At 41.6% G+C, this 72089-nt stretch overlaps 3 protein-coding genes across 8 annotated transcripts in view; 1 reads left to right on the top strand and 2 right to left on the bottom strand.

Annotated features, from left to right (window-relative positions):
* Fam83a (family with sequence similarity 83 member A) overlaps window positions 1-11348 on the top strand; it is an 18067-nt gene extending 6719 nt beyond the window's left edge. The window contains exons 2-4 of the mRNA XM_026407847.2: window positions 32-199; window positions 2626-2750; window positions 10814-11348. Of these exons, the coding sequence (XP_026263632.2) occupies window positions 32-199; window positions 2626-2750; window positions 10814-11348 (828 nt within the window). The remainder of the gene's footprint in view (window positions 1-31; window positions 200-2625; window positions 2751-10813) is intronic.
* An 8907-nt stretch (window positions 11349-20255) lies between these two features.
* Window positions 20256-38794, bottom strand: C7H8orf76 (chromosome 7 C8orf76 homolog). The gene is made up of 6 exons (XM_077800669.1): window positions 38612-38794; window positions 36233-36328; window positions 35284-35427; window positions 31539-31996; window positions 27222-27354; window positions 20256-21803 (listed from the first exon to the last, which is right to left on the bottom strand). Exons 1-6 carry the CDS (start codon window positions 38723-38725, stop codon window positions 21606-21608), a joined length of 1143 nt encoding a protein of 380 aa, XP_077656795.1. The 5' UTR covers window positions 38726-38794; the 3' UTR covers window positions 20256-21605.
* A 198-nt stretch (window positions 38795-38992) lies between these two features.
* Window positions 38993-71541, bottom strand: Zhx1 (zinc fingers and homeoboxes 1). 6 transcript variants are annotated; one of them, XM_026407232.2, is made up of 4 exons: window positions 71482-71541; window positions 64561-64674; window positions 52532-55381; window positions 38993-39106 (listed from the first exon to the last, which is right to left on the bottom strand). In XM_026407232.2, exon 3 carries the CDS (start codon window positions 55154-55156, stop codon window positions 52535-52537), a length of 2622 nt encoding a protein of 873 aa, XP_026263017.2. In that variant the 5' UTR covers window positions 55157-55381; window positions 64561-64674; window positions 71482-71541; the 3' UTR covers window positions 38993-39106; window positions 52532-52534. The 6 variants fall into 6 exon arrangements, 3 of the variants coding, with proteins under 3 accessions (XP_026263017.2, XP_026263005.2, XP_026263030.2); XM_026407220.2 differs by lacking the exon at window positions 38993-39106 and adding an exon at window positions 49227-49320; XR_013343894.1 differs by lacking the exon at window positions 52532-55381 and having other exon boundaries at window positions 38993-39110.
* Between the last annotated feature and the right edge of the window lie 548 nt (window positions 71542-72089).

Below are 72089 nucleotides of genomic sequence, written 5' to 3'. Positions count from 1 at the left end.
CCCAGTAACTGAGCCCTCTGCCCTGGCCCAGGTCCTGGCCATCCTGATGGATGTGTTCACGGATGTGGAGATCTTCTGTGACATTCTAGAGGCAGCCAACAAGCGTGGCGTGTTCGTCTGTGTGCTCTTGGACCAGGGAGGTGTGAAGCTCTTCCAGGAGATGTGTGACAAGATCCAGATCTCTGACAGTCACCTCAAGGTAGGGGTCCCCACGAGAGTCCTAAGGGAACTTTGTATCAGTGAGGATCTAATGGGCTTTGCCTTGGTAATAACACTCCCCCTCCAATGACTCAGCACACTAAGTCCTGTGTGGATCTTGTATGGATCAGATGGCCTCCCTCTATCCAGTCTACGCCATAAGTGTTAGACCAGGACGCAAGAAAAGACCACTGACTCCAATTAAAATCAAATTAAAGCAAGCTTATTATTTCGACCGGCCGGGCTGCCTTTCCCTCCCAAAACGGTGGGAACAAGACAGCCCCAAGGCTTCTTTGTGGCCCCGTTTTATAGCCCAAAAAGTTACACAAAGGGGGGGTTACAGATAACAACACTCTGAGGAGCATAACACAAGTTTACATTTTTGCTGGCCCCGGCATCAGAATTTATGGAGATCTTAGAGACTCAGAGGGGGTCATTGTCCGGCCAGGGAAGGCCAGAATTTATGAGGCGCCACTAAGGTTTAGGAAAGGGTTGTTATCTGGTCAGGGAAAACCGGACCTGGTTGAGTTCAGGGCACGGGCAGGCATTCCAAGTAGGTTCAGAATTTGCAGTAATTTATAGTAAAGCCGAAATTATCTTTTCATGGTTTTATGGCGAGATGCCCAATTTTAAGAAAGGTTGGGTCTATCATAAGGATCACATGGCTTCCAAAACAGCAGGGACAGAGGGAAAAAATATGACAGGAGGATTCTGCAGGGTGTTCTTAGGGTCTGACCTAGAAGAGATTTCCATCACTTGCACTCGTAACCCATTGCCCCTGCCTGGATGCCTGGGCCTGGAGTGAGCGGGAGCTGTGCCTGGTGAGCGTCCCTCTCCATGTATCCCCCCCTCCTCCCAGCTGGGGAGCCCAGTGGATGTGCCTCCCAGGGCAGGGCAACCTCAGCACCTGCAGACACACGTGCAGAGCTCCTGGGCCCAACAGGAAATTAAGGCTCTTGGACTTCACTGAGCCTCCCATTTCCGTCTCTGGCAGGAGGGAAAGAAACCCAGAGACAAGAGTTAATTGGCCTCGCAAACTTGAGGGCAGTGAGTTCAAGATCATAGGGAAAAGCACCCGCATTTTTCATGAGTAGCTCGGCTGGACAGAGGACGGGTGGTCCTCGGGACTCCTTTGGTGACTCCCTCAGCTCAGGCAGGTTGGCCTCTGGGAGAGCCTCTCAGACCAGGATGAAGGCTCCTCCCTCCCTCCCTCCTGCCCACGCTGATGGTGCCACAGGCCCCAGCAGTCGGCGGTGCTGCCTGACATGACCTGGTCGTCCCTCCTTTGCGGAGGCCACGGAATCAGGTCAAGGGAGTCAGGCCCAGCCTTGCTTCCGTGGTGCACACTGGCCACACCTGACCGTTGTCTGCTCACCACAGGACAGTGGGATGTGTCCCCCTCCCACCATCTCACAGAGAGCCTGGGTGTGCCCCTCAGAGCCAGCCTGGTGACATTGGTGGCATCTGGCAGTGTTTCACCTCCCCAGCCTTAACCCTGAGACAGAGACCCAGGCTTCACCTGCTTTTTCGTTTCTTTCAGGCTTCTGAGGGGTTCCACCTAGGGCCAGGCAGCAGGGGCTGCGGGGGAGGCCAAGGACAAGTAGGGCCAGGATTTGGGTAGAGGTCACACCCTCTCTGGACCATACAGGATCCACTGGGCTTCACAAAACCACTCCCTTAGACTGCTCTGGGCTGAACCTCTGCCCAGCTTGTGGTCAAGAACACATGTCACCCAACCAGTTAGGAGGCTTGCCCCTAAATAAGTGACAGACTTGTGGCCTGTGGAGAGCTAGGCGAGGACTCCACAGGCGTCAGGCCCTTGTCTGTTTTTTTATCCGCTGTCTTGTTTGAATTTTGCCCTCTCCCCCCATCCCTTTTTTATTTCCAGCTAATGCCAGGACAAAGAGGAAAACAGAAAGTCTAGCCAAGCAAAAAGAAAAAATGGCCCTAATCCCACCTGAGAGCACATGTTTACATCTTGGTGACCATCCTTCCAGACTTTTCCCTATTCAGACTGTCTTAGTCTGTTCATGCTGCTATAACAGAATACCATGGAGTGGATGTCTTATAAACAGCGGAAATTTATTTCTCACAGTTCTGGAAACAGGAAAGTCCAACAGGAAGGTGCCAGCAGGTCAGCGTTCAGTGAGAGACCAAAGCCTTGTTCATAAAGGGCTTCTCACTCTGTCGGTACCTGGCAGAAGGAGGAAGGAGCTCTCTGGGATCTCTTTTGTAAGGACACCAATTCTCTTGGTTAGGGCTCCACCCTCATGACCTAATCACTTCCCAACGGCTCCACCTCCTGACACCATCGCACTGGGCATTAGGTTTCTACACAGAATTAGGGGGGACACATTCAACCTACAGGTCAGTCTATATCTGCAAATGTGCAATTCTAAGTGGCACATTGATATTTCCTTCCAACAGAACATTGCCATCCGGAGTGTGGAAGGAGAGGTGTACTGTGCCAAATCAGGCAGGAAATTTGCTGGCCAAATCCAGGAGAAATTCCTCATCTCAGACTGGAGAGTCGTCCTGTCTGGATCCTACAGGTGAGCACTGGGTTCCCTCTTGGTGAGGCTTTGGGACTTTGCGGTGCCAAGGGCCAGGTGAGGTGCAGACCAGCATCTAGTTGCTCACACACACCAGCAGCAACCAGGGTGTCTTATCACATAGATGGGATGGGAGACACAAAATATGTATCCATTCAGGGCAGAAAAGCCTTGCCAGGTGCCTCAGTTTCCCCTGATATTGCAACAGGATATAGATTGCTCTTTTTCCCTTCTCAGATCTCTTCAGTGTGTCTACAATGTGCTTTTATTGTGCGTGCCCATGCTCTGTTTCATCTTTAAATTTTTATTACTTTAATACATTAAATTTTTATTACTTTAATACTTTAAGATTTATTAATTCACACACCAAGCAGTTCACCTGCTTAAATATACAATTCAGTTTTTAATATGCACAGTGTTGTGCAACCACCCCAAATTAGAATATTATCCTCACTCCAAAAGGATCCACTCTGCCCATTCACAGCCACTCCCATGGCCCCAGCACAGAGGGTCCCTAGGTAAACACCAGTCTACTTCCTGTTTCTATAGGTTTTCCTGATTTGGACATTTCATATGAATAGAATCATATAATATGTGGTCTTCTTTCACTCAACACAATGTTTTCAAGATTCACACCACTGGGGAGACACACCACATTTTATTCATCCATTCATCAACTGATAGACATTTTTACTAAGTCCACTCTTGGGAACAATTCTGCTAAGAACACTCATATAAAATGTTTTTAACTTATGTTTTTTTTTTGCTACATTAAAAAAATTTTTTTAGTTATACATGGACACAATATCTTTATTTTGTTTATTTATTTTTTTAATGTGGTGCTGAGGATCGAACCCAGTGACTCACATGTGTGAGGCAAGCACTCCACCAATGAGCCACAACCCCAGCCCTTTTGGCCACATTTTTAATTGGTGCATATAGTTGTAGAGAATATGGGATTTGTTGTTACATATTTGTACAATGTACACAATACAAAATATAACAATATAATTTGGCCTCTATCACTCCCCAGCACTTTTACCCTCTATCCCCTGATCCTATTCCCTTCAACTTAGGTTTTTAACTCTCTTCATTCAGTATGTGCCTCCTTGGGATTGCTGGGCAATGGAGTGATTCTGTATTTAACTTCTCAGGGAACTGACAGCTTTTTATCCCAAAGTGGCTGTATCATTTGCATTTCTCCCAGCAATATCTGAGAGTTCCAATTTCTGTGATCCTAGGCAACGCTTGTTGTTGGTTGTTACAGCCATTCTGGCGGTGTGAAGTGATATCTTTTTGTGGGCTTGGTTTGCATCTCTGAGGCTAAAGATGCTGAAGTCTTGTGCTCTTGGCCCTTGGCACATCTCTGGAGAAATGTTTGTCTTTACCACTTACATCAAGACCCTGCATCCAAATGTCTGACCATCCACATGCTGCCTTGCTTGGGTCCCTCTTTTGAGACTTGCCTTGAGATCCTAAAGTACATTCTGCTAAATGTCCTTGGTGGGCCCTGGAGATTTGATAGTAGGTTTCAGGGAGGGAGGCAATGAGGGTGCAGTCATGGAAGGGAGGAACAGCTGAGGCCATTTGTGAGCACTGAGTTAAGAAGGTCAGGAGTGTGGCAGAGAGCGCAGTGGGGATCTCCCTTATTCCCCTGTGAGCCCAGCAGCGACTGATAAAATAAAAGCAGGAAGACAACACCGGGAAAAGACAGAATCAGAGTAGGCTTGCAGCACAGCAGGCCCGAGTGGATAGGGGATCAGGAGATCTGCATCATGCCCTCCTTCCCCAGAGCAAGAGCACGATACACCATCCAACAGCCACAGGGAGGCAACTGCAGAATCCCCAGCCAGGGATGGAGGAGCATAAAGGGAGGGAGGAAAAGGAAACAAAGGCTTACATCTGAAGTGCACCATCTTTCTTCAGGTTATTAATGCCTTTGAGCTTAAATCCTACTTTCTGTGATATTAATATTTCCGCCTTTGGTTTTCTATTGACCTGGATTTGTACAGTGTCTTCATCCATTTGGGCAGCTATAACAAAATACCATCACTGGATGGCTTATGAACAACAGATATTGATTTCACACAATTCTGAAGGTCTACGGCCTGGTTCATAGGCCCATGCCTTCTCACTGTCTTTATGGTGAAAGCATGTCTTTGCCCCTTTATGGCAAAAGGGATAAGGGAGCTCCCTGGGGTCTCCTTTATAAGGCACTAATCCCATTCACGAGGCCTCCACCCTTATAACTAATGACCTTCCAAAGGCTCACCTCCTAATACCACCTCATTGGGGATTAGGGTTTTCAACATATGAATTTGGGGAGACATAAAACTGAATTCATAGCACAAAATATATATTTTTCCTTATCATTTTCATTAGTCAGCTTTGTGTTACTTCAACAAAATACCTGCTACCTGAGGCAAGTAACTTTATAAAGAGAAAAGTTTTATTTAGCTCACAGTTTGGGAGGTTTATTCTAAGATCAGGCAACTTCATTTGTTTGACTTCCGATGAGGGCAGCACACCATGGCAGGAGTGTGTAGAAGCAAGTGGTCACATCTCAAATCAGAGCAGAGAGGGGACAGCAGGGTCCCTACATATCTTTTGAGGACATGCCTAAAGACTGAGGACCTCTCCCTAGGCCCCAGCTCCCAAGAACACCACCCTGGGACCAAGCCCTTATTAATATGGAACTCCGGGGGACACACCCATATTCAAATCATGGCACTATTATTTTCCCACACTTTCTGTTAGATTTTGGCAATTGTCCCTGATCCCAGAAGCCAAACTGGAGTGAGGAGTCTGTGTGGAGAAATTATCTCTCACTTTAGTATCACTTTAGTATTCATATAACATAAATATAACCACTTCAAAAAACACAATTCAATGGCATTTAGTACATTCAAAACATCGGACAACCATCATCTAGTTTTGAAATATTTTCATCACCCCCAAAAGAAACCCCATGCCCATTAAACAGTCATTTCCTTACCCTCCACTCCCCAATGTGCATTTGCCATGTGTTTACCTTTCTAGGTGTTTCACATAAATACAATCATACGGTACATGGCATTTTGTGAATGGCTCCTTCCACTTAACGTGATGTTTTCAAGGTTCACTCAAGTTGAGCAAATCGCAGTACTTAATTCCTTTTTATTATTGAACAATCTTCCATTGTATACCACAATTTGTTCATCTATTCATCCACTTATAGACATTGGGGTCATTTCCACCCTTGGGTGATTGTGAACGGTGACTAAGAATTCTTGCAGAGACTGAGGCCCCACTTCTAGTCACTTTCTCCTCTGGAACTCAGGTTTTGCCTCAGCAGAGGGAAAGGAGGAGATGAGCCAATGTCTGGAAGAGCTGAGAGTGACTGGAACTTGGGAAAGAAAGCAAAGCAGGTGCCATCTGAGCTCCCTCCCTGCAGCAGCTCCTAAACAGTTCACTTTAAAATGGTCTGTTTCCAATAGATCAAAGTTTGGATACATTAAAAAAAAAAAAAAGATTTCCCCCGGAAACTCTTATTTATAAGACCACACCCCAAAGTTAAAGATGAGACTGTTACTTTTGAGCAATTGCACGCCTCCAGAAACTACCATCTACATTCTGCATTCTGTGAACTGGAGAGGCCTGGGAACGCTGCTGCTGAGAGACTACTAATGCAAAGGGCTGAAAAGAAAATGCAGAGAAGCAAGTGCCTGTTATCTGTGTGCAGAGTGAAAACCAGTGAGGGAGCTCAGCGGGTGGAGAGATTTTGAACCCAAGGATCATTTCAGGGAGATCAGATCCGGGCCTGGGTGGGGGTTGTTCCTTCTGATAAACCTGCCTTAGGCACCTCGGGGAGACAAAAGCTCTGTTCATCTTCAAGTTGTCAGAATGGGAAACTTTTCACCCTCCCAAAGTTGGTAACTGTTTTCACTTCTGAACAAAGCCAAACAGAGTATCATAGACTACGTTTTCCCCTAGGAGAATAACCATTTGAATTTGTTAGTTCATAACTGCTCTCTGCTTTTATCTCTCTGGGCTGTTTTCCTCATCAGAACAAAACGGGGAACACTATATAAGATTGTTGTGAGAATTAACTAAAATAGCAAGTGCAAATATTTAGCTACCTGACACACGAGATACACTCCAAAAATGTTTATGTAAGCCAGGTGCAGTGCACACCTTTAATCCCAGTTAGCTACTCAGGAAGCTGAAGTGGAGGGTCCCAAGTTCAAGGCCAGCCTCAGTAATTTAGCAAGACCCTCTCTCAAAATAAAATTTAAAAATCCAAAGAGACAAGGAGAAGTGGTCAAGGAAGAGGGCACGTGTGCTGTGAGGTCAGCATGAGTAAGCATGTGCTCTGGGGCGGGCCAGAGGGGGCCGCCCTTCTTCCCGCAGGCTGACAGTATTGCTTAGAGTTGGGCCTTGAAGGATGAGGAACTTCTCATGGAGTGAGGGGAAGGGAGGCAAAATCAGGCATCAGGAACGGCAAGAGAAACAGCATGACACTGGCATGGACTTCCAATTGGCCCCTGCCCTGACCCCAATGCCACCCATGGGTTTTTCTTTCCCAGGGACAGAAAGATCCAGATCAAATCATTCCCATCTTTAAAATCTTTCAACTCTTGCCACTGTTCTTAGAAAACAAATTATAAACCCCATCCTTACCAGGCCTCCCTCTCGGCAGCCTGTCTCCTGTCCACACCGGCTCCTCCTAAGGTCCTCACGCTCCTTGGTACCCCCAGACCTTGGCTCTTGCTGCTCAGGGCCCCTGCTGAGGCTCATTTCTGCCACTTTTGCTCTGCTAAACCCTCGTCTTTAGGACACTGAGCTGGCAGCTTGCAGATGAGTGCCTCAGAGACCTTCTCTGATCACCCCATCCAGAGTCCTGTGGCCCTCACCGGCTTCAGACTCGTGGCAATTTGTAATCATTTGTGTGCAGGCTTGTTTGGCCAAAATTGTAAACACTATGAGTTCAGAGAGGGGCTGCTCTGTTTCCTCCTCCGCTGTGTTCCTGGCACGAGTGCAGTAAATACTGTGCCTGGCACGTTGCATGTGCCCATAAATCTTTGTTGAATGAATGAGTGAATAAAAGCAGGTTGGGTTCCTGCCACCCCGTGTGGCTTAAGGAATGAAGTCTTCCAAACTGTGTCACCGTCCATTAGTGGGGTGTGAAATCAACTTAGTGGACGATGTCCAGAATTTTGTGAACATGAAATAGAGTAGAATCAAAATAAACGGCGACACAGAGGAAAGTCTGTGGCTGGACCTGGAGTGAGGAGCACTTTCCAGTGGAAGCTGGGGAGGCACGGCGGTCACGCTGGACCCGCAGTGGCTCTGAGGTGACGCAGAGGAAGCTTCTGGGTGTGAGCGGGCTGTGGTGGCACAAGATAGGGAGTCCCCCCAAACATCAGGAATGTGAAAAGGCCGTGGTCCTCTGCCCTGGCTGCGACTGACCTCCCCCATGTCTCCTCTCCTCCAAACTCTCAGAGGTTTGGGTTTTCTTTTCCCTTCTTGTCACATTTTATACTTTTCCAACCAACACATAAACAAAAAGACTGACAATACCGAGTGTTGGATTTCCGGGATCTTAGACACATTGCTCATAGGATGGCAAGTAGGGACAATGACTTTGGAGAGTCTGGCATTTTCTCCCAAAGCTGAATCTTCGCCCTTTATGATCCACTCCTAGATCCACACCTGAGGGAAACGTGGCCACACTCATGGTGGAAGGCTCGTGTGAGAATGTTCACAGCGGCCCTGCTACAACAGAAATAACCCAAGTGCTGTGTGTGGCAACAAGCCACAATATGAACACACCTTAGCAAGGTTAAGTGGAAAAATATCCCCAAAGATTTGATGCATGTTAAAAAGAACTAAAGTAAAAATACTCACTTTCAAGAGTATATTATAGCCGGGATTGTGTGATGGCATGTCTGTAATCTCAGCAACCCCGGAGGCTGAGGCTGAAGAATCTCAAGTTCAAAGCCAGCTTCAGCAACTCAGTGAGGCCCTAAGCAACTTAACAAGATCCTGTATCTAAATAAAAACCAAAAAGGACTGGGGGTATTGCTCAGTGGTTAGCACCCTGGATTCAACCTCCAGTTTAGAAAAAAAAAAGTGTATATTATACATCGCTTTTAATTATGGAAAAAGAAAAGTCAGGGAGTTATGATCAGAGGGTTCATGGTGCTGATTTATTTTATTTTACACTATTTCTTTTTGCAGAGCTGAGGATTAAACCCAAGACCTCACACATGCTAGGCAAGTGCTCTACCACTGAGCTACACTCCCAGCCCAAAGCTGATATTTTAAAGTTTAGGATCCTAGGAATGGATCGCAGGGACACCCATGTGGCAGGGTGCGCGTCATAGTCAAGAGGCTAGCTTTTATTTAGGTGGGGGTTCATAGGCACTGATGACATTATTTTAAAAACCTAATAAAATTGATAAATGAATAAAACATGGGCCTTGAAAAGGCCAATGAAGAGGATGAGTCACGAGCCAAAGATCATGACTCAGTGAATGCTATGTACAATAAAAATCAAGCATATTTCTCCCCATGGATTGTGGAAAGAAAGAAAGAAAGAAAGAAAGGGAAAGAAGGAAGAAAGAAAGAGGGTAAAAGCTAAAGCATGTGATAAACAGATGTGCTGAGCAAATATGGGCATGCAGGGAATGAATGGGACACACAGAGGTAGCCGGGGTATCAAGATAAGCACAAGGGAAATGGGAGCCACATGCATGCAGAGACACAGGGGCCTAAGAAGTTGCCGGATGCTTTGGACCTGCTTTTTTAGCAGAGCCACCAGCCCTGTGGCCTGACCTGGCCTGGTGGTGAACAGCAAGGTGTAATTGGTTGGTTTCTCGTATGGCCCAGACCCCCCGAGGTCTGCCCTGTTCCCTACCACCTGCCTGGCTCCTGGCTCAGCATCAGCACCCAGCTCTCTGGGGCTGTGGGTGGCTCCTGAGCAGGGGAGAACAGTTTAATCAAAACCTCATTCTTGTTCCCAGGATTATCCTGGTCACATTTGGGCCCACACTATTTGACAGAGCAGGGATTCTAGGGCTGGGGCCAGGCCTTTGGGTACAAGACAGGCAGACTAGGGCTGGAAGCTGAAGGCCCTATCCTTAGTTGCCCTTTTCTCTTTAGCTCTGGCACTGTCCCCTCTAGTTACCCAAGTCCTCTCTGTCCTTCCCTTGGCACTCCCCACCTGGACCTGGTCTCTCTGAGTCCGGACCCAGCAACCCTGTTGATCCTCCGGGCAGAGCTGTCGGGATTTTTAAGGATTTGGGTAGGGGTGAGCTGAGAGAAGTTTTTCATCAGAGATAGAAAAGAATTTGCTTAAAACAGAAAAATCACAAAACACAATACCTAAGTCCTCTAAATGGAGGGCCAGGGCGAGACTTTGAGGGCATCTTCCCATGGTGTTTAGATGACTTTCTTGCATAAACCCAAGCTGTCTGCATTTGCTTCCTGTGGCTGTGCCCTGTGCTCCCTGTCCCGTCTCTCAGATCCTGACTTGAAAACGGGGCTGGATCCTTTTCACAAGCACTTCAGATTATCGCAAAAACACAGCTGGCCATTCCAGGAGCAGCCACCTTCTAGCAGTCATTCTCTGCAGACCCCTGAGTGGTGGCAAGAGGCAGATGTCCCCCCTCACAGGTGAAGAGACTGAGGCCTCAGCTGCTGAGTGACTCCTCTGAGCACAGAGTGGGGGCAGCTGGGACTCAGCTGCCACTCAGCTCCTTTCTGCCTCCCCAGGGAGTATGTAAGGGCCCTGATCTGAGCACCAGGTGGGAGCCTTACAGCTGGGGACTCGATTGCCCTCAGAATTGCTCATCTGCAAACATGTCCTGGTCTGAGCCTCCATGTCTGCCTCTGTTAAGGGGGAAAACGACAGCTAGTCGGGGTTCAGATAAAAAGGTTTCCGCCAGGATGAAATGAGCCTGCTCAGGAGTTGGGGGCCTTATGTGCACCCCTCCCTTCCTGCCCTGAGAGGTCCCTGGTTCACAGACATGTCCTGCCTCTCGCGCCCACTTCCTCACCCCCTCTTTCCTCTTGTCCTTCAGCTTCTCCTGGCTCTGTGGACACGTCCACCGGAACATCCTCTCCAAGTTCACGGGCCAGGCAGTAGAGCTGTTTGATGAGGAGTTCCGCCACCTCTACGCCTCCTCCAAGCCCCTGATGGGCCTGAAGTCCCCCAGGCTGACCACACTCCTGCAACCCAGAGAGGGTCCCAGCATCCCCAACGGCCGTCTGAGTGGCAGCAGCTGCTCCGCCAGTGACCGCACATCCTCCAACCTCTTCAGCAGCCCGTCGACAGGCAGCAACCCCCACAACCAGAGTGTGTCCATGTCCTCGGGGCCTGGCAGTCCCCTGGTCCCAAACCCTCCCCCACCCCCCAGGTTTCAGCCTTACCACGGGCCTTGGGGAGCCCCGTCTCCACAGGCCCTCTTCTCCCCCAGGCCTCACGATGGCCCTCCCACCCCCTACAACAACCTCAATGCCTACAGGCCCACTAGGCTGCAGCTTGAGCAGCTTGGCCTAGTCCCCAGAGTGACCCACATCTGGAGACCCTTTTTACAGGCCTCACCTCATTTCTGAAGGGCTCTGCTGTGCTCCCAGGGCCAGGTCAGGGCACTTCTGAATTTGTTGGTTCATAGACCCCACCTCAACAACCAAGAGTGTTGAGCCTGATTCCTTCAAAGGCACTTGGACAAAATCATCGCCTATGTCAGAATGTTCCCAGGCCTAAAACCATCTGCTTGGAACCCCCACCAGCCCCTGGGTTGCCCCTCACTGGTCTGGCCTATGCAGTCCTTTCCAGAAGGTTTCAGGAAGGCAGGGGTAGCAGGGAACTAGAGGACAAAATCATGAAAACCGAGCCCCTGTCTTCCGAAATCACCCAGAGCTTCAGTGTTAATGGAGTCCCCAAGTGTCCATGATGTAAAAAAGGGGCAGATGTGGTGTGAGACCTGGGAACTTTAGACTCTACCACACAGAAGTGAAATTGAGTCTTACAAGCACAAAAATTAAGGAAAAGCCTTTATTGGGGCCTCCAATTGGAAAGGGAGACACGGCTCTCACAGGAAGGTCAGGCTGGCTTGCTGGAACAAAAAAGGGCCTATTTTTACTGGCTGCTTACAGGGGGGGGGGCTCAGGAATGTGGCCCTGATGAGCTACGTGAATGCACCCCAGCTCTAGTGATGCCCACTGTTGAGGAGGTAACTGAGGCACATGAGCCAAGATCTAGGGGTGCATTTGCCCTTTGTCCTCATCACATACGCAGCTTAAGTTTTACTAGTGGGTAAACTGAGGTACCAACATGTAGATGACTGGTAGGTACTTCTGTTTCCCAGGAACGGTCCACTGCCTGGAGATTTGGATAAGAAAGTCAGGAGAGGATGTGGGAACATTCTAGATGTTTCTGGGAGAGTCAGAGAAACTCCTCTTCCCTAGAAATATTGGGCTACCCTTGGGCCCAGTGAATTAGACAGATGGCATCTATCTTATTTTTTTAAAATTCTATTCCTATCTCATTTTCCTTCTCCCCTCCCCCCGCCCTGAAAGTTAAAAAAATAAAAAGAGACCAAGAAACCTTTGGTTCCTAATGGTATTTCAGCCCCAGCCTGCGGCTGCTATTTCCCAGGCAAGACTGAGATGGGGGTAGAACTACCAGGCCTGGCTGAGCCATCAGCTGAGAAAGCTGAGGGAAGGGGAAGGCTTCTTGGGTGACAGAAGGTCCTGAGCCCAGCTCTCCAAGGCCCGCCCTGCTGGTGCCTGCATGGGTTCAGCCCTGGGGCAGGGAAGACCCAGCTCTATCCTGACTTCTCCCCACCAGCTGTTTTCCCTCTATGGCCAATCTGTCATCTCAGGGCTGTTCACAGATACGCTATTTCACCTCTCCTGAGTCTTCGGACCATGGCAACAGCCTGCTGGCTGGGAAGGTGGGTGTGCCTCACTTTGGCTAGTGACACTTGAGTGGAGGTGCTGGGATCACCTCTAGGCAGAGGCATGGGGAGCCTGAGTGCAGTGACCCGCATAGAGGGAACCCTCAAGCTGAAGCCCTCTCCCACCAGCCTTGGTGCCTAATAGGCCACAATCAGTAGACACTACCATGGCCACCCAACCACCCACCCAGATATGTAGTAGGAACAAGAAATAAGCCTGTGTCATTTAAGCCACTGAGAAATGGGTGTTTCTTTTTTGCACCATGACCCAGTTTTGCTGACTCTAAGGGCCACTGCCCTGAGGCAGAGACATCCTTTGGGATGCCTTGGGCTTATTTCCTAAGACCCATTTCTACCAGAGGACCAGGAGCGGTTTTCCACATCTGCAATGGAGTGGCAGGAAACCAGAACGAGAACTTAACCAAACATCAAATCCTACAAACCTGGTCTCTTTCCATCTCTAACTCTACTCAAGGTTATAATTTCCCCTGGACCTCCTTGGCAGGGGCCCTTGCTGGAGGCCGTCCTTAGACACATCATCTTCTACCATGTGAAATCGACAATGGCATCTGAGCACCAGCTCATGTCAACTCTGGGCGACACATCTCCCTGTCCTAAGAACATGATGTTAGCTGGGAAGGACCTACACATGAACACCATCAGAAAGAACAGGAGAAAATGGAAGAAACAGCATGGCACGGTGGTTGTGTCCTGAGGGAAGGGTGCTTCACTCACGGCAAAGGCGTCCCCCATACCAGGGCTGGGGACCACAGAACCTCCTTCCAGGATAATGGGCCAGCACCAACTGAAAGTGTTGGCTGCTCCCAGACTGAGCCCCTCTCCAGGGCACTGTGCACTCGTTGGTCCTCCTAGGATGATGGCTGTGTTTCTCCCCATCCCCACTGTAAGTCCCCAGGGGCCAACAGTCTGCTGTGGCCCCAGAAGGCCAGACATGGGGCAGGGCTGGCCCAAGCGCACAGTCGAGGCTCCCAGATGGAGCTTTGCTCTGACAGCCCGGGACCACCTTGACAGGGCAGGAAGGGGCCCCATCTTTACTTGGGTTTCCTGCTGACCAGCTGTGAAAGTGCCAGAGAAGCTTCTTTGAATACTTCCTTTTCTGGACTCGATTCAAGAAACTGTTGGACACGGAGAAACTGCCACTCACTTTCTCAGCTTCCTTCTGAAGAGTGTCTGTGTGTCAGGAAAACTGCTACCAGGAATGTAAATATAGCAGACACACACGGACAGCCTCCTTTTTGTGGCCGCTCAGTGTATTCTGAGACAGACTGTTGTTTCTCAGAGTGCCCATCCTTCCTTCCTCAGCAGGGGTGGTGAAGGAGGATGTGCTAATGAGGAGGCAGTGTGCCCAGAGGGGACCGCCACAGCACGATGCACACCCAGGGCAAAGGCACTTGCAAGAGTGTGTGCCAAGACCGCCTTCCTCCGCGCTGCTCCCAAGACAGGCCAGGGTGCCCTTTGCAGAGACACCTCCCAGGCTGGGAGCCCTGGCTTGAGAGCAGATTTCTAGAACCTTCCCCTGAAAGGGGAGTTAATGAAGAAGACCAAGCTCTTGGAACCCCACCCTCTCAGTCCCACCTAAAAACACAAGCAAGGCCTCTCCCTTGACTTTCCAGGACCAAAGAGGAAAAGGCAAGGCAAGCCCTGGAGGCATGGGATCTGCTGCAGACCAAGGAAAGAGGGCAGCCAGGGAAGAGTGAAGGAGCCCCCAGTCTCCTCAGGGGACAGGGTCTCCTGGAGCTGCTGGAACCCAGACACCACAGACAAGGCGGCTTGAACAACAGGATTTTCTTTTTCCTCTTAGTTCTGGAGGCTGAAGTCTAAGATCAAGGTCCTGGCAGGGTACGTTCCTCGGATGCCTCTCCTTGGCTTGCAGGTGGCCCCCTTCCTGCTGCCTCTTCACATGCGTGTCCGTGAGTGTCCCCTCTCCTCTTCTTATAAGCCTGTCACTTAAGCCAAATTGGATTAGGAGAATAAGGAGCAGTGTGCAGGTGCCAAGCTGTCAATTGTGTCAATTTGACTGTGCCCAGATATCGGGTCAGACATTATTCAGGGTGTCTCTGGATGACATTGACATTTGGCTCCTAGACTGGGGAAAGCGGATTGCCCTCCCCAACAGAGGTGGGTTCATCCAGTCAGCTGAAAGACTGAATAGAATAAAAAGATCAACTCTGCTGTGGGGAAGAGGGATTCCTCCTGCCTGATGGCTACCAACCCAAAACACTGCTTTTTTCTCTCGCCTTCAGACTTGACCTGAAACATCAGCTCTTCCGGTCCTAAGCCTGTGGCCTTTAGACAAGGACTATGCCAGGAGCTTCCTGGTCTCCAGCTTAGATAGCTTGAGACAGCCTCCATAATCACATGAGCCAATTCCTCCTCATCTATCTATCAACCATTGTCGCATTGCCCGCGACTTAAACACTCAAACCTGCCCTCCCAGGAACGCCACCTGCCGCATTGCACGTGACTAAAACACACCCGGTCACCCCAGGGGAACTGGGCTGCATGAAATAACCACATAAGAGACAGAGATACTTTTTTCTTTGTGGGTGCTATGATGGCTCCTCTGCCCTTAAGGGTCCACAGAAAGAGAGAGCAAGGGAGCATGTGCTGACCCCTTTTATTGAGAAGCCATTCAAATGAAGCAAGGGGTCAGGTTTCAAGGGGCTAAGTCTAGCTTCATGATGTCTTCTGTCAGCAGGCTGACATCTAGGAAGGCCACACCCAAGGGAGAGTAAGAGAAGGGATACACAAAGGGCATTTTCATGGAACATTCTATCCCAAACAGAGCAAGGGGTAATATCACAAAGGAACAGGTGAGCGTAGCTCGACCCATGGGCTGGCTGTGGGAAGGCACATCCATGCACGGAGACACATTTGTGATTTCTCTACCCTCAAGATCGGGGCTACCGTCTTCGGTTACTTAAGCAACCAGATCACAAGGTGATGACAGTGCCACACCGATCAGGAGGGGAAGCAAACACTGGCCACATGCTATGTCAGCCTCCCACAAACTATCTATCACCTCAGCTATCTCATTGTTTCTTTTACCCCAGAGAACTCTAATACAGAATCTGGTACTAGGGATTAAAGTCTGTATCTCCTACTAAAGTCACCTTCTGAGGTGATTGATGGGTTTAGTGCTTCACCACATGAATTTGGCAGGCACACAAGTCAGCCCTGTCAGGAGCTCTCCCATAGAGGCTCAGATGCCAGAGGGGCCCTGGATGTCCATCCCAGGCTGCTCCTCCCACCCAGCTTGCCCTACTTCTCCACAACACCTGAGCAGATGCAGATCCCTCCCTCTCCAACCCCATGTGGGGAGAGCTGACCATGGAGTCTTCACAGTCAGCCCTATTTCACCACTAGCAGAGTAGGGGTGACTTCTGGTGGCTGGTCTTCCAGCATGCAGTGGCCCTTGGTTCAAGGCCAGGGCAGCTTCCTGAGGTGCTGGCAGGGCAAGCACTCATTCTGGGAGCCCTCACTGTGAGCACAGTAGGAAGGCACATCAACGAAACCTTTCCTTCCTGAATATTCTAGTCCACACATCCTAGATTGCCAAGAGAAAATGGATGTGGGGCCCTGCAGGTCTGGGCTTAGGGAGGCCGGCCTTGGCTTCTACTCCAAAGGGCCTGCTTATACTTAACCCTCAACTGGCCTAAAATGTGCCAGGGACAGAGACAAGGTCCTGACTCAGAGCACCTATGACAGCATCAACAGCCTCATTGCCACCAGTGTGTGCATTCCCCGACCTGTGGTTTGTTGGTTTGGGAGAGAATGACAAGGAGTGACAGGGGTTAGGGAAGGTCTGTATGAGGGGAGACCTAGGAGCTGAGACCTGGAATTGAGGAGGAGTTGCCCATAGAGCTGTGGCCTGCACGTCAGACAGCAGCACAGCCCTGGGCGAGTCTGGCTGTATCCCAGGTGTAGAGGGAACTGCTAGAGGCCCACAAACTCCATAATAACACCAGTTCCCTAAGGCACCTGGAGTCGGCCTCCTCCATGTTGGGGTTCATATCTGGGACTCTGCAGGCCCAGGAGACACACATTGCTTGAAGCTCAAAGATTGTTTAACATTTGGAAAGTAAAACCACATTTCCCCTTCCAAAGCACAACCCTAAACCAGCCATTCCCCTGTTCAAAAGCCGTCTGTAGCTCACAGTTGCCCTCTGAGAAAAGTCGGCTTTCTTATCTTGGCATTCATGATGCTTCATAATTTGGCAATGGCTCATCTGCCCCATCTTCACTGCCCTTCATACCTGTTATGGCCTCCTCCAGGTCTACGCTCCTGCTACCCCTCAACTTAGGACTCCGATGTGGCTGCTTTTGATTCTCCGCTGAGCCTGCAGCAAATCCTTCCCTCTTCTAAGGTCCAAATCAGATTTCCTCCTTCCAGAAACTTTTTTGAAAGCCCCAGCCCTCCTCAGCACTTCTGCACTATCCAGACCTCCCTCCCAGCTCCTTCTTCTCTTCTGCTTTTGTGGATGTCCGTGACTCCACTGTAGATATGCTCCTTGAGGGCACCTGTTGCTTCTTCTCTTTGGTCCCTCCTACAATAATCCTACTCAACAATGGTCGCATTTTTACCATTAAATAAATGAGTGAAAGAATATTATTTAGAAAAGAAATTGCCTTGTGAGGCACAGAATAATTATTCCAAAACCAAGAATAAAAGATGCAAGCCATCCAGAGTAGGATTCTTGGGTTGTAGGTAACAGAAACCAGCTCGAGCGATCTTCATTTAGGGATTACTTTGCCTTATTTTCTATTGCTATATGACCACAAATCTTATAACAACGCAGATATATCACCTTATAGTTCTATAGTTCAGAATTGACACAGATCTCTCTGGGCTAAAATCAAGGTGTCAGCAGGGCTGTGTTCCTGGACACTTTAGGAGAAAAACATTTCCTTGCCTTTTCCATCATCTTTGAAGCTACCAACATAGTATTTCTGTCTTATTCCATATGCTGCCATCTTCCATTTTTCAAAACCCTGGTGATTACTTGGTTCCACCAGGATCATCCAAGATAATCCCCTAAAGTCAGCCAATTAACAACCTTAGTTCCCCTCCGCCATGTAACCTAATGTAGTTATAGGTTCTGGGGGTTAGGGGTTAGACATCTTTGGGGGGGATTATTTTGCCTGCTACACTCATGGAGACGTCAGGCAGGCTCTAGAGTCCAAGAAGGAACTGAAATCAGGAAGCAACAAAGCAGACAACTGTCCCTTCTGCCCCTTTTGGGGATCACCTGAATTTTCTGTCTCTGCAGATCTCTCTTCCTGCTCCTGTCACCTTGGCAAAGAGCATGCCTCTCTCAGCTTTTGAGCCTGTTAGGTTTGGATACACAAGAAGAATCTACTTCTGAAGCCCTTGGAGAGAATCTAATTATTTCAGCTTGGGTCAGGTAACTTCTGCCGCTCCCTAGCAGTTAGGGTGGATGAGTACCAATATGGCAGCCAGGTATCCGCCACTGTGGGCCAGAGAGTGTGGTTCCCATGAAGCAGGCAGGTAGTCACTAGCTCAGAAGCTGAGCACAGAGCACTAATATTTTAGGCGATGAAGCCATTCTGTTTTGAGGAAGAAAAAAGAACAAGGAAGACGAATGCCTGCCCTCTGTTTCTCCCCACTCCCCTTCAGGAAGTCTGCCAGTGGCTGCCCTTTGGGAAGACAGGATTGGAGCTGCCACTGCTTGGACTGTTGTTCTGCTGGCTTGGGACATTCCTTCTTCACTGGGTCCACAACACTAACCAAAGGCCTGGGTTAGCCAGGGGATAGGGCCAGGCATGGAGAAGGCAAGCTCCACTGCCTCTGACTCAACTAGACGCGCAGCCATACCAGCAGAGCTGCCGTTTTTCTTTAATGAAGGCCCTGCAAAGCAGAGTGGAAACTACTTTCATAGACTGAATTTCAAAAGCACTAGGAAAGCTGCTCTTTAAAATGATTTCTTTACTGTGGCCTTGGATTCATTTGTAGATTTTGACCTGTTTTCCTGAACTGAAGCACATCTTTCTTGAAATGCCATACTGCACAGGTGGATACAGGACACCTTTGGTCCTGGTGGTCAGGCTCTGTAGGGATGGGTCTGTGAGTTTCTGGGTCCATGCTCAGGCTGCCTCTATAAGGGCTAATGCTCCAGGGAGGCAGCAGTGGCAGAAGTCACGGCATGACTAAGGCTGAGCTCCACCATTAAAGGGTAAAGCAAAGAGAGCATCCGAGAGCCAATGACCTGGCAAGGAGGAATCACACAATGAATTATTTAACTCTTACAATCACCTGGACAAAAGCACAGGGCACTCTTACTTTTGGAATCTGGAATATCCCAACAGTGACCTCTGAGCTGATATCTGTAGGAAAGCAAAGTGTAGACAGGGCGGAGGTTGGGGGCGGGGGTAGAAGCAGGGGAGAATGTGCCAAGTAGAGGTTACTGAGTGGGCAAAGGGCTTAAATAAAGGAAGCCTGAGGAGCCCAAGGATGTGAGAGGGAGCCAGAACCAGAATGGTACCAAGTGGGCAGAATGAGTGAGAACTCATGGGCCAGGGCCAGGCTGCAGAGGGCCTCACAGGCCTTGTGAAGGACTTGGATTTGGTTTCTGTAAGACTCTGGCTCCAGCATGATTCTGGCTCCAGGTCTAAGAATGTAAAAGGGAAAAAAAGCCTCTCACCAGCTCAGGCACCCAGCAGAGTTCTCCCTGGGAGAAAACACCAGAGATAGGCCTGTGTGAGCACAAGAGGGAAGGAGTTGGTCTGGGTTCACCCACCCACCCAGAGTGAAGTCACCTCCGTCGCAGCCACTTGCTCATCCTGATGACTCACTCACTGACAGGGCAGGCGTCTGAACAGGCAGGCCTGAAGGCCTTTCCTCAGCAGTCACTGTCCACCTGCACGCCTCCGCCATCTGTGCTGGAAATGGCCATGAGGACTTTGTATGATGAAACCCAGAAGGGCCCTATCTTCCTCGTCCTTTCCCCACTCTTCCCGACAGCCAGGCATCGGAGGTCAGCAGGCCTAGTCCTCACCTGCATCTATACGCCACTGCCAGGGAGGTGAGGCGGGGCGGGAGTGAGGTGAGGGCAGGATCCACGAAGATCACTAGGGCCATCAGGATGGTGAAGACATGGGTCTGGGAGGGCAGCCTGAGAGCTAAAAATGCCCTCAGGACAGGACAATCCACAACTAGACCACAAACTCCACAACAGACAGCATGCTTGACACGTAACAGGAGCTAATAAACAATGGCTAGCAGGTGAATGAATGGAGGGAGGGCACTGGGGGCTGTTGAGGGATTTTTCCTAAGTTTTAATGGTTCTTAAAATTGAAATATCTATTAATTATACAGTCTTTCATCTCATCTTAGAGATGAAGGGTTAAACCTGCAATGGATGGGCACACTAAACCAGCCCATTTGGGGGAAGGAGGGTATTGGGAAAGGTGAAGCAAGCTGAAAGAGAGTGTGGTTGGAAATCTTGAGGACTCCGCCTTATGCCCTGGGCTGGAGTCTTTGCCCTCTGTTGAGAAAAATAAGTTGTGCAGGACATTTGATGAGGTATGGGTTTATTATTAAATTCCATTTATAAGGGAGCTCCTCCATCACAGATTATTCATTCAGTAAAATAATGCCTCTTTGCCAGGCATGGTGGCGCATGCCTGTAATCCCAGCCACTTGAGAGGCTGAGGCAGGAGGATCTCAAGTTCAAAGCCATTTCAGCAAAAGTGAGGCACTAAGCAACTCAGTGAGACTCTGTCTCTAAATAAAATACAAAAGAAGGCTGGGGATGTGGCTCAGTGGCAGAGGCCCCCTGAGCTTAATCCCTGATACCAAAAAAAAAAAAAAAAGGCTCTTTGTATGACAATGTTCCATGAATCTCTCCTGTTTCTGCATGTCTTGTACGTAATGCACTTGATACTCTCTGTTCCAGACCGTCTTTCAAAGATGTCTGCACAGCAAAGGAGACAGTGTCTCCTTCTGGCGCAAAGGGCAAGCATGCTTACTATTCACTGCAACAGACTGGAGTTTACTAACTAAGGGCTTCTCTCCGGTAACACAAGCCATACAGTGCACATTACAGGAGGTGTTGGAGGCATTCATGTGTGCCCATGTGTGACAGCTCCATGGGACCCACAGGAAAGAGGAGCTGATGCAAACATGCCGGAGCTCATACTGCTCGGTGGACCTTGTGTTATGAAACCCTTTATCTCTGATCTAGAAGTCTCCTGTCTTCTCTCAGCACCAAGGCTGTGGCAGGCTAACTTGATAGCTTACAGATTAGGGTAAACTCTTAGACCCTTTGCATTATTTATTTATTTATTTATTTTTTTGGTACCGGGGATTGAACTCAGGGGCACTGGCCACTGAGCCACATCCCCAGCCCTATTTCACATTTTATTTAGAGACAGGGTCTCACTGAGTTGCTTAGTGCCTTGCTTTCGCTGAAGCTGGCTTTGAACTCACAATCCTCTTGCCTCAGCCTCCTGAACCGCTGGGATTACAGGCACCCTTTGCAGTTCTTGATACACTCTACTTAGAAATGGTTTATTCTCATATTTCAACATTCTTGAACACTGCTGATGAATTTACCTGAAGAAAAAAAGTGGGTTCTTACACTGCTAGCTACAATAAAGTAACTGTCTTTAAGAGACCATACGATATGAAAGCCTCTTTTATTTGCTTTCCCAGCAGATATCTTCAAATGGGAAGTAGGCCGACGATACAATATATAGGGAAAGCAAGAAATCTAAAAAGAGCAAAATACACTAAATGCACTGTCAGTATAAATAATCTGGGAAAGAAGTCATAATTATAAATTCACTTTTTCCATGATCAGCAGATCCTGTCTGAAGTAAACAAGGACAATTAATACTGTGCAAGATGTTTTTGTTTTTAAATGGACCTCTAAGCCAAGATCTGTATCTCTGTATGGAACTGATTTTCAAAGGGACAGAAATGGTCTTTGATCTTTCTGAACCACTTGTCTTCAAATTCTTTCGAGGATGCAGTCACCAAGGCAGTCAGAGCTGCAGAGCCAATGTTCTTCACCTCTGAGTGAACTTCTTCTTTTATTTTTTCTTGAATGATATCTTCTCCCATAACCTGTAGCAGAAGAAAAAAAAATACTGTCCCAGTAAAAGAGGCAGCAGACATGGAACAGAAGATAAGGTTGTTCATCAACTACAAAGGCCTTCATACAAAAAGGGAAAGTACTTTAGCCACCAGGGAACACTCCCAACATATTCAAAAGATGTCTATTCAGAATTTGTCATCCAAGGATCATGTATGTAAACCATCAGATATTTCCACGCTTCCTCCCGAGTGAAAGAATTGCTGAAGCCTGTCCTCATGCAGCTGCGGTACCATCTGGCCTCCTGGGAGCATCAAGTCAACCTTTTTCTATCAAGACACATGCCCTCAGTGAGAATGCAATTACAAGTGACTCTCTCTCCTAGAAAACAGCTGAGAGGACCAGGCAGAGCTTGGGCAGAATATGACTGCAGCTGTGCATGGGGCACAGGTTCCTATCACCTACAAGTTCCCTAAAGCCATCAAAAGCAGCAAACAATTGAGTAGTAGGAGTTAGGTTGCCTTTTCCTGACCCAAAAGGAGACCATGATCCCGCTGAAGCCTACCCAATCTTGTAAACTTAACAAGCACAGTTACCCAATGAAGGCACAACACTGCCCCCTACTGGTCATAATCAGGCCAGGATGCATCCCCAGATTCTGGGGTAGTTTCTCTTTGGTAAGACTCACAAAGTTAAGTTCTAAAAAGCCTTACCTGACATCTTCAAAATGTTGGAAGTGGTGCTAAACTATTTTATACTTTTTTATGAAGGCCTTCACAAGCTTCTAAGTGATCAGCCTTACTAAAATTAAGTTGTAAAACATTTAATACCATTTGGCATGAAAGAATATTATAGAGTGGTCAAGCACGAATGCAGAAGAAATTTAGTAACATGGATTTGGACTAGATGATTTCTATGGCTCCTGCAAACCTGAGATCCAATTTCATGAAAACTCTACTTAATTAGAAATACAATCAAAAAATGGTTCTCAGTGGGTTTGAATCTTCACAGATCACACATTTTGGAGGAAACTGCAATGAGATGTGGAATATTTATTAAAGGATGGTATTTTATCAGGTCTAAGATACTCTTTGAATTTTGACATCTCTGAAATCAAGATGTAGTTTATGATGCATCACAGTGTAAATGGCATCTTATTTTTCTTTTAGTGGCACATCAAATAATAATGTTTTACAACTGATGACTTCCTAGATTCAATGAAGTACCAAATACTTATTACATGTTCAACATAGGGGAGTAAGTAAATAAATTATAGTTCATTCAAAAACTGGATGGATCTAGCCATTAAAAATTATGTACTCAAATAATATTTAAGAATCTCGAATTATACCCATGTCACAGTGTTAGGTAAAAGTTACAAAAAATAAGTTTGGCAGTTACTAAAAATGTTCAGCAGAGTTACATTATATGACCCAGCAATTCTATTCCTAGATATACATCCTTAAAGACAGGGACACAAACATACATGCATACTAATGTTCAAAGCAATATTATTCACAATATCCAAAAGGTGGAAACCACCCAGATGTATCCATCAACAGATGAGTGGATAAACATGGCACATACACACATAGGGATGAGGTTGTTTCGCTTTGATCTTCCCAGTACTGGGGAATAAATCCAGGGCCTCACACATGCTAGGCAAGCACTTTTTACCACTGAGTTTTACCCCCACCCCTTTTTATTTTTTATTTTGAGACAAGGTCTCACTAATCTGCTCAGACCCACCTCAAATTCGCATTTCTCCTACATTAGCCTTCTACACCACAGTCATGTGCCACAATGCCTAGCCATGAATGAAGTTCTGGTATATGCTATCAAATGGACAATCCTTGACAACAGTATACTAAGCCAAACACAAAAGGGCAAATGTTGTATGGCTCCCCTTATTTGAAAAACCAAAAATAGTAAATTCACAGAAAGTAGTTTAGAGAATATGAGAGGTAGAGGGAGGAGGGCATGGGGAGGCTTTGCTTAATGGGTTTATAAGTTTCTGTTTGGGGGGATGGAAAAATTTTGGAAATACAGTGGTGATGGTGGGACAACACTGTGAATTACTTAATGTCACTGAACTGTATGCTTAACATGATTACAATGGCAAATATTACGCTTTCTACATATATTTTATCAAAGTAAAAAAAAGGGGGGAGGGAAGAACCATCTAAAAATAGAAGATATATAAGAGACAAAAGGACCAAGTATAGTATGTAGACTTTATCTGGATCTCAATTCAAATAAAACAACTAAAAATAAAAAGTAAAAGTATGCAATCAAAGAATATTTAAGCCTATAGGGTCTAGGTCATATCATAAGTCAATTAAAATGAAGTGAGTATAATACAAATAATCCTAAAGAGGGTCCAGACATTCATTACTTTTGAAAAGTTCCACAGGTATGTCAGATGCATCACCTAAGCACAGAACTATCATCCCACTCAAGTGACAGATTTCCCCAGCATGAGAAGAACACAATGATGTTTAAGACATGGTCTGGCTTATGAAGACCTAGAATTTAGATGAAGAGATGAGACACATTCCTGTAACTTTTTAGGGTTCAGAGAGCTATCTTTTCAAGCAACCACTTTATCTGAGTTTAAAGAAGGAAAAATCACCACAGGCAAGAGTATCCAGGAAAGCTGCCCCAAGGTATGGGACCTCAGCTGAGATCTGAGGATGAGAAGCTAAGAGGTAGAGAAAGGAAGCCCCAGGACAGGTCTGCTAGAGATGGAAAGACTAGTCTAGTGGTGGCAAAAGATTGGGTAAGGAATTCTTGGTTAGTAAGTTTGGGGTTACACTCTGCAAGGCCTTGGATATCACATTAAAGATCCTAGATCAGACCTGACCTCAGAGGTAACAGGGACTCATCTTAGTTTTTAAACAAATAGGTAACATCGTCAAAGCAAGTCAAGATACATTCAGGGGGAAAAGCCAGGAAGCAAGGTGAGGTGAGACAGAGGCCACTGTGAGAGTCAACCTGAGGTGGAGAAGACTAGCTGCTAATGTGGAACAGAAACCAAAGATGGAAGCTGAAGGAGTGTGGGCTTTGGTGGGTGACTGGAAAGGCTAACCCTAGACAGAAAGAGGCCCAGAGCCAGTGAGGTTCCAGGTCTGGAAAGAAGAGTGACAGACAGTATCAAAGAAAAACAGTTAAGTCAGATGGCTCTTTCCAATGCTCCTCCACTTCCTGAGGGAGTCTGCAAGACTGACGTAAGTGCTTTCATGTCAATGGAAGTGACAGTAGAATAATCAATAACCATCTCAGTTACCTCCAGGAGTAACCAACCAGAGATGTGAGACAGTGCTCCAGAGCTGAGGCAAGAGACATAGACTGAAAGTAACCAACGCCAAGGTGACAACCGAAACCATGGGCACCATTACGATTTCAGAGATGGGAAAAGAAAGGCAAAGAGAACAGAAAACTGAAGTGAAACCTTAGAGAACGTCATGCCACAGAAAAAACCAGGAGTCCCAAGAGGCAGAGGAACACTAAACAGCAGGGCATGGTGGCCCATGTGTAGTCCTAATTGCTCAGGAGGTTGAGACAGAAGGATCATTTGAGGCCAGTACTTGAGCCCAGCGTGGGAAACCCAAGAATGAAAATGAAGGTGAGGGCAGAGTGGAATGAGACAAAGGAAAGAAGGAAGGGAGGAAAGGGAGGAAGGGGTAGGAGAGAGGAGGAAAAAGGGAGGAAGGAAAAGAGAGAGAAAAATATAGGCGATAAACAGGGTAGTGTAGCCTCTAAGAAGTAAAGAGACGATTTAAAAATGAGTGGCCAGGGCTGGGGTTGTGGCTCAGCAGTAGAGCACTTTCCTAACACATGCAAGGTACTGGGTTCCATCCTCAGCCCACATACAAATAAATAAATTAAATAAAGGTCCAACTACAACTAAAAAAAAAGTGAGTGGCCAACAGACATTCTATGCAAAGATAAAGGAAAACAAAGACTAAGGAAAGGCTGAGATACAATTACAAGAGGCAGGTGTCTGTGTGTATCCAAGGGCTCAAGGGAAAAACCCTATAGGAGGCAGAAAGTTACAAAGGCCAAAGGAGAACGCAGGGAAAAGTTCATAATGAGTCAGCTTAGTGTTGGGAAGAGAGAAAGGAGACTGGCAGTAGAGATCTGCAGTTAAGTACCTTTTTTTCCCTGCTGGTTATGAAACCCAGGACCTCAGGCACTCAAGGCAGATGATCTAGCACCCAACTTCAACCCTAGCCTTGCAATAAATACTTTTTAAAATCTTTTTTTTTTTTTAAAGAGAGAGTGAGAGAGGGAGAGAGAGAGAATTTTTAAATATTTTATTTTTTAGTTATCAGTGGACACAACATCTGTTTGTATGTGGTGCTGAGGATCGAACCCGGGTCGCACGCATGCCAGGCGAGCGCGCTACCGCTTGAGCCACATCCCCAGCCCACTTTTTAAAATCTTTATCTATTTGTTCTTTTGGTACTAGGATTAACCCAGGAGCATTTTACCATGGAGCTATATCCCCCATCCCTTTTTATTTTTTCTTTTGAGACAGGAGTCACCACCACACCCAGCATAATAAGACTTTTTGAAAGAATGACAACAGGAAGTATACGGGTGAAGTCGTTCTCAGGGAAGAATACCAGAGCTGTCAAGTTTCAGTTGTGTACTGAAAGGAAGTAGCATGAAGAGCTTAAAACATAATCTCAAGTGCCATCTTTAAAAAATTTCAACAGTGTACTTTACAAAAATCCAGCTTTTTTTTTTTTAAAGAGAGAGAGAGAGAGAAAGAAATATTTTTTTTAATATTTATTTTTTAGTTTTTGGCGGACATAATATCTTTGTTTGTATGTGGTGCTGAGGATCAAGCTCAGGCCGCACACATGCCAGGCGAGTGCGCTACCGCTTGAGCCACATCCCCAGCCCCCAAAATCCAGCTTTTAAAAAAGAAAGTTAATATAGGATGCAAATGATGACATTTGTATTTCTCTGCAACCACCAAAGTAGTGACAGGGTGGAGCAGAAAGAAAACGAACTTGCAGCTGACCCACACTGGTTTTAGACAAGTGCTACCACTTAAGGTCCAACCTCAGGGGAGTTACAACCTCCCTGGGCCTCTATTCCAGCTCCATCTGTCCTCACCAGCTATGAGAATGAATGGAGGAAAAGCATATAAACCTGGCATAAATGTGAGCATTCATCCTTTAGTTTCTTCAGCATTGAAACAATGAAGGGCATTCAGGTGTCCCAGCAGGCAGGCGCCAACAAGTACTGGCAAGCACAGAACAGCCCTACAGGCAGGCTCACTGCAGGGTAAGGATGGTGAAGAGGCCACTCGAGTGACATAAAGGAGGGAGACACAGACCTTCTGTAGATGGGATTTGGTTGTTCCTTATAAAAATGGTGTCAGAGCCAGGAAAAATATCTGATGTCTTGTGTCTTATAAACCCAAGGGGTACACTTACCTCAGCGATCCACAGCAAAGTGTCTTCTTTGAAGCTGAAACTTTTCATTTTATCTTCAATTTCCTGTTGAGTCCTTAGGTTCTTCTCCAAAGCAAATGATGTTTGTTGCGATTGGGTGAACTGAAGTAAAAGTCTGAAAAACCAAAAAGTCCCCATGAGTGGGCTCCACTACAGGACAGTAATGAGCCCCACAAGGCTCGAGAAGGACAACCCTCAACAGAACTTTCACTTGAATTCCTATAACTCCTTACTCTGAATAAACTGCCCATCTTTATGCTGGAAATTCATCTTTTCTAAAGTCAATAGATCAAAACGTCTCAGAGAGAGCTTTAGCCAGCAGTACCTCAAAAGAGCTCCCTGTGGAAGGCAAGTGGCTAAAAGCACATATAATTTAGATTGAGAAAAACCACTTTCCAGTCAGACTCCCCCCGCCCCCCACCACGTAGATTTGTTTCTTTGAAGCCAGGGTTTTATGACCCTTCCATTCCCTGGACCTCACAGCATCTGAACCTCAAAGACTAATTAGCTTCCCTAGTAACTTCAATTACCCAAAGCTGGGCCAAACCTTTGATGACCCTCTTACGACTACTCTGCAACTGCCTTACCACTGATGTCCCACGGTGATCCTAACCTGGTCCCCTCTCTTGCTGTTCTCCCCTCCATCCTCATGTGGCTCCTCCTCCTTCTTATAGAGAATGTGCAGATTTTCCCAATTTCCCTCTGGCCTCATTGGTCCCTGTGGCATGCCCAGGAGTACCAGGCTCTGCTATTCACTCATTTTGTGTACTGAGCAGTGCCAGACATGGCTCCAGGCACTGAGAGATACTGGAGAGAAGACAGTATGGCTGGCCTCACAGAACGGAAGGAGAGAACACACAAGCATAATTTCAGGTAGTTAAAAGTGCCACAAAATATAATCCACGAGAATGTGTCCTTAGAATGGGACAGTGCAGAAAGGTTTCCCGAGATACCATCCAAGTCAAGACCTAACTGATAGGGCACCAGCTAGGAAAATGTCTGAGGGAAGGGGCCTCCTGACAGAAGAAGTTTGATGTGTGAGAAAATTAGAAAGATCATCAATATGGCCATGGCACAGCCAGGGGAAAAAATGCTGCTATGGAGCAAATATTCCCTAATTCCTGTCAAAACCTGACTGCTACTGTGTTAGTGTCCAGGCACAGGACCTTTAAGAGTTAAGTGCATGAATGCATTAAAGCCCTGTGTTGGGAGTGGGTTCCTGGTGTAAGCATGAGTTCAGCTGACTTCCTCTCTGGTCCACATGTGCATGCTCTCTCTTGCCATCTGATGCCCTCCATCATGATAGCAGAATAGGAAGACCCTCATCAGAGGCTGGCACTTGATCTTGGACTTCCCAGGCCCCAGGATTGGGAGAAATAATTTCTTCTTCTTCTTTTTTGGCATTGGAGATTAGACTCTACCACTGAGCTACATTCCCAGCCCTTTTTTTGAGACGGTTTCTCACTGAGTTGCTCAGGTTCTTGCTGAGTTGCTAGGGCTGGCCTTCAATTTGTGATCCTCCTGGGTCACAAGAATGACAGGTATGTGCCATGGCACCCAGTTGTGTTTCTTTCTTGATAAACTAAGCAGTATTCTGTTATAGCCTCAGCTAACAAAGACAAACGTGGAACTGAAGCAACTGCAATGGCGCTTTCTACAGGATAAGGTACAAAGACGCACTGCTGTCTCAGCGCAACCTGTTCATGTCACCTGCCCTGTGGCCAGAAGCAGTGACCATTTTGCCATACTTGCTTTCTTCCCTGTCTTTGTAGTCACTTGAAAACAGAGCTTTTCCTTTCTATACCACGTTCATTCATTCTCAACCTTCAGCCCTCTGCAGCTGTTCTTCTCTCCCTGTCCTCCTACTGAAATCAGCTGCTTAACAGCACAGATGACCTCCTAGTTCTCAAGCCCTCTTCTCAAGTAATCCTACTTGACCTCCACAACCACCCAATTGCTGATCTCCTTCTAATCCATAGCTCCCTTCTTCGAAGTGTGACTTTTATTTCCTAATGAACAACTCCAGATGGGTGTGCCACAGATGTTGAGCTTACATCATTCCTTCCACTCTAAATCTGCCCGGTCATCCTGTGTGTCTAATCTCAGCAAAAAGCAGCACCATCCACCCAGGACAAACTGCCTTTCTCCTCACACCCATCCCCACATACTCAGCGGGCCTCCAAATCTTGTCGATTCCATACTGCAAGGACACAATTTTCTTCTTTTGTTTCCTCTTACCGTACTAGGTAAGACTCTACCACTATTCACCAATCATTCCACTGCCTCTTCACTGATGTCCCCAATTCCAAATATCTTCTTCTAGACCATCATCCCAGCCACCAGGTCTCACTCTGAATCACTGCTCTGATCACATCACCTTCAAATACTCTCCAGGTCTTTAGCTCAAGGAGCAAAATCTTTAAGATGACATCTAACATCTTGTGCTAATAATAATAATAATAATAAAAAAATCCAATAGCTGCAAAAGTACCAAAAGATAACATTTATCATTTGCCTACTATATACTGCACAGTACAGTAAGTACTTAGATACTTTAATACTACAACCCCACAAAGTAGGCATTTCCCCTATTCCTCCATCTATGAAGAGGAGGAGCCTGGAGCCCAGAGAGTTTTGCACAAGGTCAGACAGCTGGCAAGTGGAATAGCCCAGGTTCATTCATTCAACATCAACAATTCACTGAGTTCTTCAAAATCAGATCAGACTCCAAAGTCCTACCTCTTACTTCCTCTGCTTCTGGCATGGTCTACAGACTACCTACCACATGCTGTTCTTACCACCAGACTGTGGCTGTTTTACACCAGCACCCCCGGCCCTTTGGGCTGTGCTTTCTCTTTACTCTGCATGCCTTCCCTTGCCTTGGGATTATAACAAGGAATGAGCAAGAACTGCATCTAATGATGGTCCTGGACTTCACAGCTTTGCCACTTTAGGAATGATTTTAATAGACTCCTAGTCCATCAAATAGGATCCTAACAGTAACCCCAGTCATGAGGATTAAGATGAAATCATGCACAGGATTACTTAGTCCTTGGTTGGTGAGCATTCCCACCAGGTACATTTGGCAGAAACACCATCCCCTGGAAAGTCTCTGAAGACTTGGTTCTTCCTGCCACACCAACAGCTCCCTTATCTTGTTCCCCATGGAATTCTGCTCACACTACTGATAAGCTATTTAGCACCTGTGTGCCAGTCACTGACTAGATAATTACAAAATTGTAAGGAAAGGGACTGTTTTTTTGTTTTGTTTTGTTTTAAACAATCTTTATGATCCTAGTACCAAGCAAGGGCCTGGCACATATGCTTCTGAATAAAAGTGACACAGTCAATGCCAACTAAGTATATCTATGAAATAAATTTTAAAATTTGCCAAATAGATGCCACTTCTCGCTTAAGCCTCATTGTTAATAGTTCTTGAATTCTCCAGAGAGAAAATATAACAACCTCTATGTTCTCAAGATGGTGTCTACTTTTTCTTTCATAAATTATAGAACTGGTTAAGGGTATTTTCCCTGCATTCTTCTCAAATTCTTATACCTTAAGGATTCAAAGTACTTGGCGTCCTTAGGGGCAAACCACGGGAATTCTCTGTAGAATGAATTTAGAACTGTTTATTCACATGATCAGCAATTCAAACACAACAGCAGATTTTCTTCAGATTTCTTTGGAATATATGAATAAAAATTTCCTTCTTTAAAACAGCTGTTCACCCTTTTCCAATTGAATTTTCCTAATTTTTTTTAGTGTTTTCCAATTTTAACATTCTACACTGAGCACTCACCCCAGTTGTATTCATTTTTTTTTTTAATCTTTGTTTATTTTTATGTGGTGCTGAGAACTGAACCCAGTGCCTCACACGTGCGAGACAGGCACTCTACTACTGAGCTACAACTCCAGCCCCGTATTCATATATATATATATATATATATATATATATATATATATATATAAAGTTGGAAATGGACACAATACCTTTATTTTATTTATTTATTATGTGGTGCTGAGGATCAAACTCGGGGCCTCACATATTCGAGGCAGGCACTCTGCCACTGAGCCACAATCCCAGCCCCCCAGTTGTATTCTTGAGCAACTAATAATGTTTCAAAGTTTTACACAATGAAATGACACATGTTCAAAGGCGTCTGTCTAGATCATAGGAAAAATTCAAAAATATACACCAAGTCTTGCTTAGAACTTTTTGAAATAAATGAAATATATAAAATAAATGAAGCCTTTCCCCTGAGCTCCTTCCCCACCCTGTCACACCACTCAGCTTACCTGGTTCGAATCAGAGAGGCACATGCTTTCATCTGAGTCTCTATCAACACTGCTTCTCCCTTTCCAGTCACACAATTCTGACCGTTTTTAAAAGCTTTCTCGATTTTCTGGCCATTCCTGACACTTGCTTCCACAGAAAGCACAGAGCTCTCAGGCACAGTTTCAGGGAAACACAAAATACAGTCCTTTCTTGAGTGTGGAAAGGAGGACAGGACAGTTTTATTACTTGAGGTGAAATTGTTCTGTCTCTGAGATGATGCAATCGATGCTGAAAGAGCTGGCCCTAGATTCAGGTAAGCCTCTGCCAATTTGCCCCAGCTCCAAGGATTAAAAGGATGCAAAGAAATCAGTTTCTGCAGGCAGAAAATTGTTTTCTCCAAGTTCTGTAAACCTGAACAAATAGCAAGTTGGAGGTAGAGCACAGTGGTTAAATGGTCTGTATTGGTAGCTTTATTTTCCTGAAGAGAAAAGGAAAAAAAAAAAAAAAGATAAAAAACTGTAACTGTAAAGTGTTTTCCATATAAAATAGAAGATACCAAAAAGATGTCTAATGTATACAACATAAATTGTAAGTTATACATTAGAAGTATCTTTCAGTACTCATACATGCTGAGTGAACTAAATATACTTCAATGGATCACAAGCTTGAAACCATAAACCAAGAGCAATATATACTACCTAGCAAAATAAACATCAGCCATCCCAAACATCCAAATGTCATAATAAAGTAACAATTCATGTAACAGTGACAAGTCCAGCACCAAAAAATATAAATGTCAGTTTGAATTCAATTTTTATCATTATCTTTGTTTTCAGCCAGACATCTGAAAAGACCCAAGCCAATTTTCTTAGGCCCTGTGCTAATTTTAACATTCATGCTTTCAAAAAACCCAAAAGGTAGCTGGGCATGATGGTGTATGCCTATGATCCCAGCAACTTGTGAGACTGAGGCAAGAGGATTGCAAGTTCAAAGTCAGCCTCAGCAACTTAGTAAGGCCCTATGCAACTTAGTGAGACCCTGTCTCAAAAGAAAAAAATAAAAAGGGCTGGGAAGGGGCTGGGATTGTGGCTCAGTGGTAGAGAGTTTGTCTCACCCATTCGAGGTGCTAGGATTGATCTGCAGCACCACATAAAAATAAATAAATAAGATAAGGATATTGTGTCCATTTACAACTAAAAAGGGCAGCGGGGAAGGGGCCTGGGGATATAGCTCAGTGTTTAAGCACTCCTTAGTTCAATTCCTGGTACCAAAAAAAAAAAAAAAAAAGGTAATTTTTTTTAAGTCCATCTGACATCTTGCTGGGCTTAGAAATCTCGAACATGACAGCCCCGAGCCCTGGGTGCTTCGTGATGCATCACAATTGAATCCAAATGCCTTCCCTGCTAATTCTACCAAGGCCAGCCATTTTTGGCCAGAGGAGGTTGCTTGGTTTCATTCTGATCAGAAAACCCTTTTTAAGTCTCCTTAACCAGAACCACCACCTCTTGCCTAACCTGCCATCTGGCAAATATCCTTTGGATTAGGAAAAATAGGCCTGCTTTTTCTAAAGTCTGCAGAAAGCAGATGGCAGATAACATTATCTTCAAGCTGCTATGAAGGCTAAGGAAAACCTGGCCTGTGAGTGCCCAGAGCAAGTTTCTGTACACAGCTATTCAGAGAGTGCAACAGGAGCCAACTCCATGCTGCAGGCCAGAGCAACTGGCACAAAGTCAGGGGAAGCCTGTGGAGGCTGAGAATATTCCCAAATTAAGTGAAACTATATGAAATAAAGCCCCATACACTTTTGGTGATACTGCACCTCATCAAAGACTGAATATACCTTGTTTCATTATTACTATTTAGTGTCTAGCCTTCTCAACAAGACCATTAAGGTCCATGAGAACTTTTACTTAATGCTAAATTCATAGTGCAGAGCATAGTTCTTCAGCCACCATAGATGTTAATTAACATGTAAACACAGAGAGGTTAGATATCTTGCCTGAGGCCACACAGCTGATAAGCAGAAGAGTTATAATCAAATATAATATAGATTTGCTATCTATTTTGTTCAACATTACACACTGATCTGTCCCTCTACAGAATGTGAGAAGACAATAACTATGAGGAAAAAAACAGTCCTGGGCCTGAGCTAACAGCAAAATAAGAGACCTCAAGTAGAGAAGAAATTAAAAAACAAAACATCAGGTTACTAGGAAATGAGAAAACCTTATAGATAGGCAGTATCCATTAGGGTAATATGCAAGAGACCCCCAAAAAGGATGAGAACCACTAGTTCCCTGCCCAGCAGGTGCCCAGAAGACTCATAACCAGTTCTGAAAGTCCTGACATGTTACTGAAACCTTCTGCCTGGTCACCAATTGAGCTAAATGAAAAAAAAAAAAAATAATAATTCTCTAAGCCACAGGAACAGTGCACTGAGTGAACCACAGAAATGGGACCTGGGGTCCCTGCCACTAATCGAGCTGCTGCTGCCTTTAGTGAAAAAGGAAGAGGGCGAAATTCAAAGATGCCATACAAGAGCGAGGTGATGGAAAAGCAGAGCAGTGCTGAGTCTGAAAAGGCTCAAGCTGCTGTCGATTTGCAGACCAGGAAGACTGGGAATGAGCACAATTAAATCCTGGCTTCAATGTTCATAGATAGATTGCACAAGGCAATTTATCTTCTTTCCAGCATAAAGATCAAGCTGCATTTGAGAGGATAGGCAGGAAAAGTTCAAGGTCAGCCTGGGAAACTCAGTGAGACCCCCATCTCAAAATAAAACTAAAAAAGCTGGGGGTGTAACTCAGTGGTAGAGTGCTTGCCTAGGATATGCAAGGAGCTGGGTGCCATCCCCAGCATCAAAAAGAAAAAAAGAACGGAAGGAAGAAAGAATGAGTGGATTGATTAACTTGCAATTAATAGAGAAGGGGAAAGAAAGAACAAAACACAGCTGGATTTCACACTCTTAAAACAATTCCACAGTTGCACTTTGAGAGGTTCAAGTCCTAGGCAGTGAAGCCCTGGGCTAACAGAGGTGAATGAGATGGAGAAGGACAGCTCAGTAAATGCTTTTGGGGCTGACGTCTGATGACCTGCACCCATGGGGACCAAGATCTGTATGATAGTGTCTCACTAACACCCAAAGAGAAGGAAAACTGGTCTTTATATACTATGACTGGTCAATTTAGACCAGTCAATATTGGTCAATTTAGACCAATATTTACACAGAAATCAACAAGTAAACCATAAATGCCCTAATCTGAAAATATAAACAAACAAAATTACAAAGAATTTTCTTTATCCTTATAAAGTTTCTGCAAAGTCTACTTAAAAATAAAAAGGACTATTAAGCTTGACTTGGAATGAATATTTAGTCATGTTTTTATAACTTCTGCTTACAGAAGTAATATATGGTACATTGTAGAAATTTTGGAGCATAGAGCCTAAATAAATCTAAAAAAGGAAATAGATCACTCATAATCCTGCCCTATTAACACTTCCCAAGAATAAACCTCTGCAAATGAGATTTTCTTAGGCAATAAATTTCAAGCTTATTACAGGAAAAACATAACAAGAAAATGATTATATCTATAGCTCCAACTGTTCCTCATAATAAAGCCCTTACACGGCTCAAGATTTTCTTCTGCTTATGCAAATCCACCCATTTTGCTTCTAGCAAGTTTTTCATTTTGTCGTTTGAAAATAAACCATGAAACTGTCCTTGGTATAGGAAAATGTGTGAAAACAAGCAATGAAACCACTCACCAAGTTTGCAGCAATCTCTAGAGCTTCCATATGTCTTCCCAGGTGAGCAAGACACCGAGCCTGGCCTTCTTGGACATCCCTTTTCATGGCAAAATTGGTAGATGACAATTTTTCAGAGATACTGGAATATTCCTGCAGTGCTTTCTGACAATTAGTTGTTTAAAAAAAGAGGAGAAGAAAAGAAAGATAGAAGAGGACTCAGTATCAGGTGATTTTTTTTTCCCTAGATGGAAAATAATGTTATAATTGATACCACAAAGAACTTGAGTGTCTTAGTACTACTTTGCTCAATAGTAGAGACAGAATGGCTGGAAGTACAATGACCACTACAGTGGAAAGTTTCCCCCTAGGGCACAGCATTCTGGAGCCAAAAGATCAGGCTTCAAATCCTGGTTTTGCTGCTGCCTTGCCATAGAACCTTTCCATCGATAACATCATGAAGATGTAAATATGAGAAGTAACCTGGCTCCTAGTTGTTCATTTTTTTCTTTTCTTACACATTCTGAGATGCTCTTGTAACACCATGAGATTTCTATGCTGGAGACACACAACAATGAGAGAGCTACTGAACCTAAGGAAACAGATCTACAGGGACCCCAAAAAGATTCTTTTTTTGGAGTTATGGGAAACAAAGCAAATTATATAAAGCCAGATAAAACAGTATAGAAACTTGAGAGTCTAAGATTATTTAAAAAAAAAAAATCCATCTTCACCAACACATTCATGGGCCTGGGGATAGCTCAGGAGTAGAGCGCTTACCTAGCACATGTGAGGCACTGAGATCAATCCCCAGCATCACATAAAAATAAATAAATATATAAAGGTAATAAAAAACTAAAAACATTAAAAAACACACACTCATTACACAGTACACTGTTAGTCACATATGCTGTCACTGATACAACAGAAGCTCACTTCAAGTACCACAGCCTTACATGTTTGATCCTACCTGATACTCCTGTCGTCTGTAGGCCAGGTCCCCTTTGAACTTCTTGATAGTTAGAACTTCAACATCATCACTGCTCTCAGATTCTTCATAAAACCACTAGAAATTATGAACAGAGCACATTACAGAGAGTGAAGCTATGCTCTCATCTCATCTTCAGGAGTAATTTTCCATAATATAACCAAGTAAACCTCAGAAAGACATACCTCTTCAAGATGAGACTGGGGAAAATATCCAACAAAGAATAACAACTTTAATGATGATCCAGTTTCGATTAAAATTATCACAAATAATAAATCTACTGATAATATTATCTCCCCCAAAAAGCTGCATGAGACATGTGGTTTTCTTTACATCATTTCTGATACCAGTGTGGTACCTGGGAATTTGCTACCTTTACCCTGCACAGTTCACAATGGTTTTTTAAAGTGAGATGTTTTCTTTTAAAGCAATTTTAGAGAATGGACTAGAGACTGACAATTCTTTATAAAAAAGACATAGAAAAAAGAATTATGTTTGAGGTGTTGTTAGGAAAAATGATGAAAGGCTCAAAAGAATCTAAGCAAAGAAGGAGACGGAAACCAAGGTTAAAAGGAGGTTTCAATGCAACCAAACACCAAAGGGCGACGGGAGAAACTCGGGAGATGCCCACCTGGGCATGCTTTCCTTGCTTTTCTACTAGTTTAAGTAAAGTACATGGAAGCCCATCCCTGGCTGACTATTATTAATTTGAATGTAACTTCATTTGTGAGGGTTCCACCTTCACATCATAATTGCTTGCTATATTTCTAAAAGAGCTGCCTGAGTATCAATGCTTCTCTGCTACCTTAGTAAAATCAGTTTCCTTGGCCTGGTTCATCACAGTGAAGACCAGAAACCATTTCTCTGTTCTCCCTCAAGCACTGCGTTGGCCCACAACAGTCTATGCAATGGACCCACATTTTCCCTGTATACACCACTGCTGTCTAGTCACTGTTTCAGATTAGCCAGTCCCAGCTTTCCAAACAGAAACGTATCAACCTCCATCCAATTTCCATTATCCTAGTGGGAATGATGAAGCACAGCTGGTTTCCTGATGACTATCTATATTCTCCCATACCATGGCAGGCCAAGGATTCAGAGAGATGATGCCTTCCAATACCCCCTCTATTGAGGAAGAAGGGAAGAACCTTGTGAACAGGGTGGAAATGCCTGGATAAGGAAGCAGGCCAGGCAACAGAAATCTTCTAAGCCAAACTCTTATTTTCAACAAGGGAAACCAATGTAACTACAATAAGGCCTCCTTGAGCTATTTGTGAGCAGCAGATTTTCAGACTCACGCAGCAAACATATTCTTAAGAGACTTTTGGGTTTTACTTTATCACTTGGCCAAGTATCTTCATAAACAGCATCTCATTTCACTTGCACAGTAACCCTGTAAGCCAGCAAGTGTTTTTCCCAAATGAGAAATAAGAAATTGACACACTGATGAAATTCAAGGGTCCTATCTTAAAACCAGAGCTTTTTAATGCTCTACCACAATACAGCTCAAGCCCAATCCCTGTTTTTAGTTACACATTGAGTACTGAAGGTAACTTTGAGACTTTGCAGATATTAAGAAAAAATTGGGAAAAAAAAGTACAATTCAGAAATTACTGAGTCCCTGGCGTCTCTAAATACAGCTTACTGAGGAACAAATAAGAGAATCCATGTAAGAGAACCCAGCACAGTGCCTGGTTCAGGTTTGCATAAATACTAGCTATGCCCGGAGAGACGACATTTACCTTATGAAATATTACAAAGTAATACTCTACTAATTCAAGAATACGCATGGACTTCCTATTTTGAACAAAACTGTCAGGCACTGCAGAGTGGGCATCAAGTTAAGAACAATTGTCGTGTGACCATTTAGTGCTGCGGTCTAAGGGCTTTACGAGCACATTGACAAGCGCTTTAAAGAGAAGCTAACAGCGGGTTAGAGGCGCCACGACAAAAACATTTCATTGGAGGAGGGAATCAGAAGACTTCCTGGAGGAGTTGGCATTTACGATGGGCCCTGAGAAATGGCTGTGCCTGCTCGATGTAGGCCACCAGGGCGTTAGTGGGCACGGAGTTCAGGGCGGGCAGGTGCGCGGACGTTCCCGTTTGGGGACACACAGCGCTGAGGTTTGCAAAGAGGGCGGTGGCCCTGAGCGCGCCGCGGCAGGGTCGGGAAGGCACCCCGGCGCCCCTGGAGACTGCGGGCCGGGGTGAGACCGCACGGCCAGGCCGTGTCCGGTGCTCCGGGGGCCGAAGTGGAGCAAAGCCTGGCGCGGGACGCCAGCGCAAGACAGCGCGTCGGCGGCGCCGAAACCGCGGAGGGCGAGGCCCGGATCCCTCGGGGCAGAGGCCCCCGCCCCTCACCTGCGGCTCGCAGAGCTTGGCGCGGTAGGGTGCGGGGGACTCCGGCCGCCGCTGCGGTCCCTCTTCGAACACCGAGTCTTCAAACTCGCCGCCGATCCAATACCCGGGATCCATGGCGCGCCCACGACAGGGCACCCAGAGGAGGTGGCGCCTAAAGCGGCGCCGCGTTTGGCCAACCGGAAGCGGTGCGGCCCCCAGGACCCGGAGCGCGGCATGCTGGGACTTGTAGTCTTTGTGAATGTACAGGAGCTGTTGGCGGTGGACGGGGGGCAGTGGTTGAACTGAGGTTTTTGTCTAACTCCCGCATTTTCCGAACCCTAGGACTAAGGGTTTAGCTTCTCCATGTCAGGAGGTGGACAGAGCGATCCTTACCTTCATGCATCAAAAGCCCTGGCCCAGTTGGGCTTGGTGCGCGCTTCTGTAATCCTGTGGACTCGGGAGGCTGAGGCAGGAAGATCGCAAATTGAAGGCCAGCCAGGGCAATTTAGCCAGACCCTGTCTCAAAATAAAAAATTAAAAATGGCTGGGAATGTAGTTCAATGGTAGAGGGCCCCAGAGTTTAGTCTCCAGTAACACACACAAACACATACGAGCTCGCACACGCACAGCAGTTTAAAACTCTTTTAAGTACCATTATAAACCACTGACAGTATTCCAGCACTGTTAAGCACTTTATTTTTGAATTTCCTGTTTCCTCTTAACAACCCTACAAAAGGCAGTGATTCCCATGTTGCAAACGAAGATATTGGGGCTTGACAAGATAACTTACTCAGGATCACTTTATGGGCTAACGAGATGGCAAATACAGAAAGTCCCCACGTCTCTGGGAAAGATACACCACTACCAGTAACCAGAGTCATTAAAGCATTTATAAAACAGAAGACTTCGAAATTTACTTGAGGGCCTTGATCAGGGAATATTCATTCTGCTGGGAGAAAAATACCAAATCCTAGAATTCTAAGATTAACTTTTGTTAGAATTTCTATACTTTCAAGATATTTCTTGACTCTATAGATTGTCACCAAAAATACTGGCCAATATTGCCCAATGCAATATTATTGTACCACATTATATAGAAGGAAACAAAGTTATTTCCCTGTTTTTTTGTTTGTTTGTTTGGTTGGTTGGTTTTGTTTTTCCTCACACTCATCAGTTCCTTTTTCACGTTGGTCTTTCAGGGTTCTTTCTTCAACCCGATTTTCTACTCGACAAACGCATCCAGAGCAATGTATCCCAGTTTTCAAAATCCATATCTCTGCTGATTAATCCCCAAATTTAGAACCATCCCACTTATCCAACAGTGGGGTTGCAGGCTCCCCCTGGACAGCCTCAGGCATTAGCTACTGATGAATTCATCCAGATAAGTTTCACTTTTTTTTTTTAATGTTTTTTATTTTCCCATCAGAACATAACACTCCATATTAAGAAAAACAGGATATTATAGAAAAACAGAAGGAAAAAGGTAATCCATAATACCATTATCCAGAAGTAATGGGGTCCAAAGAAGGACCTAATTCTAATACGCCCCGTCTTTGCACAAAAGGCAATACAGCATAGTGTTGAAGAGCCTCAAGCGCCAGCTTTGTTTGGTTTCACAATTCTGGATCAGTTATTTGCTGACTGTGCAACCCTATTTGTGAAATGTGCATTGATTAAAATAATGCACACAGCCTGGTGCACTGGCGCACAAGCATAATCAACTCCAGGGAAGACTTGAGGCAGGATTGCAGGTTTGGGGCTAGCCTGGACAACTTAGCATGACCCTGTCTCAAAATACACAATAAAAAGGGCTGGTGATGTAGCTCATTGATAGAGCACCACCCGTATGTGTGAGGCCTTGGATCCAATCCACAGTACCACCACTACCAACAGCAACAACAATAAAAAGAACATAAAGTACCTGCCAGCAAGAAGGTGATACATGCTCATTCAAAATTCCTGCTTTAGGAGCAAAACAAGAAAAAAGCAAAGGCAGGCAAGGAGGATTTTAAAAATTCTTCTTTTGAAGGCTGATTGATCTTAGAAATTCCACCCTCTCCTGTTCTGAGGTCCCCTGGGTCTAGGCTCCTCCTGTCCCAACAACCAAGTGAGCTAGAGACAGGGCAGTTTGTGGGTAAATGAGAATTCTTTGCCCCTTGAACTCAGAATTCCTAGGCTCATGGGTTTCCAGCCTTTTAACCACTTAAAACTCAGTTATTGTCTCCTCCCACTGTTATGGAAGATTTGTGTGCAAAACAAATCTATATTTTAAACTAATAATTGCTTCATTTTCCCTTAAAAATGGAATCTAATTGTATATAACAGATAAACCCCGCCTGAACCTACCAGCTTTTGCCTCATTGCATGTAACAATTCCTGCTGAAAGCGAAGAAGGAGCCGTTAAGGACCCTGAGCAGGCTGAGGAAAGGAGAACCTTAACATGGGGACTTGGCCAATAATGGAACAACTCCAATGCCACTATCACTGTTGAGGACCAGGGGTTAAGGACCCCAAGTTGCAAACCATTCCTTCAATTGAGAGAAAGGCCTTAGAATAATGTCATTTTTAAAAAGTAAAGTAAACCAATGAAACAGAAGGCATACACACTGTAACTGTAAAATCCACCTTATTCACTTAGAAAATATGGGTGTTAGGCAGTGTTAGTAAATTGGAATTGTGCTACTATCTAAAAACTAGTATGGTTGGGATAAAAATGTTTCTATATATTTATTATTACTTTTGAGGTATTAGGGATTGAACCTGGGGCCTAGCACATGATAAGCAAGCTCTCTACCAATGAGCTACATCCTCAGCACTGCCCCCCCTTCCCCCCCCTTTTTTTTTTTGGCACTGGGGATTTAATCCAGAGGCACTTTACCATTGAGTTACATTTCCAGTCCTTTTTAAAATTTATTTTTATACAGGCTCTAAGTTGCTTAGGGCCTTGCTGAGTTGCTGAGGCTGGTGTTGAATATGGTATCCTCCTGTTTCAGTCTCCCAAGATGCTGAGGTTACAGGCATGCACCACCAGTCCCTTTTACTTGAAGACAAAGTCTTGCTAAGTTAACCAGGCAGGCCTTGAATTTTATCCTCCTACCTCAGCATTCCAGGTAGTTGGGATTACCAGCAACATAGCACCCAACCTTATACATTTTTATCTATAAAAATATGATTCTTAAAAATATTTTTTAGATATAGATGAATACAACATCTTTATTTATTTATTTTTTACTGGTGCTGAAGATTGAACCCAGTGCCTCACACATGCTAGGAAAGTGCTCTGTCACTGAGCTCTGCCCCCAAAATCTATTTTTTGATTGAAGTGCCTGGTTGAATTACCCATCCCAAGTTAGACATTACCTCCAGTAGGCAGCCCTTTTTCCTCTATCCTATAATTCCCCCATGCTTTCATCCACTGTGGCATTTAGCACTCTGTGGACTGTGGCAGTTTAGAGATGGCATCATTTTTACTGTTGTAAACTCCGTCCCAACAGGGTTGGCCCAGAGCAACTCAATCAATGACCATTGAATGGATGAAAGAGGAGTACCAGGAAACAACAGGAGGAACACTTCTCATTTCAAGGGCTCCCAATTGTGAGTTGGGGACCGCAGGAACCGATGCTTCCCTCTGACCCCCGCAACGTGATGAGGGATGTGTCCCTCCTCCACTCCATGTCCTTACCTAGTCCTGCTCTTGATAGCTGCTCTCCTCAACAGACCTCCCACAATCTACCACCAGAGTCTTTCTCTCCTGCAAACTTCCCTGCCCTGCCCAGCTCATCTTTTCCTTTGTCAAATTTCCCCCTCCCCCACCCTATGCCCTTCATCTGGCTGACTGCCCCCCCACATACACTCATTTGACCCTTGTCTGGTTCACATAGCAGGTGTGCTTCTCTCTACCAGGGCACCTTGCATCTCCTGTAGCTGTGACCCATGCTTACTTGTTCATCACCCCAGTAGATCACAAGCTCTTTCTAGGCAGGGACTGGGTCACTCATCTCTGTCTAGCATCAAACACAGTACTCAGCACTCAGCAGGTCCTCAATATTTGTTAAATGGATTAATCTATACTGAATGTTCTTGTAAGGCCATGTTTTTTAGGGGTTTTTAGTACCAGAAATTGAACCCAGGGGTGCTTAGCCAGTAAGTCACATCCCCAGCCCTTCTTATTTTTTATTTAGAGACAGGGTTTCACTAACTTGCTTAAGGCCTTACTAAATTGCTGAGGCTGGCCTTGAACTTGTGATGCTCTTGCCTCAGCCTCCCAAATCACTGGGATTACAGGTACGCACCATCATACCAGGCAAAGCCATGTTTTTAGCACACATTATTCATTTATGCATTCTGGGCATAATTTTATCTATTTGAGGCCCAACTCTGTGCCAGGAGCTAAGGACGTACCAATCAGGATTTCTGCTTTCATGGAGCACACAATAAAGTGGGTAAGAGATTTTATAAACATGTAAGCAAGCAAATTATTTAATTACAAACTGTGGTAATGTACCAGGATAATCACAGGGCTTGGTAGTCTAAAAACACCTTCCACAATGAAATTATCTCTCTTCCTTTCCCTTTCTTACCTAAGCACTGTTCCTCTGAGCTACACTTCTCAACTTCCCTGGATATGTGTAAAATGTTTGTTTTTTTTTTTCCTTTTTCACCTTTTTCTGTTATTTTGAGCAAAACATATTCTTCAATTGCTGGTATGAGAACCATCCCAATAATTCTCATGGATATTTACCAACTTACATTTAACATTTTGAGTTCAATTATATTTCCCATATTATGTAAATTTTATAGTGGATACATTCATTGATTCAACTAAAATTTGTTGAGTATCTGCTATAAGCCAGGCACAATGTTCAGACCCTTGTGAATGATTACAGTGATTGCAGTGAATAAGTAAGACAGATAAGACTGTTGTTCTCATGGAACTTAATTTCTTAACTTTTTGGGTACTGGGGTTTGAACCCAGGGCCACTTTATCACTAAATTACATTCCAAGCCCTTTTTGAGACAGGCTTTTGCTAAGTAGCTGAAGCTGGCCTCAAACTTGCCATGGCTGGCCTTGAACTTGCAATTCTCTTGCCTCTGACTCCCAAGTTACTAGGATACAGGCCTGTATCACCACATCTGGCTTTTATGGAACTTAAGTTACCATAGTGCGGAGATAAATGATAAACAATCCATGTGCCATTGTGAGGCCCTATGCTCTGATTCCAGAGGAAACAGGAAAGACCTTATTTGAGAATTATTGAGTTCTCACCTGTCTGGGGGCTGCCTAAAAGACTAAACAGAAGATGCTCATTTCCATTTTGCATCACTCAGGACTAAAAAGCAGTGGGTATTGCTCAAAAACACTGCAAGGTGAACCTATTATCTACAGATTCCTCTAATAAATGATTACAGGTGACATGCAACAGACTGTGAAGGCCTGGGAGGAAAGACTGGGGGAGATTCTTTGGGAAATTAAGACATTCAAAAATTCCTGTGGTCGGGGGAAATTTTAGAAAGCCACGCACATGCCCAGGGCAAGATGCTTACACAGAAAAGCCCAGAAGGACCCTAAGCTTTCACCTTGGGCTGATCCCTAGGCTCGGAGCAAGCCTAGCTAAATGTTGAGATCTCCAGCACAGAGCCAATGGTCAAGAACTGGGAGAAGTGTTCATCTTATTTTCCCTCTTTTCTTTTTGTTTTCAACATGGTATTAGAAGTTCTAGTCAAAGCAGTTAGGCAAGAAAAAAATAAATAAATAAAAGACATCCAAGTTGGAAAGGATATCTATGCACAGGTGACATGATTCTATGTATTAAAAAATCCCAAAGATTCTACAAGAAAGCTACTAGAGCTAATAAATGAATTCAGCAAAGTCAAGTCAGTAGTGTTTCTATATACCAACAATGAGCAATCAAAAAGGAAATTAAAAAGCCATTCCATTAACAATAGTATCTAAAAGAATAAAATGTCTAGGAAAAAAATAAACAAAGAAGGTGAAAGTCCACAGGAACGAACTAATTCAAGACTTCTGGGATGGCATCAGAAGATCTAAAAAGTTACCATCTCCCAAATTAACAAATAAATTACAACTCTGGATAGAGAACACCTGGAATGTAGCCTTTGAATCACCTCTTTAAAATCCTCCTGTTCCTCCTAATGGGTAGAATCACAGCATCTAGGATAGGAGTCCCATTTTTCTCCTTTGCTGGCAAAGCAGTAAAACTTAAAAAAAAAAAAAGTGAAAGATTTGCAGAAGAAAACTACAAAATATTGCTTAAAGAAATTAAATTAGGGGCTGGGGATGAGGCCTCAAGTGGTAGCACGCTTGCCTAGCATGCATGAGGCACTGGGTTCAATTCTCAGCACCACATAAAAATAAAATCAAGATATTGTGTCCACCTAAAACTAAAAACTAATTATTAAAAAAATTAAATTAAATTAAATAAGACCTAAATACTAAATACTTGGAATGAGACATCTTGTGCTCATGAATAATAAGAATTAATATTGTTAAGATGTCAGTATTATGCAAAGCAAACTGCAAATTCAACATAATCCCTATAAAACTTCGAGCAGTGTTTATTTTTTTAATGGACAAGTCAATTCTCAAATTCATACAGAATCATAAAGTGAACCAAACAGAATCCCCCCAAAAAACTTGAAAAAGAAGAAAGTTAAGAACTCACACTCCCAATTTCAGAATTTTTTACAAAGCTATAAAAATTCTTATGCTAGCATAAAGATAGAAATATAGACCAATGGAACAGAATTGAGTTCACTTAGTGAACAGATTCTGGCAAGGATGCCAAATTCATTCAATATGGGGGAAATAGTTGCTTCAACAATTGGTGGTGGGACAACTGGATTATCACATGCGAAAGAATGAAGCTGGACCCCCTACCTCATACCATATACAAAAACTAACTTGAAATGGATTGATGAACTAAATCTCAGCTAAATCCACAAAACACTTAGAAGTAAATATATGCGTTAATCTTCAAGACCTTGGATTTGGAAATAGCCTCTTAGATATGATACCAAAAGCATAAACAACAACAACAAAAAACATATATTGGACCTCAGCAAAATTAAAATTTTTGTGCACTGAAGGACATTATCAAGAAAGTGAAAATACAACCTATACAATAGATAAAATGCAACCAATTGTCATTATTCATAGTAATTCTGCCCTATAAAGGCCCAAATGCTCCTAGGGTCAGGGTCCTGGAAGCCTCTGGTCACAATATTTTCATCAATCAATATGTAATCTTGCTTTATGCATTTATGTTTATAGACGTTTTATTTCATATATACTATTGATTAATTAACATTGAACAGCATTATAACTCCTGCCTGAATGAAGCTTATCAAGTCATGCATTTTCTCCATAGGACAAACAATAGTCTTCTTGCCTTTAGCAATACTAGGCAACAATTTAGTACAAAACTTAAGGACTATTTTAAACAGTGAAATCACCAGCAAAAAGCACAAAAATATGGGAAACATAACACCAAATAGAAAGTTAAAAGGATGTTTCTTTACAATTTGAGAAACAAAAAGGCAGAGATTTCTTTGGTTGACCTCAGCTAGGATTGTGGGCATTTGGCCACAATCAAAATTTTTTCCATTCTGTACATGTGCAGGAATGACCAAGAAGGTACCATTTGTACTGATTTTAAGCTTACAAATAAATTTTAGTGAGTAGGAAAATTTGCATATGCTGAATCCATGAATAAGAAGATGGATTATATTTGCCAATCATGTATCCAATAAGGCTGTAACATATAGAATATAGAAAGCACTCCTATAACTCAACAACAAAGAGGCAACCCAAAACTGAGCAAAGGACTCTCAGAGACATTTCTCCACGAAGGATAATCAAATGGTCAGTAACTGCATGACAGACAGTATCCTTAGAGCAATGCAAATCAAAACCACAATGAGATACCACTTCACACTTACTGAGGTTACTATAAGTTTTTGTCCCCTCCTCTCCATCCCCCTATGTTTACTATACAATGTAATCATTTATTTAAACTGAAAATAAAAGGTGTGGGCAAGGATGCAGAGAAACTGGAATCTCTGAACACTGATGGTAAAATGTAAAATACAGAGATGCTGTGGAAAACATTTTGGCACTGTAGGAAAGAGTTTAGTAGTTCCTCCAAAAGTTAAGCAAAATTACCATAGGGCTAAAGAGTTCCACTCTTAGATATATATCCAAAAGAAATGAAAACAGGAATTCAGATACTTCTGTGCCAAAGTTCACTGAAGCATTATTTACAACAGCCAAAGGGTGGAAACAACCTCAGTGTCCATCAACAGAGTGTGGACAGCCAAAATATGTGTGCAAAATGTGTGTGTGTGTGTGTGTGTGTGTGTGTGTGAGAGAGAGAGAGAGAGAGAGAGAGAGAGAGAGAGAGAGAGAGAGAGAAATATAATTCAGCCAAAGAAAGGAACAAAGTTCTGGTATATGCTACAACTATGGATAACCTTGAAAACATTATGCTAAGGGAAATAAGCCAGACACAAAAGGACAAATATTGGACAATTACATTTATCTGAAATATAAAAAATAGGCAAATCCATGGAGACACATTACTTACTATAGTCTACTAAGACTACTTCTCAGAGGTTATAGGAGCCAGGGGGAATTAGGAGTTATTGCTTAATGGTTACAAGTTTCTGTTTAGGTTCATGAAAAAATATTGGAAATAGTGGTAATCGTTGTGCAACACTGTGAAGATAATTCAATGAAACTGAATTGTACACTTAAATGTGGGCATAATGGCAAATTTCATCCATATTTTTTTAAAAAACTGATGTTGTTAAAATGGAAAAAAAGTCACTGAAAACTACTAATCACTGCTAACTTTTATTTGTATTCAAGGACACAATCAACCAGGAGAGAAGAGTTCTTTTGCTCTGTCAAATAAATATATTTAAAAGCTAGCAAACATCAGAGCAGAATTTTATCAAGCCTATAAAAGAGATGGGAAATTTTTATTAATAGTTATTTACAACTATATACAGAGTTAACATATTGCAAGGGAAACATAATATAAATATATTCAAAGGCTTCATTTCCAATACTTAACATTTCAAATTTTGAAAACATTAAAATTACTATTGAACAAAACTCAGACCACATTAGCAATGGTTTAAAAAAGGGAGCAATTTAATCATAATACAGAGTGCTTTAAGAAGTTTTAAACGTGTAAAAGAAAAAAAACAGTTTAGTGCATTCAATTGTTACAGTCTTTACATTGCTTCTTTTTAAAAAATGTTAACAGTAGTATGAAAAAAGCCACCCACAAAGCCAGCTGTCTGAGTGAAGAAATCAGCTAAATTGCAGCATTTTGGAATTACTAATAAAGCTATAGTTAAAAAATAAACAGTTTATAAAAATGAAAGCAGCATGCATATTCAAGGCTTTTTCATAACATTTCCATTAGCTGACACATTTAACCAAGAGCTTAATATTTATTATTCATTAAATTAGATAAAATAAACTGGCCAAGCCCACTACATGTGATCATTCAGAAAAACATTTTAAAATTCAAAGCTAATTAAACTGAACATTTCTTCTATGAAGAAACCACATTTTGAAAAATGGTCCTATGATCACAAAATAAAGGGTCCTCAACATGAATGAACAGCACCGGTCTTTACAAAGTTTATAAATCAGTATGAACTTTCAGTCTCCTGGTATGATAAGAGTTAACAGTTAACATTCCCATGATTCATAAGTGAAAAGCTAACTCTTAACTCATTAGGATCAGTTCAGAATTTTTTCTCTAGTCAACGAAATTGTTACACAATGTAGAATTTCACTGAAAGATAATGAAAATTCTGATCTGACATCTGTATGAACATTTCTGATTCCCACATGATTGTAAGAAAACACTACATATATTTTACATGATTCTTTTTCACATTTTTTTGGTACAACATTTATTTTAGAGTTTCACCCTATTCAACTTCTTACCAGTTTCTTTTCCTTCTTCGGTATTATCTTCTATTTAATAAAAAGCAAATTGGCTTCTAATGAGAAAAGTAACAGAAATATTACAAGTAGAGATTATGGCATCCTTGAGTGTGTTTAATTAAAGATCCGATCATTAAGGGCCAGCGATACCACAAAACTTATTGTTTCAACATGTGTATAGAGGCTATTTTAATACTTGAAGTTGTATAAGCCCATATACAACTTTTAATCTTGGTGCAGGGCCTGATAAATAAGACACAAAATAAAACAGGTTTGGTTTTTCTGTTTTCCCATTCCTAACAATTTTTACTCTGTAAAATGTTTGGTCACTCAAAGCTATAAGCTTAATCACATATCAAAGAATACAGGCAATCCAGCCCTTCTTACCAGACACACAGTAGTAGTAAGCTGGACTAAATATGAGGACAAGCTCTAGTGGTCATTAAACTCCCTCAGAAAGTCCAAGATTCAGAATGTCTCTATCATATCAGAATAAAAATGTACTGTATTAAAATCTGAATTTTTACAAGTCGTTTTTTAATTAGTGTTCTATTTACATTGCAGAACTTCCACCAACTGCAGTAGTTTAACTTTGGCACAATATTAAGTTCCATTTCTTTTGGATATTGGATCCTGTTTTTTGAGAGCCCCAAAACATTTTCAGTGTCATCAAAGATTGGGCCCCTTCACAGTAAACCAGACATCTTGAGTTGAAGAACTGATTCTCCTTCAACATTTTAAGCAGCTATAAAAGAAAAACATAAAAAACTGAAACTTTAAGGAAAACCAAACTTTAATTTTTCGACTTTTAGATCAAAATGACTATTAACCATGAAAATACATCCTCTGTGCCCTAACACTGAGCTTACCACACACATATCATATAATGCACTATACCTTGTTTGTACCTCATATAGCTATATTCTTCATATGCCAGATTTGCTTATAGACATTTATCACCTCTCTCTAGTCATTTATAAAAATTATGAATAGGAAGTCTGTATATTATTATCAGTATCTATAACAAACAAGCTATGAAATCTAAAGACCTATATTTTTCTGTTTATATACAAAGTTGGCAGGTACAAATGTTATACATGTACTTCACTTTTTGCAAAAACTGTTTGAAAAAGTTTGAGTGACTTTTTTTTGGTAAATTGAACCATATTTAAATGCAATAAAACTGAGAGAGAGAGAGAGAGAGAGAGAGAGAGAGAGAGAGAGAGAGAGTGTGTGTGTGAGAGAGAGAGAGATACTGCAGAGTGAATCAAGAAACATTTTAGTATATCTGAACTATATCTCTTGCCCTTTTTAAAAAATATTCTTTTAGTTGTATATGGACACAATACCTTTATTTATTTATTTATTTTTATGTGGTGCTGAGGATCAAACCCAGTATGTCACACATGCTAGGCAAATGCTCCACCACTGAAATACTGAGCTACAATCCCAGCCCTTCAGCCATTTTTATCTTATTTTAAGACAGGGTTTTTGTTAAGATGCCCAGGCTGCCCTCAAATCTGGCTGTCTTCCAGCCTCAGTCTCCAGAGTAGCTAGGGTCACAGGCATGCAACACACAACTTTTTAAAGGAAACCTAGAGTGACTTCTCTTATAAATGAACAATTATTTTATTAAAATAATAACCCAAATTAAGGTTTTATAATTGTAGACTTTTGTGCATTTGAAAAGAAAGGCATTCTTCTATACATACCATAAAAGTGCACATAACAAAGTTGCAATACAAATTTTTTAAAACTAGCTTTATGTGAATTTTCTTACGATAATACCAGTGTGAATATATAAGAATTTTCCACACAAATTTAAAGTATGGTTAAAGTAAATCATACAGAAAAGTTCACATTATTTTTAGAAGATTATAACTCCCCAGAAAGTCGCTGCAGAGGCTGCAACAACAATTCACGGCAGCAACAAATTTGTTGATTTAATCTTGGCTGAGTGTGCATTCTTGTGTTTAGCAATAAAAAAAAGTGACTGTTAAAAATATTTTATGCATCTAGGTCAGAACAAACCCTGTCCTGAAGCTTTCCAACAGGAGGAAGTGGAGGGCTATACTTCAGGGCAAAGCTGTACAAAATTCTTGAGCTTCTAGTGACTTAAAATGTGCTCTCTAACCTGGAATGAGATTTGTACAGCTTTGTAAAAGCATCAATATTTTCAGTTCATCTGCTTTTCTGCCTTAAAAAATGTTAATGAAAATAAAACCTGATAAAAAATTGCTAAGAAATAAGGACAGTATCTTGCATATACTGAGGTCTCAAAAATAATTGCTAAAATAAATAAATGAGAGAGAAAATAGGGGAAAATTAAGGAAATTACGAGAGAGAGAGAGAAAGTAAGAGGGCATAAAAATAAAGCCTGGGTTAGGGATGTAAAAAGCTATGGAAACAGGCAAGCATGTTCATATATAAAATAATAATGACAGTCTATGTCTCATTTCCTCCTTTACTGTTTGAGAACACTGCAATGATTTCTGATAGGAGATGCTATTTGTACTACAGACAGATATTTCATGACAACTACAATATTTTCTGAAAACAATGTACTTTTATACTGGAACACTCCAAAACAGAATACAGAAAATAATAAATCCACGTTGCTGAATTGCAGAAGAAGTAAAACTTGAGGTCCTAACTCTGAATCAGGTAAATGATTTGTAATAAAAGCAAAATTTTAATTAATCTAATTGATAAAGAATAAATATTTAAAGAGCTGTCAAAATCTTTCAAATTTAATCCACATTTATTTGTACTCTTAAAGACTATAAAGATATATATTTTAATCAAACACAGTACTTGTGCTGGTAGATTTGTTTTATATCAAAAAGATAGTTTAAGTGACTGAGCTAATTTAATATCAAATATGTTATTTGCCTTTTGATCTCTAAAACAGAAATAATTTACATCACGGTTTTCAAAAACAGATGCCACCTAGGGAAACATAAAATTTATATAGGGTTGAGAATAGAACTTCGGCTTTTAATAGAAAAAGATACTGGAAGCTGGAGGTGGTGGCACATGCCTGTAATCCCAGCAACTCAGGAGGTTGAGGATCACAAGTTCGAGGGCAGCTTCAGCAAATTAGTAAAACTCTGTCTCAAAATAAAAAAAAAAAATTTAAAAAGGCTGGAGATATAGCTCAGTGGTAAAGTGCCCCTGGGTTCAATCCCTAGTACACACAGACAAAAAAGGTACTGAATGATTTTAATACAGAAAGCACCTTAAACTCTAGCTAAAAATCTACTAAATTTAGAAAGCAATATGATAAAAATCAGTTTTTACTTAGTTTCCTAAAACTGAGTAATCCTCACTCTTGTGGTAAGTCTTCCCTTTGGTATACTTCCCCCCTTCTTTTTAGTTTTAGTTTTTTAATTATTTCTTTGAATAGGCAAAAAGAAAAAAAAATGAGGTTTTAGTGAAGGAGGGTTGCAGGAGAAGCATTTTCCTTATTTTTACTGTGTGTGTGTGTGTGTGTGTGTGTGTGTGTGTGGATGAATCTCCTCTTCCCCTGGTCTGACAGAAAAGGTATCTTTCCTTGGAAAGAAACTTAAAAATATTTCATACAGAGGCTAGGGATGTGGCTCAAGTGGTAGTACACTCGCCTTGTATACTTGAGGCACTGGGTACGATCCTCAGCACCACATAAAAATAAATAAGTGGAATAAAGGCATGCTGTCCATCTACAACTAAAAAAATAAATATTATAAAAATATTTCATACAAAAATTAAAGCAACATTAAATTCTACATCATAATCATAATAATCAAACAACACATGTTAATCATCTACATTTTGACTCTATTAGTGGTACCTAGTCTTATTGGGGAAAAAGAAGTGTTTTGGAAAAAGAATTATCAAAAGTGAAGATGACTGATACAACAAGATGGTTGTTAGAAATGCAAGTGGCTGATGGAAAAACTACCAGGTTAAAAACTTACATTTCAGTCATCTGATTTAGAAAGCTTCCTCTTCACATGTCGTGGGGGTTCCCAAGTATCACTATCATCTGTTTCTTCTTCGTCTTCTTCCTGATCATCAATGACTTCCTCTTCCTCTTCATTTTCTTCAAATAATTCTATTCCTAACTCAGATCTTCTCTGTCTTTCTGCAAACCACTCTCTGACCTGCTCATAACCCATATGTGATCTGTTGACAAGTTCATCAAGGTCTTGCTCATTAAGAAACTTGTGCTTCAGGTAATAATCCTTCAGTATTGCAGTTCCAGTTTTAAATTTTATGAGTGATGGTGGCCTGTCCCAGTTGTTGATTCGTTTGCCTCCTCTAGGCCGTCCACGAGGTCTTCCTCGGCCCCGTCCTTTGGGTCTCCCTCTTCCTCTTTTCCTAAGGGATGACAGACCATTCATACTGCTCGAATTGGCGCTTTGATAGTAGTAGTACCATTTCAAGTTTCCATTCTTCCAAGCATAACGGGTGTCCCCAAACCAACTAACTATGTCTGTCCTAGCAAGCCCACTTTCTTCAGCCAACTTATCATACTCTTCTGGTGATGGCCACTGTGTTCTGACAAACGCACTTTTAAGCATGTGCAGTTGCTCAGGTGTCTTTTTACAAATCTTGCCTGTATTCCCGGATTTAGGTGGGGCAGATTCATCTCCAGGAGAAGTTTCTCCAGCTTCTTCTTTGGAACTACCTGCATTGCTTTCATCTACTTCTATTTTCTCTTCCTTTAAAGCTTTTGATTTCTTCTTCTCTGTAAACCATGCATCAATTTCCCTTCTAGTAAGTTTGGTTTGCGCTCTTAACCTATTCAATTCTTCCTCCGTAAGTACGGAGCTATTGAGAAAACTGGCCTGAAGAATACGAAGTTGCTCGGCAGTTTTCTCTTTAAACTTCTGGGGAGTAAAGTCAGGAAAAGGATTCCAGGATGGCTTATGCTGTGAAGTAATCACAGTTGGGGATTCAGTGGTTTCGTCACTGGAGTCTATAATGATAGTGGTAGCGGAATCATTGTTGAGATGTAAGCACTGATTACTCTTTGAATTTCTCTGGTTGTACCTTGTGTCACTAAACCATTTTTTAATCTCACCTTTTGTCAGGCCTGTTATTTTCATAAGTCTGATAATTTCAGAGTCATGGGGAAACTGATTTTTAAGGTAGCTAACTTTTAATTCTGCCAGTTGCTCCTTAGTCTTTTTTGCTCGAATGCCAAATGAATCAGGGTTTACCAGTGCAGTTTCATGTTTGACATTTTGAGAAGGGGGAACTGCTGCTGTTGCTGGCTTTGTTTCTGCAACAGGCGGAGCAGCAGGTCCCTGACTTTTCTGTACATTTGTTTGGTTTGGAACCCCTGCCACAGTCAAGGCTATAGGTGCTGTTACTGGCAAAGTGTTTGTTCCGGCTACTTGAGTGAGAACCAGACCCGGCTGACCAACTATTTGGCATGTCTGTAAAATAGATGGTAAACCATTACTCCCAGTGGAAATGTGTGTAGGAATGACAGTTATGGTCTGAGGTACAGTATGTACTGTCCCATTGAATTGCTTCCTTCTTGCCTCTTCTACTTCCTCGGGAGTCCAGCTAACACCATGTTTAAGACGTTGGGCTGAAAACCATATCTTGATCTGTTCCTCTGTATATTTTGCTTGAGCAGAAAGAACTGTAATTTCTGACATTGTTGGATAAGGGAATTTGTTGTAGGTGTTAAGTAAAAGGGGATTGTTATCCAACGCAGCGTTGTAGGTGGGAATGCTACTAACAGGGATTAAGACTTTGGGAATCAAGTTAGAGTTCTGCTGAGCAGACACTGCAGTTATCACCTGTGCTAGTCCAGGAAGAACAGCCGCGGGGGTCACTACTGTGCTGGCAGTATTGGGGTGCATTCTGTTTACAACAGAAGTACTTGTATTAGATTCTGAAGCTGAAGAATTTGCATTTTCCACATTTTCTTCACGGTCTGGCTTGATTTCATTCTCTTTCTCTTCAGGAACATCCTCAGCTGAGTTATGATGGACTGTGATCCGTTTGTTTTCTACTTTATTTTTCATCATTTTCATGATAGGAGTTTTACTGATAGAGATACCTGAAGAAGAAACTTCTATGGATTCTGCTTGCTCTGCATTCTCCTCTTTAACAAAACTACCATCAAAAGTCAGATCGTTTATTGTTTGCTCAAAGATTGTCTGGTTATTCCGTTTCACCATAGTCAACTTGAAATTCTCTTCTCCTGGGTGATATTTCAGATTATGTTCAGAAAGTGCATCATACCTTTTGGTAAGAAAGTTGCATTCAACACAAACATAGGATGAATTTAGCACTACATTGGGATGTTCTGAATCCACATGGAAAGTAAACATATTTAGATCTGGAGTTTGAAAAGTACAATATTTACATTCATAGCCACCTTCAACTTTTTTATTTTGCTGATTGTCAGAATCCACAGATTCATGAACTTCTTCATCACTTGAGATACTCTCTGCCCTGGTGTTTTCTATGGGCGTAAGTACAGGAGGACCTTCATCCAGATCTGATATTAACTCAAGGTCTGGATCCTGTTCACTGGCGAGGACCATGCAAGGTATTGTTGATTTTCTCCTGCTTGCCATGCTGATGTTACAGGGAAAATTTCAGTGGTGATTAAAAAGCATTGAAGCTTAAAACTGTTCAGGATTATTCATTTGAAAACAATGGCTTTTGGTTCTGCAAGTCCACTTTTGTGCTCAACAAGTCTCATTAGCAGCTTTTTCATGGTTCAATCAAGTAAAGAGCTTATTGTTGGCAGATAAAATACCGCTGAACTGCTGAAATTTTTGAAGCACAACTCCAATCACCTACATTAAAATAAATTTAAAATGAGTGACTATGATCTTTTAAGCAAATTAGTTATATTTCACTTATATTGCTGCATAGCTCAATTATAAAGATCTAGAATAAGGTAAGAATGAGGGAGAAAAAAAGTCCTCTAAAGATGAAAATAGATACCTCCAAGCCAACTCATTGAAAGTTATGTACTATACTTATCGTCAGATCCAAACTTTTTAATTTCAATTTTATAGCCATTTGAATCTTATAAGAGAATGAAGAGTGGCCCTGCTTTTGTAAACATGCTACTATCAGTGTAAAGTGACAATATCTTAACAAGGTATGGCTGGGGGTGTAGCTCAGTGGTAGAGTGCTTGCTTAGCTATGAAATTTGCTGGGTTCAATTCTCAGTGTGGCAAAAAACAAACCCAAAACTATAAAAAGCAATCACAGTTACTCAAAAATGATCACCATTACATCCATCAATTATGTCCTCTTTCTCCTACAGGTCTGTCTCATTAGCCCAAAAAGGAAGTTCACACATGGCAAAAAATGGTAAAGATGAATGATCAAAGTCTCATAAACAATTATTCTTAATCATTTTATAAAACGCTATCAGGATTTATTAAATATATCTAATCATCTAAATCTGCTAATATGGGTCCCCAATGCTGGAAGAATAAGTTTGAGCCCCATAAGGTACATAATTCCCTTCACTGTGGCCCCAACCTTGCTTTTCTCCCTCATCTCTGCCATCTTTCTTCTTCTTCCAATTTCCTTATGCTTTCCACACACCAGAAATGACTGCCATTCCAGGGACACTCAGTACACTTTCAGACCTTTGTCCATGCCATTCCTGATGTTAGGACACTTGTCTGTGTACCTGCTATGATGATCTCTCTGTACCATAGGTTACTTTTTTCTCTTGTGTTTTTTTTTCTAGTCTACAACTTACCATATAGCAGAGGCAACATTTCTGTTCCCACTCCCCATCTACATCTGTGGTCTTTATATTATATATAATGTATCCCATTCTTTTTTAAGTAACAGCTTTATTGCAATAAAACAAAGTCTCCAAAACTCTAGATTGAACAAACAAGCAAAGGAGCTTTTTTTTTTCCTTTTTTCACTCTGTGTTCAGTGCTCAGAAGAAGCCAACATGCTCTTTGCTAAGAGAGCTTGTAACAGCAGTTCTTTTTAAAAATATTTTTATTGGTGAATTATAATTATACATAATAGTAGTCTTCAGTGTGATTTATTCATACCTGCACACATCATAATTTGGTCTATTTCATCCCCTGTACTTCCCCTTTAAGCAAAGAACCTTTATATCTCAAACGCATTCCCGGATGAGCTATATTGGTTGATATCTCATTCATATTTGCATCTCTAGTGCACCCAAGAAGCCTGTACTCGAGTAGGTAATCACTAAATGTTTATTAATTTGAATTAATATGAATAGGAAAATAGTCCCGCAAAACTCAATGGAGCCTGAGGGCATCACCACAGAGAACAGAGGCTAAAACTCACAAGACTGAGTTTGAATATCAATAAAATATGAATTATACAGATTCATTTTAATAAATTTTGCAATCAAAATATTTCAAATAAAAATAAGATGCTAAATTAAGGTTTACATGTCTCTGAAATCTAAACCAAATGACAATGAATAAAATGAATAAGGGGTCTCCCATATTTGCCACTGTAATTTAGAATCTTTGCATTTACTAGCACCATCCTTATTACAGATGAAGTAAAGAGAAAAGAGTTTGCTAGATGAACATGATATCACATGCCTGTAATTCTAGCAACTGGGGAGGCTGAGGCAGGGGGATCACAAGTGTTTCAGCAACTTAGTGAAACACTTTCTCAGAATAAAACATTTAAAAAGGGGTGGGGATGTAGCTCAGTGGTATAGTGCCACCGGGTTAAAACCCCAATAGTAATAAAACAAAACAAAAAGTTTGCTTAAAAGATTATAAAGCGGGCTGGAGTTGCAGTTCAGTGGTTCGTCACATACATGAGGCACTGGGTTCATCTACAACTAAAAAAGAATTATCAAGCAAAGTCTGGCCCCTATGAGAAGATATACAGACTCAGTAAAGGGAGATACATTTTTAGGAGATAGCTGTGCAAAGAGAAAATGCCTTAACTTGAAGGTGGTAAGATCCCCCGCACTACAATTCCTCAAGTACAGACTACAGATCCATTTGCTAGATTCAAGCAGCAGATGGAAGAGCTGGACTAAATGTCCCTATTCCCTGATTTCCCAAATTACAAAACAAAAAGTGCTCAGCTTAGTAATACTAATAGTATTGACAGTCCAAACCCCTACTCTTAAAGTTGTCCTACTTTTTTTCCTACAAAATTCCTTTTAATTTCTAAAAGATTATAGGGAAATGTAAAACTATAACTAAATGTTATAAACTAAGATAATGTCATCTTCTAATCAAATAGAGGTCATCACTTTTTTTTTCTTTTAAGTATCAACATTTCTGTTAGATCAATATTTGAACAGGAAATTCCTAGGAATGTAGCTCTGTGGTAAAGGTAAGGCCCTGCATTCAATCCCCTACACACACATACGCACACCCACACACACATACACACACAAATAAATAAGAAAGAAAGGGAATTCCCCAAATAGCTCTAAATGGATAGAAGAATAATAAATGAGCATCATTCACAATGTGGATAACAAAGAAAAACTGTTGAAAGGCAGGAGAGTTAGCTGTCTTGACTCATTCTCCTGAAATTAGAGACAAACCATATTTATTTGGGGGAAGCTAACAGCCAGATAGAGGGTTTCTGGGCACTTGCCAGTTATACACACTTGTAACCCCAACAGCTCTGGAGGCTGAGGCAGGAGGATTGCAGTTTGAGGCCAGGCTCAGCAACTTAGTGTGGCCCTAAGCAACTTAGTGATACATCATCTTAAAATAAATAATAAAAAAGGGTTAGGGATGTAACTCAATGATAAAGTGCCTCTGGATTCAATCATCAGTGGCTCTCCATCCTCAAAAAAAAAAAAAAAGGAAGATGAATTTTTTCTAAAACAACCTATAAGTGATAGTTTAACAATTTGTTTTAAGCAAGGGAGACTTTAAAATAAAATACTATGAGAAACACCAGCTCCAGAGAACTCCAAAATATAGAAGAGTAGGTATCTGGTCAGAGAAGGTAGAGGCTGAACTATTCCCTGAGTCCTATGGATGCCACAACCCCATTTACATCTCCGAGGAGTTCCAAGATGTGTTTGAAAGACTGTCTTAAAAACTTAAATACTTTCAAGACACTATATAAATTCCAAAAATCCTTCTCACCCTGGCACTGCTAAAATTTTCAATGGAATTTTACAACTAATATACAGTAAACTGAATGTGCCTTCACTGGACAAGGCAGGCCAGGGCTTCAGGATAGAACAAAGTAGCCAGCAGAAATAAAAGACACAGAGGAAAAAGGGAGCAGCCCCAATCTCTTTATTCTTTTGGCTTTCCAGCTCTCAAGGTTAAGCATTTTATGTTTTATCTGGCATATAAACAGTAATATGCTACCAAATTATTACTTTTATTTCTCTTCATCCTAGTTCACTAGTTCAGATTGCTCAGTTGATAAAAATTTAAGCAGATATAAGTGAATTTTAAAAGCTTATTTTTTTTTGCTAAAGTCATGAAAAGCATAATATACTCATATTCTATATTATGATCTTGTAATAGATATCAAAAATTGTGCTTTTTCCTCTGAAAATACTGGTCTTGGCCATATAGTCAAGTTTTAAATAAAGTTACTTAAGAGATATTTTTAAAAAAAGACTTCAGTAATTGAAAAGCTGAACACCTGGGTGTTTCAGATTGCCTCAACATCTGGTTACTTCTATATCCAATACATAGACCCCCAAAATATTATTCTTTCCTCTTCTAAAACTTTTGCTCACCATGACCTACCTTCAAGTTCTCCATGACTGCTAACAAAACCAGAGTCAGAGTATTAGTTAACATGCTCCTAAAGGAAATACGATATTCTCTAAAGAGCTGCAAGATTTGGCCCAATGGCTTAATTCTGCATAATACACATAGTCTAAAAAAGACCAAAGAGGGAAAAAGGAATGTTCAGGGTTCTTGTTTTAAAGTCATAATTTTGGAGGAAATAAGGACCTTAGAACAATTAACCTGTTCTGTGGAAGAAGAAACCCGGCCGAAAGTAATTAATTCTTAGAGGGGCTAAACTACAGGGGCTAGGTTCCCTTCTGTAAGATATCTGGTAAAGCCACTCAGTTTCAACCTGAGACTCCTCACCTATGAAACCAAAATTCTTCATCAAATTCATTGAACAACGACTTGTTGAATGTCGACCATGTGCCAAGAGACTAGGGAGACACTGATGATCAAGACAGACTGCTCTATCAGGTATTAATTAGCAAGGGAGCAAGAAAGATAGGCAGCCAACAATTAGAATAACTATGACCAAAGCAATGAGAGAAACAAGTAGCACAGTGCAGGATGCTTCTAGAAAGAGAAGAGAAGGTTTCCCTGGGGAAAACAGGAATAGTGGTATCTTGCCCAGAGGCTGTACAAATAAGAATACTTCCTTCACCCATTCTGATACAGAATATGTGTTATCAGAATTAATGTTATCTTCCAGTCTTTGAAAAATTCTTTTGAGAGAATAAAAATACCATCTATTAAGTATTATACACTTTACCACCTTATTTTTTAAAGTAAATTAATCAGCTGACAAGACATACAAATTGAATGAAAAAGCAGAAGAAAAAATATAGAGTAAGAATTGCTATGATGTTGTTCCAATTAATCTCTCTTTTTCATTAATGTGCAATGGGGCCAGGACAGGAAAACTGTCATACAGAAATCACTATTAGCTGACAGGCATCTCATCCTCTAGTTGAAGGTCAACTCAAAACAGGGCTCAAAATCAATTTGGGGGACCTTGCACTATTCACCTGTAAAAAAGGGGTTAGAGGTCAGTTGCACAACTGAGTAGTTAGGTGATTTTGCAATTAAAACACAATAAAAATATCATATAAATTCATCCAGCACTGTAAATACAATTACTCATAAAAACTATTTTTAGTTAACCTTTCCTTGGAGAAATACATTTAAAAATTTTTTAATTAAAACAATTGTTATACAATTGATTTTGTTATTATTTAAAATGCTAACTAAAAGGTGAAAAAATATTTACCTAAAATTTTTCAAATTGGAACAAATTTTTTGTATTAATTATAATAACTGGGAGGAAATATGTACATGGACAAAGATTTGATGAGCAAAATTTTATAGACAGTGAGATTTTTATATGAGTTTATAGATGGGATTTTTACGTGTGACATTTACACGGTTTCTTTAATATTGTTATAACTCTGCTTTATTATAAAATACAACAAAAACAGTTACAAGTCCTTAAAATTGCAAATAGACTAAAATATTCCTATGGTCATTTGCCTCAAGCTGGAAACAAAGTTTCCTTTCTATTTTTAAGGCCAAAACCATGTGTTCTATAAAGGTTTTTCCACCAGGAGCAGGCATGTCTCGGTATATATAGCCTTCAGGTATATTCCAGGAATTTTTTTGGAGGGGCCAGGTATATTCCAGGTATTTTTTGGAGGGGCTGCTCCACATTCCAAGGAATCAAGCTGGTTCTAAGAACCCTCAAAATCATCCATATTCTCTAGGGTATAAACCTGGCCAAGCCAATTTCTAGGGATCCATCTGCATCCTGGCTCCTCTCCTGAGAGGAGAATGCTCCTCCATTAACTCATGATTCTGATATAATCAAAATAATCACAACAAAGTTTCTCTACAGAAAAGGACTTAATGAAAGCAAAATTTATTCATAATACTATAAAAATTCTGGCAATTCTTATACAAGTTATTTTATGGTCAGAGGAATGTCTGCTTAGCTTTCCATTATATCCCTAGGGCCCAACAAAGTGCATATTAGGGCTCCAATAATATCTGCTGAAAAAAAACTTGAAAAAAAATATACATATACATCCTGTGTATTATAATATGCATTTTATTTCATTAAACACTTATTTATAAAGGAATTAAATACAACCATGTTTGCTTTACAGATTATTTGTGATGGTAAAATCCTTACAGATAAAAAATTACCTTAGTCATTACAATATTAAAATACCCTGTGATCTAAAGCATTCAATTCACTAAAGTAGTGAACATGCTACAAACTCCAGTGACATTCAATAAACATTTGCTAACATCTAAAATTTGCTTGTAAGAAATCAGTTTTATGTATGAACAGTATATATCTAAGAGTGAAACAAGGTAGATAAAAACATTCAAAGAATTATTCCTACAGGAAAATCAGGAAAAAAGGATATAGATCTTAAAAAGACAGTAAATACAAATTCATATTTAGAATCGCTACTTCTCTGTCCCATGAGAAAACTATATTTTAATGGTGTTCTATGATCTTTTTTAAAATTAAAAAGTAAGGTATCAATATAATACAGTACCAAAAAAAGCTAATAGATGGTTTTAAATTCTACTTAGTACTAAAAAATGTATAATTAAGTAGCTATAACTGCACTGAATTTGTTAGCTTCTCTTTCTTTCTTTCTTGACTGTCTTGTACTTTAAATTAAATGATTAATGGATAACGTCATGTTGGCCTAGTTAGTCACAAAAGCATGTTATTTTAGTTAAGATTTTAAGTGAACGAAAACAAACTTTGTTTTCTACACCAATTCTTGATCAAATAAGAAAATTTTAGAAGGCACTACAGTTTTTAAGGTTTGTGTTAATTCTGATCTAGCATCAACTAAACAGTTTACAAACCAAAAATACACACATTGAGAATTCTTAGGAATCTGCATTCATATATATTCCCTGAGAATTCTTAGGCTTTGTATTCAATTTAGTTTCAATTCTCTCAGAGTTCTGTTTAGCCAGCTGAAAATACTTATTATCACATGTTTGTATTCAAACTAAAAGTTAACAATCTACCAAAATCATAGAATGCCTGAAATAAAGTAGGAACAAAGAATAATGTGGTCAAATTAAAATAAAGGGTATCCACTGTGTTTAGAGAGAGAGAGAGAAATAAGGTAGACTTTCCAAACTTAAGACATTCACATTTAAAATCTGACATATTTAAAAATCATAGTTAAGTTCTTTTAAATATTAAATCTTGAGACAAATCTTGAGAAAACTGTTAAAAATGGACAAGACAATAACAAATCAAGTATTAAAGTGAATTTGGAAAAATAAAAATACTTAAAATTTCTTTTTTAAATGTAGTGAATATAGACTGGACTGAATATAATAAAAGTGAAAGCATCTAAAAAACTGTGGTTAAAGATAATCTAATTTCAGAGGATCCTTTTATTAATGCTAATTAATGCTGAAGGGTAAAGAAACTATCTTCTTTGTTTTTTGCTGCGAGGGTGGGGTGGGGGGGATCAGGGATTGAACTCAGGGGTGCTCAACCACTGAATGACATCCCCAGCCCTTTTTTGTATTTTATTTAGAGACAGGGTCTCACTGAGTTGCTTAGCACCTCACTGTTAATGAAGCTGGCTTTGAACTCAGAATCCTCTGGCTTCTGGGTTTTGCCTCTGGGTTTATAGGCCTTCAGCAGGCACCCAGCCCTATTTGTTTTTGTCCACCTAAGAAATAATACTAAAGATTAAAAGAAGAAACTAAGATCTACAGATTTCTCCTAGTGGGGCTGGGGATGTAGCTCAGTTGGTAGAGTACATGCCTACCATGCAAAGGCCCCAGTACCACACACACACACACAAAAGCAGATTTCTCTTGGCAATCTCTGATCCCAGGTTTTAGGAGCAGAGAAAAATTTTGAGAGGTTCTAGGACATTAACATCCTAATTTTCTTAGCCCCGCTGTAATGTAGGTAGGCACATAATTCACTGAGCGATATGTAAACTAGCACTACTGTAAAATTTTCTAGCTGATTAATAGTTTGTGACTATTACAAAAGTAATTTTCTTTGAAAAGAAATTTCTCTACTTTTCTGAAGGAGGTGGTACATCTTTCATAGCCAGTCTAACACAAGAATGCCATTCTTAGTTCCAAGAGAGATTTTCTATGAGACCATTCTTGTCCATTATAGTCCCTATTTATGAAACAAAGCAACTATTACACACTTCACTGAGGATATATTCATTCAATTTTTAAAAACACTTTGAAAGAAAGTAATGATTAGTATTGGTAGTATCAATTTGTATGACCTTTATAATTTTTTTAAATATAAACGATCATCACATTAATGTTGTTGAATCTTTCCTAATACTTTAGACTCATTTAAATAACAATTATACTAAAATATAAATATTTCAAACACATGGTATGTAATCTAAATAGTATGTGAAAAATATACTATTTATTTAAAATATACAAGTATGTATTTTTTAAAAATTTATTTAAAATATAAAAGTATGTATTTGCCTATACTTACAGTCAAGCATTTAAATATTGGTATGATTAATAAAAATATTTGTGAGTATCATAATTTTCATAACTATCATGAACTATTTCTAATAGCCTATACATTAAAAATATATTTTTAGAAATTGTTCTTGTAGCTGGGCACAGTGGGATTTGGGAGACTTAGGAGGATCTCAAATTCGAGGCCAGCCTCAGCAACTTAATGAGACCCTCAGCAACTTATTAAGACTGTCTCAAAATAAAAAATTAAAAGGGTTAGGGATGTAGCTCAGCGGCAAAACACCCCTTGGTTAGATCCTTAGTATCCCACTCCACCCCCCAAATATGTTCTTGTAAGTCTTGAATCCTTTTTTGGATAGAAAGAAAAAACTAGTAAAATTTCTAGATCAATTTCCCCACACTAAAGGTACTGTCCCTGTGATTTTATTTGTCTTATTTACTTCTGTTATCACAGTACCTGGAATGGTGTCTGATGCTCTGCTGATTTTGGCAAATATTAATTGAAAAATCAATTATAAATAAACCACATAAGATTTATTAAGAAGTGTGATACTGTTTCCTTTGAAATTAGTCAATTAAAAGTAGATAAATTTAAAGTAGTCAATTTAAAGTAGTTAAAGTTTAAAAGCACATATTTTTAAAAAGTATTAAGCATAAGTTTTTTAAGAAGAGCTTTTACAACATTAGTCAAATAAAGTATCATGGAATATAAAGTGAGTACATTGGCATCTTAGCTTTACATCCCCAAACAGTTAAACACATACTTGCCATAGCTTCCTCAGCATCATGTTCTTTGAAACGGAAGGGTAACCCTTCAAATTAGGTGTGTAGCTCAGGCCATCATTACCAACAGGTCCAAAGTACTTATCAGTCTTCTCCTATAAAAAAAAATATCCTTTTATTATTCAAAACATGATCCTAGTCTTAGGAAATTTTACAGTTCATGCTATGACTTTTTAAAAATAAATGCAATTTTTTTTTTTGGTATGTGGTACTAGGGATTGAACACAGAGGTGCTTTACCACTGAACTACATTCCCAGTCCTTTTTGTTTTTTATTTTGAGACAAGGTCTCAATAAGTTGCAGAGGCTGCCCTCAAACTTGCAATCCTCTGGCCTCAGTCTCCTGAGGTGTGCACCACTGTGTGCAGCTAAAAATAAATGCAATTTTGAAAAAAAACTGAAAATTTTTAAAATTATCTAAATGCCAACTCAAATATTGATAGAAAACACAAAATTCATAACTACACATTAACAGTTTTACTTATATAGAACAGCCAAGTAGCAGACTAGTTCATTAACATTTCAAAATGTGAATAGATACAGTCTTTAATGTAAAAATAAGGATGTCAAAATTGGGAATTCTTTAAAATTAGTACATAAAGGTTATGAAAGACAACTTAGCTAAGGAAAGAATTGGGAGTAGGTATATATATGTTTGTGTTTGCACATACACCTAAGTTAGGATATCTGCATCCTAAATATGTATTAACTGAAATGAAAGAAATATTAATGCTGGCCACACCAACCAACAAAGACTTGAATATATTAATGCTATTCTACCCTAACCATAAGTCTGACAAAATGGCTAGAGTTTAACCATTTAGTTTTTATTAGAAAGCTACCATCAAATGGTACTATAATTACTGTGTTGTAACACTGGTACTGAATAATAAAAAAAAACTGAAAATCTTTCTCTGAAAATTCAGATTAATATACAAAAAAAGGTTTTGTATAGTACCCAGAGTAGTTAAACCAATCAGGAAATTTTAATAAAAACTATAATTGCCTCTCCTATGAGAATAACAATAAATAGTGCTTTTGAAGGTGAAAGAATTTTTATTGTTCTTGAAGCACAGATACTCCATATATCACAGTAAATGGATAGTAAGGAAAATGATTTTCCTAAAATAGCTTATTTTTTAATATTTATTTTTTAGTCATAGTTGGACACAATACCTTTATTTATTTATTTACTTATTTTATGTGGTGCTGAGGATTGAACCCAGGGCTTCGCACGTGTTAGGCAAGCGCTCTACCGCTGAGCCACAACCCCATCCCAAATAGCTTATCTTTTGATTCCTACTAACATTATACAAGTTTATGAAGAATCCTATTAAGTAAAGAAATAACAAATATACAAAAACTTTGTCTAGTAAAATACTTTTGAATTAATGTTTAAGCTAAATAAGTACATTATTTTTATGAAAAGCAAGAGCATTTTCCTGCTGGGCCCAGTGGAGCATCTTGTTATCTCTCTAGCCTGGGATTCTACAATTTCATTTCCTGCTATCTCCTTATTCAGCCACTCCTTAGCTATCCATCTATACAGGATGTGGACTAGAAAAGAAGATAGGAAACAGCTGCCAAAGAGGAGAGGTTATTTTCCGAAATGAATTATTAATACTGTAGGATATTAGTAACCTATTTCAATCCATTCTTAAATCACACAGAAAAAGCAAGATGTTTTGTGGACCCAAAGTCTCTTAAGAAGAGCTACCAAGACATATAAAGGTGCAAGGCAACCAGAGAATGAATGCGCTCGCTCTTTGATACTTCTGAATTAAATCCTATTACTTTAGAATATTTCTACTTCAAAATATTTTTTAAATTATAGCATGAGTAGATTTCAAAAATTAAGGAATCATCTCAACCATATATCTTATATTTATATATATCTTATAGTTGCTTAGGCTGACCTCTAACTTGTGATCCTCCTATTTCAACCTCTCAAATTGCTGAGATTATAGGCATGTGCTACCATGCCTCAGCAAGCAAACACAAAAAGCTGATCTGGCAGTAGATAGATTAAAAAAAAAAAAAGTGCCTGGGCTCTGGAACAGACTGGGTTCAAATATCAGCACTGTCACTAGCTGTGCAGCTCTAGAAAAGTGACTTAGCCTATCTGTGCCTCAAGCCTCTCATTTATAAAATGGGGCAAATAATAGTTTATTTATTTATTTTATGTGGTGCTGAGGATTGAACCCAGGGCTTCGCCCGTGTTAGGCAAGCGCTCTACTGCTGAGCCACAACCCCAGCCCAAATAGCTTTATTTAGTTAATAAAGCTTTGTGAGGATTGAAAGAAATAACACATGTAAAGTTTTTAGAATATTTCCTGGTACTTAGTAAGAACAAAAACAAGTGTTAGATTTTTCTGATTTTATTTAAGGTTTTAACTTCAAGTTACATAACAAAGGAATTCTTTGTTTAAAATTTGCCAAGTGTTGACAAACTGTAAAATATTTTAAAATCTGAGTAAATATCAACCAATACATTTTGTTTTCCATTTCATACCTTTGAGCATCTTAAATAATTCTGGAACAAGTTAGCTTTAACAGGTAGACATTAATCAATGATAATTTAATATCTTCTCTCTCCCCACTCTCTCTCTCTTTCACACACACACACACACACACACACACACACACACACATACCTCAGTTTCAAAATGAACAATTTTGAACCATTTTAACAGGTATTTCTTAAAACAAATCTCTGATATAAATAATCTTATAGTAATGAAGAGAAATTGTTCTTTTCTCATCAACCCTCATACTCCCAAGCCCATGCCCAGTGAAGTTCTAACAAACTTCTACTTGGCTGTAAAAGGGAGGACACCGGAATAGAAGAAAAACATAATTCTAAATGAAGTGCTCAGAAACATCAAACCTCCCATTTCTTTTCATTTCTCACAACAAATAGAAACGGGAAAGATCTCTAGGAAAGAGAAAATTGAAATCACCAAAATGTAATGACAGATATTTTACTCAAAATGATAAATGCATATGATATGGCTATGACAATATTTTAATTTTGGTAGATAAAAATTTTTTAAATCTAAAAACTTCATAAAAATCCTGCATTAAAAATGACTTATTAAGTTAGGCATGGTAGCACATGCCTTTAATCCCAGCAATATGAGAGGTTAAAGCAGGAGGATAACAAGTTCGAGATCAGCCTCAGCAACTTAGTGAGCCCTTGTCTCAAAAAATAAAAAGAACTGAGGATGTAATTTCAGTGGTAGAGTACCCCTAGGTTTGATCATCAATATTGCCCCCCGAAAAAGATTTATTCAGTTGACTCCCTTAAATAAATTTTATTCTGAAATTGCTTATGTATGCTTTTCCAAAGTTTATCATTGTATTTGTGTAGGCCAAAGATAAATATGCATCGATTATATAGCTTTATGTGTGTGTGCATATCTTTGTGCTTCTTAAATTCATTATGGAGGGCTGGGGATATAGCTCAATTGGTAGAGTGCTTACCTCACAGGCATAAGGACCTGGGTTCAATCCCCAGCACCCAAAATAAAAAATTTAAAAATACTGCTTATATAAAATGCCAAGATTAAGTATCTTTTAAGACCAAAAGCTGGTAAAAAAAATTTACTTTTAAAATAAATTGTATAAAATGCATATCTCCAAAATGTTAACTCAAATTAATATCCTGACTAGTAATCTAAATCACCAACTTCATTATGCAAATATGGTTACTCACAACTATAGATATATCAGAGCAACAAAGATCCAATAATACATTTCAGTGATATTACAGAAACACTGGCTGTTATTCAAAGGGTAATAATCAGTTTTCTAAAATAAATTTAAATTACTTTTGACATATATAGTATAATTTAAAAGAATTTTGTTACAAAATTTAGACTTCAAGTTAAATATGCTTGCCATAATATAAATGAATAAACAGATGTCTTAAAAATAGGCAATATGGGCTATTACTATGAGCAGTACCATAGTTAATTCTAGACAGCTCTCTGAATGATTGAATTGACTATACTAGATTAAAAACTTGCTTAGGTATTTAACTTTCAATACTGTTAAAATTAAAATAATGGTCTTTTGAGCCCAAATCCATAATGCTGCAACATAAATAAAAAGGTTACTTTTCAACTACATTTGTGATCAATTTCATTATTTTAAAAGCACTTTAAATATTAAGCCAGAATTTATGGCAAGCTAAGTCCCAATATCACATTTTATGCTCAATGTAAGAAAGAAAATATATAATATATCATACCTTTTCAATTTACTGTGAAATATAAAAAGGAGAAACTATCAAGATTTACCACCACACATATGCTATTAATTTCATTAATAACTGTAAAATATTATTCATGTTTATTGAAAAAAAGAACTTACAAGGACCATTAAAGGTAAAATCACTGCTACCTCATTCATGACCTACCCTCCAAATTTAGTGAAATAATAAGCTCAGCTATAAGGGGAATAAATCTACTAACGAGCATCTACCACACAGGCACATTTATGTTTTCAGCCTTAGCATATTTTCAAACCATCTGGCGTCAATGCCTCTCTGGTTCACCCAGCCTAATCTGTTCAGAATTGAATATAAAACTAGAGTTACATGCACTTTGGGGAAACCAAAGAACAGCACACATGTATACTAATGTTCCAAATGTGAAGCTCAGAACTAGTTTATACTGTATCTTTAAAACATTTCCATTAAAGACATTAAAGCTCTTTTGAAAATGCAAGAATGGCTCAAGAAATCTGTATGAATCATAACTCTATCATCAGCTACCCAAGTCTTACTTTAATTTTTTTCTCATTTTAATTACAACTGTTAAATAAATCATGTGAAGACATACTTCTATAAAAAATCATCAATGCAATCATTTTTATATTGAAAGGATTCAAGGTTAGACATTTTATTTGCTTAAAATTAGTCTGCATAACCCTAAAATGCTTAGAGGAAGGAGAGAAAAACTAAAAGGAAAAAAATATCATGAAAGCCTTTCTTTTTCTGACCTGTTACTGCTGTATTGTCGTTGGCAGCATTCTCAATTCTTTTGCTTAAGATCAGGAGTCACAATTGCTACTTTAGAAATTAAAATAATCTATGAATATACTAGTGCCAATATCCCCGTTAAAAACAACTTTTTAATTTTCACTACAAGCTTAAAAAGAAATGACTTTTTTAATATATATGTTTTTATGACTTTATTTTATTTATTCTTTTTTTATGTGGTGCTGGGTATCGAATCCAATGCCTCACCCGTCCTAGGCAAGTGCTCTGCCACTGGGTGCTCTGCCACTGAGCTAAAGCCCCAGCCCCAAAAACAAATGAGTTTTTGAGGGCAATTTTTTCAGAAACAAAGATAATTCATGTAGCACCATATAACAAAACTAAAAGCTTTTAGACATAGACAGAAATAATGACCAACATCAACAAATGTAAAGGTACACTTACACACACACACACACACACACACACACACACAAACAAACTCCAGTCCAAAACAGTCACTATTCCTGGGGGGGGGGGGGGGGCTGCTTCATCCTAACTGTGAACTACTGTACATTTCATCTTGTGATTTTCCTTTTTTTTTTCTATAATATTACCCTCCAAGAGAATTTATCAAGTTACATTAAACCTCAACTTAATCACATCACAAGTTCCCTATCAGCCTTTTTAACATTTTTCTCTGAACGTGAAGCTCTTCTCATCTGTCTTTTTAGAAAGCTGGGCTGATGACAGAAACGTGCTGTGGAATTTCTGCTCTACCCAACCTCTTCCCTGCATTCCTATCCTACCGTCCCGTTCTCGCTTCCTAATTCCCCTGCCCTGGGTCTCGCTGATGCCTTCCCAAAGGCTTGATCGCTCGCTAAACTAAGCTAAACATATCAAACGGAATCTTTTCGTTCTCCGGGCTTTTTGCTCTTTCCTTACCGCTGTCCACGGAGGGAAGAAGAGGGGGAAACATCCTGAAACAAAGAATTTCAAGTCCCCTTGGACCTTTGGTGTAAATACATGGGGAAAGGGCATCTGCCAGACTCTACTTTCCGGCTACTAGACGCAGTTCCTCTAATTTCCCCTTCCCAGTCTTCAGATCCCCCTCACGAAATCACCAGGTCGTTCCCTTTAGGCCTCAAAGATTGAGAGACTCCTCTGGGTCTGCCCCCCATCCCCTCATACGCGGGCTGATAGGGATAGATGGCATTTCCATGCTCTTTAATTAACTTATCTCCTAAATCTCAGGGCTTCCTCAAAATGGTAATATAGTTGTTAAGGACTCAGCTCCGAGTCCTTTCCGAAGTGGGGGCGCGGCCTGGCCCCGAAATGGGTGCCCAGCCTTCCTTCCAAGGGTCTCCTGGGGATCCCACCCCAAAGCCAGTGCGCTCAGTTCCAGCAGGAGAATCTCTTTACTTTCAGGGAAGCTAAGTCCCCACGAGGTAGCCACACGTCCCCGAGGGCAGCACTCCTGAAACCCCCACCCCAGGACCCGCAAAACTGCCAGCGTCCTCGAGCAGGCGGACCCAATCCCCACTCTCCTCAACAACCCCAAGTTGTTCAGACCTCTCCCAAGCAAGGGGCTGGGATTTTTCCTTCCCAGCGCCCCCGCCCCCAAGCTCCTTCCACGCTGCAGAAATCCCGAGCGCGAAGGAGCTGTGGGTCTGTCCCTCTGCCGCAGCTCCCCAGCCGCAGGGCAGGCCAGGTCCCTCCTCCTCAGACGCCCCGCGTCGGGGCCGCCCCGCCACCAGCTGCCTCGGGCGGGCTCAGCCCCGAGTCTCTGCCCCGGGGCTGCCCTCCTCCGGCCGGCCCCCGCGCCGCTCCTCTTTGCCTGCGGGCCGCGGGCTCGGCGCTCCCTTCCCACTCGCAGACCCGGGCTTCAGGGCCCGCGTCGCGGAGCCGGCTCGCGCAGCTACCTGCAGGGGCCGCCGCGCCTCTCAGAGCCCCACCGCCGCCATCTTGCATTTCAAACCGGCTGCACTTTTCAGGGAGTCAACTCTGACCTGTGAACCCTAAACCCGGAACCACTCCGCGGTCCCGCACAGGGGCCTCAGAGCTCGGCGGCCAAGCAGAGAGCGGGGACCCGGGGTAGGGGTGCCAGGAGAGACGCGCGCCCCAGCGGCTAGCCGGGGCGGAGGGGAGGGGAGTGAGCTGGCCGAGGCGGGGCCCTCCGTGCACCCCAACCCCGCGCTGAGCCAGGCTGCCCACGCCTGGACCCTGCGGCTCCCTTGGGATCCGACCCCGGCCACTCTCCAGCATAGAAGAGTCGCTGGAGGTAGGGAACTGCCCCGCCCCCCTGTCAACATAAGCCCCGCCTTCCCCGCTTTCAAAGCGGCCCCGCCCCTTGCCCGCGCTAGCTCCGCCCGCTATCGTCAGAAGCCGGTGCCCTCTCGGGCCAGAAGGCAGCCCTGCCTTCGGGGCGCTCCGCCCTCCTACGGCGATGGTCAGGCCATGAGAGGTGGGCACGCTGTCTTCCTCTGAAATGCCGCTGTCACTGCAAACACCATGTCCTGGTGGTCGGAAT

This window comes from Urocitellus parryii, chromosome 7, assembly GCF_045843805.1.
Source record: "Urocitellus parryii isolate mUroPar1 chromosome 7, mUroPar1.hap1, whole genome shotgun sequence".
Lineage (NCBI taxonomy): Eukaryota > Metazoa > Chordata > Mammalia > Rodentia > Sciuridae > Urocitellus > Urocitellus parryii.
Note: the sequence above shows the minus strand (reverse complement) of the source record. Positions and strands in the feature narration are given on the sequence as shown.

Coding starts and splice junctions, on each gene's coding strand:
- C7H8orf76 (XM_077800669.1), bottom strand. CDS start 38,725: ATGGATCCCGGGTATTGGATCGGCGGCGAGTTTGAAGACTCGGTGTTC. Junction 36,329..38,611: donor CCAAGCTCTGCGAGCCGCAG/GTGAGGGGCGGG, acceptor CATAATTTCTAG/TGGTTTTATGAAGAATCTGA. Junction 27,355..31,538: donor GCCTCTCTGATTCGAACCAG/GTAAGCTGAGTG, acceptor TTGGTTTTTCAG/ACTTTTACTTCAGTTCACCC.
- Zhx1 (XM_026407232.2), bottom strand. CDS start 55,156: ATGGCAAGCAGGAGAAAATCAACAATACCTTGCATGGTCCTCGCCAGT.